Here is a 72,089-nt window from a genome sequence, read left to right as displayed (position 1 = left end):
CACTATTCTGAGGAAGTCCTGAAGAGATGTCCAAGAACCACAACCATCTCCCTTTGTGCTAGATATGACTCCAAGCAGCAGAGACTTCCCTCCTGATTTATTTATCAAGGATTCCTTGATGCCATACTGAGTCATATGCATCCTTTTTTTTAATAGATATTTTTATTAGAAATTTAACATTTTTACAAGTTTACAAAAATAAACAAAACTCTCAGATATAAACATTGATATACAATTAGCTCAAATATACAATAGCCAAAATTTGACAAAAAAAAACAAAACAACAAAAAAAACCGAAAAGAAAAAAAAACAAACAAAACTCAACTATCTACTAATCTAACCTACAACTAACCAGGGTGTATATTTAAGTCTCTTACATGCTCGGGATGTGTTAGCATCAGATATAATAAAACCCGTAGTCGTGCGGGATTCCTCCCCCGAGGGGCCGCGGACCAGCCAGGTTTGTAGTCTCAATTAAATAAAAGCCCTTGTTAGGATAGCCGAAATATCTGTATTTATGTAATTCAAAAAGGGCTGCCATATTTTATAAAATAATTCGGTCTTTCGGTGCACCATATTTGTAAGGAAGTCAAGGGGAATACATTCCATAATTAGTCTGTGCCAATTTGAAAGTCCAGGGGGGCCCTCCGCCGCCCAGTTCACCAAAATATTTTTCCTTGCACAGAAAGAAAGAATAGAAACTAGTCTCTTCCCGTACGTGTCCAGGGAGGGAAAGTTCGCAAAAGCCCAAGAGGAGAGATACGGGGTCCACTTTTATTTCCCTTCCTAAAATTTCTGTCAGGGTACTTGCTACTTTAGTCCAATATCTACGGATCTTATGACAGGTCCATAAGCAATGTACAAGAGTGCCCACCTCTATTTTGCATTTAGGACACATTGGAGATGCTCCTGCCTTAAATTTTGCCAATCGATCCGGTGCTATATGGGCCCTATGAAGTATCTTCAGCTGGATAGCCTGGGTTCTGTTACAAATAGTAATTCTTCTAGCATTTTCCCAGATATCATTCCACGTTTCTGTGGAGATTTCTAGTCCCAGATCCTGATCCCATGTTTTAAGCAGATTATCCATATCTCCCGATACTTCATCATGTAGTAAATGATAAATATTACTGACGGAAGATACCCCCACTGGTCGTAGAACACTACATTCTCTATCGGATTTATAAAGACTATCTAATAACGTAGTCTTCTTCTGTATATAATCTCGAATTTGGAAGTATCGAAAGAGGTCTCCATTGGGTAATCCGAATTTCTGACGCAGCTGTCCGAAAGACATCAGGACCCCATCTTTAAATAAATCCCCGAGACATGAGATATCCCTGGATCTCCAGAGTTTAAAAGTGGCATCTGTTAACCCCGGTTGGAATCCCCATGCTCCCACTATCGGTGCATAGGGGGATGTTTTATGTGAATTACCCTCATTTTGCCGCATTATATTCCAAGCCTTGATTGTATTTAGTATTATAGGGTTTTTACAGTGATCTGTAATGATTTTCCTCTTGTCTGAGAATAAAAGGTTAATAAGTGGGTATTTTACTTGAGAAGCCTCAATGTCCAACCAGATTGATTGTGGATCAGACAAGACCCAATCAGCTATGTAACTTAATAGGGAACTTAACTGATATTTCCTAAAATCTGGGAAGTCCAATCCACCCCTTGCCTGTGGAAGCTGTAGCTTCTTCAGCTTAATGAGGGGCCGCCTATGATTCTAGATAAAGGAACTCAGCCAGCCGTATAATTTACATAAAGCCGTCCTCGGCAGCATCACCGGAAGCATTCTCATAGGATATAGGAGACGGGGCAGGATATTCATTTTGATTAATGCTATTCTACCCAACCAGGAAATTGGCAGGTCTCCCCATCGCTGGAGGTCCTGCCTTATCCTTTCCAATAAATACACAAAATTAGCCTTATACAACTGACCAAATACTGGAGTAATAAAAATGCCTAAATATAAGAAACCCTCCAGGGACCAGCGAAAGGGAAAAAGGGAACCGTCCGCTAAGCGGGGTATCACAGCAAGGCCACCCATTGGCATAGCCTCCGATTTTGAAAAATTAATTTTATAGCCTGAGAATGCACTAAATGTATTGATAACTTGGATTAAGCGAGGTATGGACATCAAAGGGTTACTGAGGAATAGAAGAACATCATCTGCATAAAGGGTAATTTTATGTTTACCTGTACCAATCCTTGGGGCCACTATATTAGGATCAGCTCGTATAGCTTCTGCAAGTGGTTCAATTATTAGCGTGAATAACAATGGCGAGAGGGGACATCCCTGACGGCAGCCCCTGCCCACACTGAAGCTATCCGAGCCTAATCCATTGGTAACCACAACTGCTTTGGGATCACTATACAATGTTGAGACCCATTTGGTAAACACCTGTCCAACGCCAAACCTCTCCAATGTGTAAAACAAATATGACCATTCGACCCTATCAGATGCCTTTTCCGCGTCTAATGAAACCACTACTCCTGGTATCTTTCCCTGATGACAAGCTTGAATCATATTCAGAGCCCTTCTAACATTATTGGATGATCTACGGCCCTTAATAAACCCCGTCTGATCCTCCTTTATAATATGTGGCAGTATCCTTTCTAGTCTCAGTGCTAACGTTTTTTAGAGAGGATTTTAAAATCTACATTTAGCAAGGATATTGGTCTGTATGATGTACAATCTTCTGGGTCCTTTCCTTTTTTAAGGATAAGAGAGATATTTGCCTCTTTCAGCGAAGGCGGGAGACAGCCCTGACTATATGCATAGTTATACATGTCCATAAGTGGACCAGCCAGTATTTCTGTAAATTCTTTATAGAATTCAGCTTGAAAGCCATCTGGGCCCGGCGCCTTACCATTTTGAAGGTGCCTAATTGCATCAACTATTTCTTGGGGTGTAAGAGGAGCATTTAGGACCGATACTTGTTCCGGAGTTAGGTCTGGAAAAGTCAAATTTTTAAAAAATGACTGCATCCTCTTCGTCCTATCTTCACAATCCTGTGATTTATATAACTCAGAATAGAATTCTCTAAAGGTCGCATTAATCTTTTTATGATCATGAGTCAAAATACCCGTACTTTCCTTGATAGACGTAATAGTCTGAGGGGCCTTTTTTTTCTTTGCAAGAAATGCTAAGTATCTACCCGGTTTGTCGCCATATTCATATAACCTTTGCTTTGCAAATAATATTTCCCTCTTAGCTGTTTGAGTAAGTGTAGTGTTTAGAGCTGTCCTAAGAGCTGTAATCCTTTGCAATTTAATAATAGAAGGTCTATCAGTGTATGCTGTTTCAGCCGCTTTTAAGCGGGCTTCAAGCAGATGCTGTTGTTCTCCCTTTAATTTCTTCTGGGTCGCTGAGTAGGAGATGATCAAGCCTCGCGTGTAAGCTTTGATGGTCTCCCACATCATTGACGGGTTGCTAGCTGTACCTGAATTAATTTCTAAAAAAGTTTTAAATTCTTGAGAGAAGTACTTTACAAATTTACTATCTTTCATTAAGAAGGGGTCCATACGCCAATGCCGAGGGGATGTCCCACTGTTCCTCGCCTTAGTTTCCATATATACAGCAGCGTGGTCAGAAATTGCTATATTACCTATTTTACAGGGTGATATGGAATTTAAAAAAATCGAGGGGGCAAAAAACATATCAATTCTGGTATGACATTTATGTGGATTAGAGTAGAAAGAAAAATCTCTACCCTGTGGATGAAGACATCTCCATACATCTACTAATCCTAATTCTTTGTTCAGATCCATCAATTGTCTAGATCTGGGAGATACTCCTGCAGTACTCTTGGGAATCCTGTCTATTTCCAGATCCATAATACAATTAAAGTCTCCCCCTATAATTATATGACGGGCATCAAAAGCCATCAATTTTGAAAAGGCTTCCGTTATAAATTTAAAGGGGTGTGCCGGGGGGCAGTACAAATTTAAAATCCCATATTCCTCTCCATTTATGAGGGCTTTAATCAAGATATATCGTCCAGATTCGTCTTTTATCTGCTTTAGGATTTTGAAAGGGAAATTCTTCCGAACAAGAATAACAACTCCCCTGCTTTTTGAGCTAAAAGAAGAAAAAAAGGCCTGATCAAATCCGCCCTGTCGTAATTTCAAGTGTTCTTTATCTGACAGGTGTGTCTCCTGTAGGAGAGCTATATCAACTCTTTCCTTCTTAAGATTTGATAATATTTTCTTCCTTTTGAGTGGCGAATTACTTCCCTTGACATTCCAGGTGCACCACTTAACCGACTGATCAACCATAATCCTCTGGGCCAATCCGAGACCCCTCGGGAGGGGGAACCCTATCCAGAACATCCCGAGCGTGGAACATGTAAAATTTACAAAAATAAAGCCTCTTTAATACACCCACAACAATACAGTAAAAAACTATTTCTAAATAAAAAAAATATAAAACGTATCTAAGTGGAGACTTTCCCCCTTGTTCCCAGGGGGCGTCACTTCCTCTCCAAAAGTCCCTCATATCCTCTCCCAACCCTTGACCCAGGCACTCCTCAATAAAATGAGGAGAATTCAAATATAATACAAAGCTAGAGTTAACAGTGAGCACCCCACCCCCACCCATACCAACACCTGGGTATATTTGGTAATGTTAATACCATATATAAACATATAACTATAAAATTACCACTTCAACAAATAATAATTAAATATGATAATACAAAATAACGAAGGGAAAACAACCCCGCTCCTAAAGACAGAGGTAAAATCGAATAAGGTAACCACCTCCCCCCACCAACATTAACCAAATCCCCCAGCTTATATACATATATATATATATATATATATATATACACACACATATATATATACATATACACACATACACACACATATACATACATCCCTCATATATACATAAAATAATAACAGAAAACAACTCCGGGTGGGGGGGGGGGGGGGGGGGGGAGAAAATCAAATCCCTCTCCCCACCCCCCCATGATAATATTAAGCAGTAAGGTAAGAGAAAAAAAAAAAAGGGGAGGGGATATAAACCAAAGCGGGGGGGGGCGGAAAGGCAGACCAACATCCATTATGTCCTACAGTTTATCTAAGAGAGTCCAAGAATTCCTTAGCCTTTTCTGGTGATCCAAAGTTATATACGGATCCTTCATGGTTAAAGCGTAACATCGCTGGGTAGCGTAAGGAGTACTGAACATTTAAGTCCCTTAAACGCTTCTTCACCTCGTCGAATGCCTTCCTCTTTCGAACCAGAGCCGGGGAAAAGTCCTGAAATAGCATGATCTTGGATCCTTTGTAGATCATAGCTTGGGGGTCTTTTCCGAGATTTCTAGAGGCTTCTAGGAGTATCTGCCTCTCCCTGTAGCTCTGCAGCCGGAACAGGACCGGGCGTGGGCGCTGGTTCGAGCCGGGCCCACGTATTGCGACCCGGTAGGCCCATTCCACCCTTACCTGGCCTGATCCAGCTTGCAGATTTAAACGTTGTGGCAGCCACTGCTCCAGGAGTGCTGTAAGCTGGCCTTCCTCTTCCCGTTCGGGAAGGCCCAGCAAACGAATATTTTTTCGGCGACCTCGATTATCGAGGTCGTCAATATGATTTTCCAAGGTCCGGACTCGCTGCTCGAGAGTCCGGACCTGATCCACGGCCGATTGAGCGGTTGTCTCAGAGGTCGCGGCCTTTAGCTCCGCCCCTCCGACTCGGCGTTGAATTTCTTCAATCTCTCGGTCGTGCTTCTGCAGCGCGGCCGAGAGCGACTCCCAACGATTTCTGGATTCGACAATAAAAGCATCGATCTTCGAGTCAAGCTTGGAAAGCATTTCTGCAAGGCTTGTTACTGTTGGTAAGTCCCCCGGGGCGGCTGTGGACGCCTCTGCTGCAGGTGGAGAGGATGGGGGAGGGGTTCCTGCTTGCTGAGAGCTGCGGGCTCCCTTCCCTTTAGTCATTTTAACTTAGGATTAAATTGTTTAAATGTAATATTACACAACTAATTAAATTACAAAACTATTATAAATGATTTGGTGAGCTTGGTAGGGGGTAGGTGACCCACTGTGCCCAAGTCTTGGGAGGAGCACTATAGACTCAGTCTTACTGGGTCGCCGCCATCTTGGATCCTCCCATATGCATCCTTGATGTCAAGTGAAGTCAGTCTCACATAAGAGTTAAGTTATTTTATCCATGTTTGGAGTAAGGCCTTAATGAGGTCAGGATTTTAAAAGCTATGGTGGAACACAACTGAGCACCATTGATCAGATTATTACTGAGCAACTGTTGACTAATTGCACCATTGATGATCCCTTCCATCACTTTGCTGATGATCAAGTGTGTACTCAGTAAAGTAAGCATCATCGTTGCCCCAGAAGATGATATGCTGCTGTTTCCTTAGTGACATACACCTGGCGGTGAGCTTAACATGAGTGTCACCATCCTGAAGAGAAAGAAGAGTTTGAGACAGTGAGTCCTTAATGTTGACCTTAGCTGGCATGGAAATTGAATCTGTGCTGTTGGCATCACTGTGCATCACAAACCAACCATCCAGTCAACTACGCTAATAATTGGCTGGATGGAATTTGTCCACTTTTCATGCACAGGACATACATGGGTTTAAAAATACTGAGCAGATGCCAGTGATGTTATCCTAGAAAGGCTTCGAAATGTGACAGGTAAATCTAGAGTACAACTCTTCAGTACTATTGCTGAAATGTTGACTGGCTCCATAGGTTTTGTAGTATACAGTGTCTTCAGCTGTATCATGCTACCATGTAGAGTGAATAGAATTGGATGGAGACTGGCATATGTGATGCTAGGGACCACTGAATGAGACACAATAGATCATCCACCTCAACATTTCGATCTAAATATGGATTTAATTCTTTTCATCCTTGTCTTCTTCACTGGTGTACTGGGCTCCCCTCTCATTGAGGATGTGGATATTTGTGGAGCTTCCTCTTTCTGTCAGTAATTTAATTGTGCATGACCATTCAGAACTAAATGCAAGTCTGCTGAGCTTAGATCTGATCTGTTCATTATGGAGTAGTTTAACCCTGTTTATTGCATGCTGTTTCCATGATTTGGCTGGCAAGGAGTCCAGGATGATAGCATCCTTGACACCTTATTTTTAGGTATATATGGTGCTGCATCCAGTATCCCCTTCTGCACACTCCATTGGACAAAGGTTGATCTTATTTCATACAAATGATGGTAGAGTGAGGATATGCAAAGATAGGTTGCAGGTTATGGTTGAATATAATTTTGATAGATCACAGCAGCTCATGGATAACTAGTTTTGGGTTTTTTTTTAGATTAGATTACTTTACAGTGTGGAAACAGGCCCTTCGGCCCAACAAGTCCACACCGACCCGCCGAAGCGCAACCCACCCATACCCCTACATTTACATTTACCCCTTACCCAACACTACGGACAATTTAACATGGCCAATTCACCTGACCTGCACATCTTTGGACTGTGGGAGGAAACCGGAGCACCCGGAGGAAACCCACGCAGACACGGGGAGAATGTGCAAACTCCACACAGTCAGTCGCCTGAGGCGGGAATTGAACCCGGGTCTCTGGCGCTGCGAGGCAGCAGTGCTAACCACTGTGCCACCGTGCCGCCCACATGTTGTTAGACATGTTCAAAATCTGTCAGTTAACACAGTGGTAGTAACACACAAAGCAATGTAGAACTTTGACTCCAGAAGGACTCTGCAGTGGTCACTTTTATCAAGATTGTTATAGACAGATTCATCTGCACCAGGTAGTTTGGTGAGGATGAGATCAAGCATGTAGATCAAGTAGGGCAGCACAGTGGCTTAGTGGTTAGTGCTGCTGCCTCGCAGTTCTAGGGACCTGTGTTCAATTCCAGCTTTGGGCAACTGTCTGTGTGGAGTTTGCACATTCTCCCCATGTCTGTGCGGCTTTGTCCGATCCTTCAATTTCTTCCCACAGTTCAAAAATGTGCAGATTAAGTGGATTGGCCATGCTAAATTGCCAATGGTGACCAAGGGTGTGCAGGCTAAGTAGATTAGCCATGGGAAGTGTGGACTCGATGGGCCTGCTTCCAACACTGTAGGGATTCCATGATGTACATCTATCTTGTTGATTCCCTCACCACCTGCTGCAGACCCAATCTATCAGCAATGGTCTTTTGAACTTGACCAACTAGGTTGAGACATTCTAGGTGATGGTGAAGTCCCCAATCCAGAGTAGCTTCCACAATTCTTAGAACATTTCTGTAGTTTAGAGTATTCATTGCTTATTAGACAATGTTTAGTAAAGGTTGCTTTTAAATTGTTTATTATAGTAAAAATCATTCATAGGATCCCTACGCTGTGGGAACAGGCCATTCAGCTCACACCAATCCTCTGAAGTAAGCCCTCCCAGACCCACCCAATAACCCTTCATTTCCCATGGCTAACCCACACATTCCGGATTGTTGCAGGGGCAATTTAGCATGGCCAATCTACCTATGCTGCGCATTTTTGGACTGTAGGAGGAACCCACACAGGCACAGGGAGAACATGCAAACTCCAAACAGGCAATTGTCTGAGGGTGAAATTAAACCCAGCTCCCTAGTGCTGTGAGGCAGCTGTGCTAACCACTGGGCTGCCCAACTTAAAGCTCAAAGCCTTGCTATGTAATCGTTTTCACTTGGTCATTGAGCATTCAAATATCTTGTTTAAAGTTATCCGTCTTTACAGTGATCATAATTCAATCAATATTGCAGAAACACAGTATTTAGTCATTACAATAATGCTGTTTGGAAGATTTGAGTGAGAGGGAGAGTCATAGAGTCATAGAGATGTACAGCATGGAAACAGTACAACCCATCCATGCCGACCAGATATCCCAACCCCCCACATCCCTCCAAACCCTTCCTATTCATATACCCATCCAAATGCTTCTTAAATGTTGCAATTGTACCAGTCTCCACCACTTCCTCTGGCAGCTCATTCCATTCATGTACCACCCCCCGTGTGAAAACGTTGCCCCTTAGGTCTCTTTTATATCTTCCCCCTCTCACCCTAAACCCATGCCCTCTAGTTCTGGATTCCCCGACCCCAGGGAAAAGACTTTGTCTATTTACCCTATCCATGCCCCTCATAATTTTGGTAAACCTCTATAAGGTCACCCCTCAGCCTCCGACACTCCAGGGAAAACAGCCCCAGCCTGTTCAGCCTCTCCCTATAGCTCAAATCCTCCAGCAGGCTGGGTCTGTTTTCTCTAGAGCACCAGAGGCTGAGGGGTGACCTTATCGATGTTTATAAAATCATGAGGGGTGTGGATGGCATAATTAGACACAGTCTTTTCCCTGGACTGGTGGAGTCCGGAAGTAGAGGGCATGGGTTTAGGGTAAGAAGGGGGAGATTGAAAAGAGACCTAAAGGGGAATTTTTTCATGCAGAGTGGCGCATGTATGGAATGACCTGTCAGAGGAAGTGATGGAGGCTATATAATTACAACATTTAAAAGGCATCGGGATAGATATATGAGTAGTAAGGGTTGAGAGGGTTATGGGCTAAGTGCTAACAAATGTGACTAGATTAGGTTAGGATAGCTGGTCGGCATGGACAGTTGGACTGAAGGTCCGTTTCTGTGCTGCACATTTCTATGACTCTATGTTTGTTAGAGCTGGTTCTACACATATTTCCGAGCCTTATCCTGTCTCTCAGTATCCTTTTAGTTAGCCAGTTCTCTGTGTATATTAATGTACCACTATCTAGTTCTTATGTTCTATCTTGTTCAGTCACCTTCCCAGGAATAGTTAATGACCTCATAGTTAGGGATCCTTTTGGAAGGAGTAATCACAGTATGGTTGAATTTAGAATACAGATGGAACGTGTGAAGATAAAATCCAATACCAGGGTCCTGTGTTTAAACAAGGGAGACGACAATAGGGTGAGGGAGGACTTGGCTAAAGTAGACTGGAAACAAAGATTTTATGGTGTAACAGTTGACGAGCAGTGGAGAACTTTCAAAGCAATTTTTCAAAGTGCTCAGCAAAAGTATATTCCACTGAAAAGAAAGGACTGTAAGAAAAGAGGTAATATGCCATGGGTGTCTAGGGAAATATGGGAAGCTACCAAACTGAAACAGAAAGCATACAAAGTGACTAAGATCAGCAGGAAACTAGAAGATCAGGAAAACTTTAAAGGTCAACAGAAAGCCACAAAAAGAGCTATAAAGAGAAGTAAGATAGAACATGATAAAAACTAGCACAGAATATAAAGACAGATCGCGAAAGTTTCTATCAATATATTAAAAAAAAAGTAGTTAAAGTAAACGTTGGGTTCTGTAGAGAATGAGAAGGGGCATTTAGTCAAGGAATATGATGAAATGGCCAAGGTATTGAATAGGTCTTCACAGTGGAGGATATGAATAACATGCCAGTAATTGACAAAGAGATGTAGGTAGGGGAGGACCTGGAAACAATCATTATTACAGAAGAGGTGGTGTTGGGCAAACTAATGGAGTTAAGGATAGACAAGTCTCCTGGCCCTGATGCAATGCAACCAAGGGTAATAAAAAAGCTGGCAGGAGAAATATGAAGTGCACTTGTGGTAAATTTCCAAAATTCGTTGGACTTTGGGACAATTCTAGCAGATTGGCAAACAGCAAATGTGTCAACACTGTTTAAAAAGGGTGGTAGGAAAAAAAATGGAGAATTATAAACTGGTTAGCTTAACATCTGTAGTGGGGAAGATGCTTGAGACTATTATCAAGGAAGAAATAACAAGGCATCTGGACAGAAATTGTCCTGTTGGCAGAGGCAGCATGGGTTCATGAAGGACAGGCAGCATCCAAGGAGCTTTTCCAGCAACACATTTTCAGCTCTGATCTCCAGCATCTGCAGTCCTCACTTTCTCCTTCATGAAGGACAAGTCATGCTTAACTAAGCTTTTGGAATTCTATGCAGACATTATGAGCATGGTGGACAAGGGAGGCCCAGTAAATATGGTGTACCTAGATTTCCAAAAGGCTTTGTGACAAGATGCTGCTCAAGAGGTTGCTGCAGAAGATAAAGATGCATGGCATTATAGGTAAAGTATTAGCATGGATAGAGGATTAGTTGACTCACAGGAAGCAAAGAATGGGGATAGATGAGTGCTATTCTGGTTGGCAATCAGTAAATAGTGGTGTACGTTAGGGATCAGTGTTGGGACCGCAATTATTCACAATTTACATAGATGGTTTGGAGTTGGGGACCACATGTAGCATGTTAAAGTTTGCAGATGCCACTAAGATGACTGGCAGAGCAAACTGTGCAGAGGACTGTGAAACCTTACAGAGGAACATAGATACTTTAAGTTGTGAGCAAAGGTCTGGCAGATGGAATACAATGTTAATAAATGTGAAGTCATCCATTTTGGTAGGAGTAACAGTAAACTGGACCATCACTTGAATGGTAAAAAGTTGCAGCCTGCACCAATAGTGGTGTCCTTGTGCATGAATCACAGAAGGTTGGTCTGCAAGTACAACAGGTAATTAGGAAGGCAAATGGAATTTTGTCCGTCATTGCTAAAGGGATTAAGTTTAAAAGCAGGAAGTTTATGTTGCAGCTGTATAGGGTGCTGGTGAGGCCACACATGGAGTACTGCATGCAGTTTTGGTCTCCTTACTTGAGAAAGGATGGATTGGCACTAGGTAGGGAGAGGGGTTGTGGGTGGGAGATGGGGGGAGGTTGCAGAGGAGGTTCACTAGGTTGATTCCAGAGTTGAAGGAGTTGGCTTATGAGGAGAGACTGAGTAGGCTGGGATTATATTCATTGGAATTTAGCAGAATGAGGGGGAGCTTCAAGAAACATAAAAAATTATAAAGGGAATAGATAGGTTAGTTGTAGAGAGGATGTTTCCACTGGCAGATGAAACTGGGACAAGAGGGCATAGCCTCCAAATCAGGGGGAGCAGATTTTGAACTGAATTGATAAGGAACTTTTTTCACTCAGAGGGTTGTGAATCTATGAATTGCCTGCCGAGTGAAGTAGTTGATGCTCCTTCAGTAAATGTTTTTAAAGCTAAGTTAAATTTTTATTTGAACAATGAGGGAATTAAGGGTCACGGTGACAGGGTGGGAAAGTGAAGCTGAGGCCACAAAAAGATCAGCTATGAGCTTATTGAATGGCAGAGCAGGCTCGAAGGGACAGATGGCCTACTCCTGCTCCTAGTTCTTAGTTCTTATGTTTATTCAGTCCACTAAGTCTTTTCTGTCTTTCAGTAAGACTGGAGCTGATTTAAGGTTCCTCAATTCCACTTTCTTGCCTTTTCCCAATGTACTTTTTTTCCATTACTGATAAATAATCTGTCTATATTGCCCTTTAACGTATTTAATGAACCAGCCTAGAAATTTCTCTGTGCTAAAGAATTCCACAGAGAGAAGAAATTCCTCCTCATCTCTGTCCTAAATAAGCAACCCCTTATTGTGTGATTATGCCCTCTGCTCATAGCCTCTTTCACAAGAGAAAACAACCTCTCCACATAAAAATCTTACATATAATAAGTTTGTCTCTCATTTTTCTAAATTTCAATGAATACAGCCTCAACCTAGTCGGTCTCTCTCAGAAAACATTCTTCCATAGCTGGTGTCAGCCTAGTGAACCTTCTCTGGACTGTGTCTAATATCTTTCCCAAAACAAAGCCAGAACTCACACAACACCAGGTTATAGTCCAACAGATTTATCTGAAATCACACAAGCTTTTAGAGCACAGCCCCTTCGTCAGGTGCAGTGAGCTGTTGTCGATGTGTGCGATCTTCTTGGAGATCCTCTCCACTTTGAGCCAGCAGTTTGTGGTGTTGATGGTAGTCAGCTGGGGTGGGCCGCCCTCCAAAAGCTTGCGTGATTTCAAATTGGGTTATAACCTGGTGTTATGTGAAATCTGACTTTGTCCACCCCAGTCCAACACTAATACCTCCACATCTTCCCTCACCATGAGAACTAAAATTGTTCAGAGTATTCCAACTGTAGTCTGACTAGGGTTGTCTATAATTTTAGTGAAACCTCCCGACTTTTATATCCCATTCCCTTTGAATTAAAGAGCAACATTCCATTTGTCTTCTTTCTGAACCTGAGGCTAGATTTTTGTGATTGTGAGGAATCCCAAATCACTCTGTTCTGCAGCTTTCTGCAGTCTTTCTCCATTTAAATAATAAATTATTTTTATTATTTAAGGAGAATCAACTTTTTGGGCAAGAGTACTTCATCAGGAATGAGGCTTGTGAGCCGAGGGGTTGGAGAGATAAATGGGAGGGGGGGTGGAGCTGGAGGGAAGGTAGCTGAGAGTGTGATAGACCATAAGACCATAAGACCATAAGACATAGGAGTGGAAGTAAGGCCATTCGACCCATCGAGTCCACTCCGCCGTTCAATCATGGCTGATGCGCATTTCAGCTCCACTTACCAGCGTTCTCCCCGTAGCCCTTAATTCCTCTAGACAACAAGAATCTATCAATCTCGGCCTTGAAGACATTTAGCGGCTTCCACTGCACTCCGTGGCAATGAATTCCACAGGCCCACCACTCTCTGGCTGAAGAAATGTCTCCGCATTTCTGTTCTGAAATGACCCCCTCTAATTCTAAGGCTGTGTCCACGGGTCCAAGTCTCCTCGTTTAACTGAAACAATTTCCTAGCATCCACCTTTTCCAAGCCATGTATTATTTTGTATGTCTCTATTAAGTCTCCCCTTAATCTTCTAAACTCCAACGAATACAATCCCAGTATCCTCAGCCATTCCTCATATGTTAGACCTGTCATTCCAGGGATCATCCGTGTGAATCTCCGCTGGACACGTTCCAGTGCTAGTATGTCCTTCCTGAGGTGTGGGGACCAAAACTGGACACAGTACTCCAAATGGGGCCTAACCAGAGCTTTATAAAGTCTTAGTAGTACATCTCTGCTTTTATATTCCAACCCTCTTGAGATAAGAGACAACATTGCATTCGATTTCTTAATCACGGACTCAACCTGCATGTTTATCTTTAGAGAATCCTCGACTAGCACTGGGGTCTGTTTATGGTGGTGGAAATGGTGGAGATTGATGTGAAGTATCCGGAGGTTGGTGGGGTGGAAGGTGAGGACCAGGGGGGTTCCGTCCTTGTTGCAGTTGGAGGGGAGGGGTTCAACAGCGGAGGTGTGAGAAGTCGATGAGATATGTTGGAGGGCATCTTCAACCATTTGGGAGTGGAAATTGCAGTCTTTAGAGAAGGAGGCCATCTGCTGTGTTCTGTGGTGGAACGGGTCCTCCTAGGAGCAGATGCAGTGGAGGCAGAGGAATTGGGAATAAGCAATAGCATTTTTACAGGAGGCAGGGTGGGAGGACGTGTAATCCAGGTAGCTGTGGGAGGCAGTGGGTTTGTAGAAGATATCTGTGTTGAGTCGGTCACCATTGATGGAGATGGAGAGGTCCAGCAAGGGGAAGGAGGTGTCTGAGGTGGTCCAGGTGAACGTATGGTCAGGGTTGAATGTGTTGGTGAAGTTGATGAACTGTTCAAACTCCTATTGGGAGCATGAGGTGGTGCCGATATAGTCATCAATGTAGCGAAGGAAAAGGTTGGGAATGGTGCACGTGTAACTGCGGAAGATGGACTGTTCCACATAACTGACAAAGACACAGGCATAGCTGGGTCCCATGCGGATGCCCATGGCTACCCCTTTTGTCTGGATGAAATGGGAGGATTCAAAGGGGAAATTATTGAGGGTGAGGACAAGCCCAGACAAACGAATGAGAGTGTCAGTGGAGGGGTACTGTTGGGGATACTGGGAACGGAAGAAATGGAGGACTTGGGGGCCCTCATCATGGTGGATAGAGGTGTATAGGGACTGGATGTCCATGGTGAAGTTAAGACCATAAGACATAGAAGTGGAAGTAAGGCCATTTGGCCCATCAAGACCACTCCGCCATTTAATATAGGCTGATGGGCATTTCAACTCCTAGTTGAATACTTTAGTATTCTAAATGGGGCCTAACTAGAACTTTATAAAGTCTAAGAAGCACATCACTGCTTTTATACTCCAACCCTCGAAATAAATGACAACATTACGTTCGTTTTCTTAATCACGATTCAACCTGCAAGTTAACGTTGAGAGAATCCTGGACTAGCACTCCCAGCTTCCTGTGTACTTTGGCTTTATGAATGTTCTCACCATTTAGAAAATATGCCTGTATTCTTTTTTCCAAAGTGCAAGACCTCAGCATTTGCTCATTTTGAATTTCATCAGCCATTTCCTGGACCACTCTCCTAAACTGTCTAAATCTTTCTGCAGCCTCCCCATTTCCTTGGTACTGCCTGTCTGTCCACCTAACTTTGTATCATCGGCAAACTTCACCAGAATGTCCCCAGTCCCTTCATCCAGATCATTAATATACTAAAGTGAACAGCTGCGGCCCCAACTCTGAACCCTGTGGACACCACTTGTCACCGGCTGCCATTCTGAAAAAGAACCTTTTATCCCAACTCTCTGCCTTCTGTCAGAGAGCCAATCCTCAATCCATGCCAATAGCTCACCTCGAACACCATGAGCCCCTACTATACTCAGCAGCCTCCCATGAGGCACCTTATCAAAAGCCTTTTGGTAGTCCAGATAGATAATATCCACTAGGTTTTGCTGGTCTAACCTACTTGTTACCTCTTCAATAATTCTAACAGGTTTGTCAGGAACAACCTCCCCTTACTAAATCCATGCTGACTTGTTCTAATCCAACCCTGCACTTCCAAGAATTTAGAAATCTCATCATTAATGATGGATTCTAGAACTTTACCTACAACCGAGGTTAGGCTAATCAGCCAATAATTTTCCATCTTTTGTCTTGATCCTTTCTTGAACAAGGGGTTTACAACAGCGATTTTCCAATCATCTGGGACTTTCCCTGACTCCAGTGACTTTTGAAAGATCACAACCAATGCCTCTGCTAATTCCTCAGCCACCTCCCTCAAAACTCTAGGATGTAGCCCATCGGGGCCGGAGGTTTATCAATTTTTAGACCTTTTAGCTTTTCTAGCACTTTCTCTTTTGTAATGGCAACCATATTCAACTTTGCCCCCAACTCTCCTTAACTGTTGGGATATTACTCATGTCTTCTACTGAGAAGACTGATGCAAAGTGCTTATTAAGTTCTTCAGTTATTCCCTTATCTCCCAGCACTAGTCTTCCTGCATCAATTTGGAAAGGCCCAATGTCTACTTTTGCATCTTATTTGTTTCTTATGTATTGAAAGAAGCTTTTACTATCATTTCTAATATTACTGGCAAGCTTACCTTCATATTTGATCCTCTCTTTCCCTATTTTTCTCTTTGTTATCCTCTGATTGTTTTTGTAGTCTTTCCAATCTTTTGATTTCCCAGTGTTCTTGGCCACTTTATAGGCTCTCTCTTTTTCTTTGATACATTTCCTGACTTCCTTTGTCAGCCATGGCTATCTAATCCTCCGCTCCTCCTTCCTCCCCCACCACCACCACCTCCCCACACCTGATAATCTTTCTTTTCTTCAGGACGAACATCTGTACAGTGTCCTCAATTACACCCAGAAACTCCTGCCATTGTTGCTCTACTGTCTTCCCCACTAAGCTCTGCTTCTAGTCGATGTTCATCAGTTCCCCTTTCAAGCCCCTGTAATTACCTTTATTTAACTGTAACATCATTACATCCAATTTTGCCTTCTCTCTTCCAAACTGCAGACTGAACTCTACCATATTATGATAGCTATCTCCTAAGTGATCCTTTACTTTAAGAGCTTTTATAAAGTTTGGCTCATTACATAGCACTTACTCCAAAATAGCCTGCTCCCTGTTTTGGAACAAGCTGTTCCAAACAGCCTTCCTGTAAGTATTCCTTGAATTCCCTTTCTTTGGATCCACCGGCAACATTATTCACCCAGTCCACCTGCATATTGAAGTCCCCCATGATCACCATGACCTTTTCTTTCTGACATGCCCTATCTATTTCCTGGTACATCTTGCGCCCATGGTCCTGACTACTGTTAGGAGGTCTGTGCATAAATCCCATTATTTTTTTTTGCCTTTGTGGTTCCTCAACTCCACATCATCTCACCATATGTCATTCAGTGCCATAGATTTAATTTCATTCTTAATTAACAAGGCAACCTTGCCCCCTCCCCACCCGCCCACCTCCCTGTCTTTTCAATAAGTTGTAAATTCTTGGATGTTTAACTGCCAGTCCTGAACCCCCTGCAATCACATCTCTGTGATGTTTACCACATCATAATAATTCATAATGATTTGTGTCATTAGTTCATCAACTTTGTTACGAATACTATGAGCATTCAGGTAAAGCGCCTTAATGCTAATTTTCTTATCCTCATGATTTCCAACATCTCTAGTAATATGTCCTAAGTTATCCTTCCTTTTTGCATCATTTCCAATCTGCCTTGAACTTAAACCCTTCACATATGCTAACCTGCTGCTTATCTTTCTACTTGACTCCATAGGCCCTATCACTTTCCCTTTCCCTCCCCCCCCCGCCCCCGACTCACAAGTTTAAAGTCCTAGTGACCACCCTATTTATCCTTTTGGCTCGAATACTGGTTCCAGATTGGTTCAAGTGGAAACCCTCCCATCAGTACAGATCCCCCCAGTTCCAAAACTGATGCCAGTGTCCCATGAAATAGAATCCCTCTTTCCCGTATGAATCTCTGAGCCACATGCTTACTTCCCTAATTTTCTTATCCCTATGACAATTAGCACGTGGCTGAGGCAGTAATCCAGAGATATGACCCTCGAGGACCTCTTCTTCAATTTCCTTCCTAGTGCTTGATAATCCCTAAACAGGTTCTCCTTCCTAGCCTTGCCTATGTTGTTAATGCCAATGTGGACCACACAACTGGATCTTCTCTCTCCCACTCCAATATCCTTTCAAGCCAGTCAGAGATGTCCTGCACCCTGGCACCGAGCAGACAACACGCCATGCAGGACTGTAGATCCGGCTTGCAAAGGATCCTATCTGTCCCCCTAATTATAGAACGCCCGATAACAAATACTTGTCTTTTTACTCCCCCCTCTTGAATAGCCTTCTGCACCAAGTTGCTGTGGTCAGCTGGCTCATCCTGTCCACAGCGCTTTTCCTCATCCATGCAGGGAGCAAAAATCTCATACCAGTTGGACAGGTTCAAGGGCTGAAGCTCCTCCACTCCTGAACACAGAATCCCCCTACCTGCCTCACTTACTGTTACACCCTGTTGTCCCTGGTCACTAACTGAATTTGAATTACTTAATCTACCGGGACTGCCTCCTGAATCAAAACGTCCAGGTAAGTCTCCCTCTCTCGGATGTGCCGCAGTGTTTGAAGCTCAGATTCCAGATCATCAATTCTGATCCGGAGTTCTTCCAGCAACCAACACTTGCTGCAGATGTGGTCACTACCATTCACAATGGGATCAGCCAGCTCTCACATAATATAGCTACAGCACATCACCTAGGCAGAAGTGGGTACTGCAGATGCTGGAGATTAGAGTCAAGATTAGAGTGGTGCTGGAAAAGCACAGTAGGTCAGACAGCATCTGAGGAGCAGGAAAATCGACATTTCGGGCAAAAGTCCTTCATCAGTAATCAGCACATCACCTGTCCAGCCATCTCTACTTATTTAATTAATTTATACAAATTTATGAGTTAAATGATTTCTAGTAATTCGCTATGGTCTTATTCAACTAACCAACTAACAGTAAACTTTTAATCAATCACACGATGCACAAGAAATATTGATTTAAATGCCTTACCTTAGCAATGTACAAGAGTCCTTTTGTTTTGGTTAGAGGAGGAAGGTGGGTGGGAGATACTACAGGGGTAGTGTCTCGGGAGTCAGCTGCTGCCCAAATATATACCCAGCAGCCCTCTGCTCCTCGCTGTGGCCTCTCCCTCTGCTGCTCCTTTAAAAAGGTTCTCGTGTTCTCCCTTCCCAGCAGCCCTTGGTTCTCTCTGCCCTCGCTCCTCGTCACTCTGTAAAAATGTAAAAAAAAAATGAAGCGTTGGGGGCCAGGAAAACTAAGTTTTGGAAGAGGTGGAGGGCATGGGTGGTGACCTGAACATATGTGGGGAGTTCCTGGACCAGGAGGGATAGAACAGTATCAAGGTATGTAGTGAATGAGAACCAGAACCAACAATCAGAAGCAGCGGGGAACATAACCAAATAAATGCCAACTGACACAGTACATCAGCGATTCACAGGAGGCTCCACAGCACTGAGGATGTCACCTAAAAAGGGGACAAAACATCTGCAAACCAACTCCCCAACTTCGCAAACATACCCACAACAACTGCAAAGTAGTCAACTCCATTGAAAATGATGGAATTAATATCCAGTTCAGAATAGATTAGATTAGTTTTATTTAGATTAGGTTAGTTTCCCTACAGTATGGAAACAGGCCTTTTGACTCAACAAGTCCACACTGACCCTCTGAAGAGTAACCCACCCAGACCCATTCCCCTACCCTATATTTACCCCTGACTAACTGCAGCTATCACTATGGCAGTTTAGCATGGCCAATTCACCTGACCTGCACATCTTTGGATTGTGAGAGGAAACCGATGCAATCACAAGGAGAATGTGCAAACTCCACACAGATAGAAACCTGAATCAAACTGAGGTCCCTAGCAATGTGAGGCATTCAGGGTTTTAAACATGAATGTATCACACAAAGGCACACATTTTGCCATGAAAATATATAGATTTACATTAAAGTTACAATGTGGAATCAGATCATTCAAGTCTCAGATTCAGCCATTCACCTTGAAAATAAATTCCATCGTATGAAGCTTTGCTAAATTTACTTAACCGTAGCTCTATATCAATTGGCCTTAGTTTTGCACAGTTGCATTTGATCTTGCATTTAAGCATCATTTTCTTTAATCTTTCAATTATTGAGGTCAATCTTCATCAGGTTTGGTAAATACTGTTAAGTTTCATTTGATTCATTTTTAAAGGAATAAGGAGAAACTTGGCAGAGGCTTTCTCCAGAGATGAAATTGGTTGAATATGGGCAATTTTATAACAAATGGTACCAAGGCTGTAGAAGAAACTGCCAGTTCTTATCTGATGTTTTTTAATATTCTAATGGAATGATAATGCAGACTTGAGTGGGTTTTTTTTTATGTTCTTTTTGGAACTCTCAGCTACCTTACAAATTACTGCATTGTGCATATTTATTTGCAACAACCTATTCCTATTATTACATTTTCTTGTTAACATTTATTGAGTGAATTACAGTATGAAAATATACATAAATAATGAATGCCGCTGTGGAAGGGAAGAACTTTTATGATTGTATATCATCTTTCATTATCTCTGTAATTATGGCAAGCCTATTCCCATCATAATTGCAGTGACGTTTCTTTTATTGCAGAGTATGTGTTTTTACAACATAGATAATTTCACCTTTAATAACCAGCTCATAAATGCCACTGTGTCCTGATAGAAGTACAGTGATTTCTGAAAGTTCGTTAAACTTGCTTGCTACCTTTGCCCAACCAAGCCTTGGCTGACACATGAATGGGAAATTTATTTCAGTCAAAAGATATAGGTTTAAATAAAATGTGGTGGGTGAGGGACGAGTGGAGAAGTCATAGTCCCATACCTGTGTACTACCAATCATTTTATTTATTTCTAAGCTTTAGGCAATGTGCACAAGTAAGTTCATTTATACTCTGGAAGATTTGTCTTTAGTATTGTTCACTGGCAAGATATTTGAAGTCATAGAGAAAATTGGCAACAGTCTCAGCATTTTTGTACAGAAATGAATTGGTTGTCTTAGCATTATGTTGTGCTGATTAAAATGGGTTAACTCATGCTACTTTGTACTGTTTTACCTGATTCATGTCATAAACTTCAGCAAATGACACTAACTTATTACAAAGCATATGTATAGTGCTGTTTCTTCTTTTATATTTGCATCTCCAGATCCATCTTTTGTTTCTTTACTCATTCTATTTAGGTGTCATTTTGTCTTGAACTATCATCCTTGTTGTTAGTTAATCTCTCATGCCTTCCTCTCTATTACAGGCCACCCTTTTGTAATTTCTTTCCTTACCACGTACCCACCTTGTGTTCTTGGGTTGTGAGAATTCCCAGTTCTAATGAAAGATCTATAATCTGGGATGTTGACAAGGTTCTTTCTCCACAGATGCTGCCAGACCTGATAAGTATTTCCAGCATTTACTGCTTCTAATTATATGGTCCTTATGAGACAAGATGAATCAATCAATGCAAACTGGTATTCAAGTGTTATTTTCTCTCAGTATGAAAGTAGAATAGAGCATAAATGCAATAATCTGATCTCCTTTTCAAAATGAATGAGTTAGTTAAGATCATAACAAACAGAAAGAGAATCACGCCATTCAGCCACTCAAACCTGCATTGTCATTTAGTAGGATCATAACGGAGCATAGCAATTGTATCCAAACAATTTGAACACAGTCTTTAGATTAGACTGTGCTCTAAAATGCAGTCTTGTTGAATGCAGTCTTTGGGGAGCTTTATTTTTGTTTGGATTTAAAAGTATCTTCAAATCAGCATATATAGAAATGTATTTAAGTAATGTATTTTAACGGGATTTGTAACGTTATGTTGTTTCTATCTTGCAATTCTCCAACATAATGAACATTTTTTTTGCAACAAAAGCAAAATACTGTGGACACTAAGAATCTAAAAGAACAGAAATGCTGTAAATACAGTTCTGGAAACATTAGTGGAGAGTGAAACAGAGTTAAAAGTTTTGTGTTGAGAATGACTCAATTAATGAAAAGATTCCTGATGAAGGGCTTTTGCCCGAAACGTCGATTTTCTTGCTCCTCGGATACTGCCTGACCTGCTGTGCTTTTTCAGCACCACTCTAATCTAAACTCAGGTTTCCAGCATCTGCAGTCCTCACTTTTGCCTTGCTTCTTTTGCACATCACATTAAATAGATTCCCTCTCTGTTCTTTCTTTTACGAGTGGGAACAACTTCTCCCCAACTACTCCATCCACCCTGCTCATGGTTTTTATAGCTTCTGATATATCTCTTCTCAGCCTTTTTGTCTCAGTGCAGAACAACCCATACCCAACCAATCTGATAGGTATATGTTTATTTTTCAGCTATTTATTTGTAAGTTGAACATATACTGTCCAGCTTTCAACAGAAGTTAGTAAATATTGTTGAATATTACAATAAACTTTTTTCTCAAAAGTACTTTATTAGCTGTAAAACGCTTTAGGATCTCCTGTTGTTATGAATGGCGCTATAGAAATGCAACTTCTTTAACAGTTTACTTTGTTGTCTTGCTGTCCTGCGATATTGGTTCAAGTCTATCTGTCTGATTTCTTGATGTTCCCCTTATCTCTCCGTCACTGACATGTTGGCCTTGTTCTCTCCTCATTCTGAATGCCATTTGCCTCGTCTGTTACAGACTCACACGATATCCTCTGGTCCTTTACTGCTTCGTTCCTTCCGGAACATTAGGTAGCAATTGCACAGTCTCCGTATAATTTGCGTCTTTGGACTATTTGCGGTTATCCCATTATCTTCCAGGCTGTCAGCTGTATTCTAAACTCTAAACGCCCCCTCCGTTTTGCGTGTGGGGTGTTTTTCGATGTTAATATTATTAATTGTCTCATCTTAGTCTCTCCATGTATTTGATTATTTACCCTTATCTCCCTAGGGTGTGGCGGGGTGTGGAGGTGAGTGTGAGTTTGCATTTTGATTGGTTATTATGTGTTGGCATGGCCTTGTTGTGGAACAGTTTCCATTGAGACGGAATGCAAACTTCGGAGTTTATTTGTGAAAAACAAAATATACAAGGCATTCTTTCCAATTAGCTGTAATGTACATTGATGGTACAATGCTTTCAGCATGTTCAGCTCTGGACCTTTGACCTTAAACTCTCTGATGTTGTATAATGATATGGCCCAAAGCAATGTTCATCTTCAACAAAGACAGAATGGAAAATGTAGATCGTTTTACACCTCCTCCATTGCAGATAATATTTGCTCCAAAGTCTGGAAACATCCTGAAATCTGAGTCACTTGGACGAAATCAACCCATTTCCAGTCAAAAATGTACACTTACAACCAACGAAAAGAATGCTTGGACACAAGAAATTATTGAATCATTTTGTTTTCTGTAAATGGTCATAGTAAGGAGAACTGTTTCTAACTGGAAGTCACCGAGACACAGTAAAACAGATTTCAAATTCTCCAGAAAAGCAATTCTTAATATTTTCTAAACACACTGTCGACTTAATGTTTACAAAAAGCTTCGAGTGTCTACGCCTTCTTTTTTTTTGTTTGGTTTAAATGGAAAAGAAATATAAAACACTCAAGGAGTCTTAAATTCTAAGGTTGGCCTACTGGTGTTTGCATGTATCAGGGAAGTGGACCTGTCCCTGCTGTTTAAAATAAAAAGGCTTAATGCTAGTGATAACAGTGGAGCTGGAAGTGGTGTTTTACGGGACAAATTGTTTTGCAGAGTGTCGGCGCACAGAGGAATCATCGAATTGACAAATATTTGACACTATATTTCGCCATAACAGACGATGCGTTGAGAATTGCACATGAGGGACTGTCGGAACTTCCGTAAGCAATTCGAAAGTTGAACTATTAGATTTATGTAATCGTTAGCCTTAAGTTTCAATCAAGTAGGCAGTGATTGAAGGAAATGCTGTCAGGTATAAAGATTGATTCAAACGGCTTCGTTTCTTTTCAAATATTCTAAAATTCCTTGTGCTCTGAAAGGCAAACTTGGAAAAGTCAGTTTGGTCGTTTTGGTTTAATATTGATGTGGATGGAAATTCTCGCTATACATGTAACGCGGTCGTCACTAAAACACGCATAGGTCTATCCCGTTCTTTAGACAAACTTACAATTTAAGCAACAAAAACCACTAAATCGCAACTGCTTGAAATCACACGGGGCCGGGAGATGGAAATGATAAGAAAAATATACTGGATGTATCAACTGGCATCTGTGTGTGTGTGTGTGCGTGTGTATGTGGAAGGGTGAGGAGGATACAAGCTAAGGTTTCCACGATAACTTGTGTTACACTAATTACCACCTTTAGGCAGCGCAACATCCCAAACCGATTTGCAGCAAAATACTGCGGATGCTGAAAATGTGAAATAAACACGATGCTGAAGCAGAGTCACTCTAACGTTAACCCTGTCTCTTTCACTCCACAGATGCTTTCAGATCTGCTGAGTTTCTCCAGCAGTTTCTACATTTATCCCAAAGCGATAGACGGGACCGATTATCAAAATTGTAGCCGTAATCCTTCAACAGAACTGATTTGTAAGGAAACTAATATTACCTTTATCTCCGCTGGTGCTGATACACCCTTTAAGAGTTTAATCACTTTCTTAATGCTCTCTTTACGTTCCAGTAATAAACATCGGATATTTTGTATATGTCAAACATTGCAAAAGCAACATATCAAGCAATTTTGTTTTAATTTCCCTGCCATCAGTTTCTAACTGTTTTACAAACCAAAACGTGCAATTCAGACTTCTGGGGAGAAAGAAATATTCACGTTGTTGTTTAAACTTAACATCTGGGCGGCCTCTGATCAGCACAAAGAAAGGATGCTATCTTGTTTAAAAATGAGGCTGCGCCGGAATGAAGTCGAAACGTTTGCCTGCAGAGGGAGAACCTCACATACAAATCACAGGTTGCTTTTCTGCCTGTTTTCACCCTCCCCATTAACCAGTTTCTCTCTCGGTTACACCGGACTCAGTTTCTCGCTGGGATCCCAATGCAACCAGTATTGAGCGGCAGCGGAGAGAGGTTTAAAACAAAGCAACAGCAAGTTGTTTAACATAGCGCCGTAGTAAAAGACGTCCCAAAGGCATTTCACGGGAACAAAAATTGCCATCGAGCCGCAAAAGGGATATCAGGGTAGTAGGTTAAAAATATTGGAAATATATTATGGCCCGCCTTTTTTGTTATTTCAAATATATATTCATTAAAATATCTTTATATACATATAGTTACTAAGGCAGTTCGGTTCTGTACAGTGGCATATGAAGAAACCAACAAATATTGGGGTTTGACTCTATCCAACAAACCCAAGACTATATTAACAAACATTCGAGGGTCCGATAATGAACGGACCCCCATTTAACTTCGGCGGAAAAATCTTAGACTGTCCGAATGTTTAGTCAATTTACAGAAGTTGGTTCTGCAGAAATGGCTCTGGGATGTACATTTCATTCTCAAACGAAAACCGCTCAGAAACAGAACCACAGCTGGGTTTAGGTTGCTGATGTGTCGTTTTCCTTTTGACGCGGGAGGAATCTCACAAATTGTTTCTTGTGACAATAGAATTTAGGCTTTAGAGGTTAGTTCCGTCACGGCGGAAGGTTCCCCCTATCGCCCCTAATGCAGACAGTGATTTGGTGATGATGTCCCTCTCCTCGACACAAGAGAGGGGGAGGACAACATTCAGAAACGAAATAACGTGTGAAAAGGGACTGTTGCATCTTTAAATTCCCACACTGATTTAATAAATGAGAATAGTTCAGGCAGCATCTCTCAATCGAATTATTCCTCAGTCTTCGATCAACTCCGGTTTAACACTTCGTTAACACCAAGTGTCCGAGGAAACTCACATTCTTTACAATTGGGTTAAGCTCTGCTTCGCACACACAAAAAGTGATTTAATAATGGAAGTTAAGAAACGAACACTGTGGGTTCTGAAGAAGTCATACTGAACCCGAAACTCACTCTCTCTCTAAGACGCTGGCAGACCTGCTGAGTTTCTCCAGCATTCTCTGCGTTTCAGATTTCCAGCATCCGCAGTATTTTGCTTTTATAACACTGCGGTCACTTAAACTATATTGCAATTTAATGTTTTGCTTTTTAAACATTCATTCATCATTAGAAAATATATTCAGAACGAGAATCTAAAGCAATATGATCTGTCTTTTTCATCATTTCTACTAGATAACTGCGATCTCTTTGAAGTCTCTTTGTAGTTTAAAATTTAAAACGAAAAGTCAGAAAGTGACCTTATTACCAGTGCGCCGCAAGATGTTATTCCACCCAACAGAAGTTATAGGTAAAATATGAAGATGTATGAAGGCTTAATTGGAAAGTCACATGTTACATTTGGCTCTGGTTTAAATTTGTGGCGCATATTTTTCCTTCTAGATCATTGATATTCATAATCTGGCATGCATTAGTTGGTGGAAAATATTAAAGCTAACAATGTTTTTTGGGGCGAAGGGGCTTAATCGTTCCCTTCGCTCCAGCCCTTATTGTCGTCAGTGCCCAATACTGGCCGCTGGGCGGCGCTCCAGTCCGGTAACCGGTAGTGGCCGTGTCAACCTGTTCACGGCAGGACGCTGTATTCTTGTATCAGTGAGTCCTAGCGTCAACTTATCCGATCAACCTCATCCTGAAACACTACCGTGTTTTGCAATAGCACTGATCATTGTTTTTAGGTCACTTCCTGGGCAATTAACATGTCTCAGCATCGAATCTGCTCGCACATCATTTCATCGATAATCGATATCAGCACATTCATGTTCTATTGGTTCCGCTTCTGTGTTTGCAAATTGCTAATAATTGAATAATCGCTCACCCCATTAGAGGATGGGCAACCAGTTAAAAACAGGTTGAAGATAAGAAAAGGCAAGCTGGATGTGATCTCTGAGGCACAAATCAATACTTTAAACACGCCGTCCGTGATAAACTGCATTGATCTCAGGAGTTATACATGAACCGAGTGATTGACAGAGGTACCAATCTCATTTAACTCTATCATCCTCCCTCTCAGAAACACAGCTTGTACATTTGAACACATGCAGAAATAGTATCGACTTGCCTGGTTTGCGGATTATTTTGGCCGGGAATTATTTCACAGGGCGCCTTAAAACTAGCAATGCGTTCGTCAATTTAGGAATTTGTTGGAAATCCAAACTATTAGAGATTATTTTAACACACTCTTCCACAATCTGCTCTAGCTCCTACTGTGCGCAAACGACAGGTTATTTAAGGTATGAGTTTGGCTGTTAAACGAAATGTTTTTCAGACTGAATTCCGCCCCTAGTTCTTTCAGATTGGATGTGAGAAGACGGAGAGTTGCCTATTATGATATTTAGGCTTTAGAGAGAAAGCCTGACCATCCTCAGTCTGTTGAGATTTGCATTGGGATAGATGCGGTATACCAAAGGTTCACGAACAACGCCCAATGTTTTTGCTTGAATGGAAATCAATTGTTCGAATTAACAAAACTTGCGGTCTGCATTTCAGGGAAACAGAGGCGTCTTTCCTCGCGCCTTGTAAACCACTCTGCGGTACCCTTCATGTGCTGACTGATTGGGATCTGTTTGACTTAATTCTTAATCTGTGCACCATTCCACACAGCAGATAGCAACTGAAAATATTTAAGTGAATTCTAAATGACTTCACATTAACATCAGCCCCAAATCTTTACTAATTAATTGTTTTTAATTTTTTTATAATTTTATGAAACTTTTACGAAAATCAATTGAAGACATTTTAATCACTTATTAAATTTGCTTCTTATCCCCTTAGTACTAAGTTAACAAGCACATAAAATTATGTTACCACCTACAGAAGCTTAAGCAAAAAAATCGAGACAATCTAACGAATGCATTGTTTTTAACTAACCTCCGTCAATGCTTGTATTAAAGCCTGTAGTTAAAATTTAATTAAAATTAAACCCAATGAAGTTGGCTATATTTAACGGTCTTGATGGCAGGTTCGGGGACTCAATACGAAATGCGAGGGGATCACTGGTAAAAGAACTCCAATAAATATTCACATTTCTGAAAATATTTATGTTGGTTTAACTGACGAGCGTTTATATTTCGGAGCAAAACGCTACGCTGTAAAAGTAACGCGTGTGTGCTGTCATCTGATATAAGGTGTATACAGAACTAAAAAGACGGTTTGATTGAGCTCAATCAGAACTTATTTGATAAGCCTGTAACTCAGGTAAATATTGCCAACAAAATCGTTCGCATATTGTTGATAAATCAGTGGGAACTGCACCCTGATCACTGGGAAATATCACAAAGGAAATCGACCTGAAAATCGCAGATATCTGGACATCACTTCGAGGGAGGCAGGGTGAAGGTGCTGGGGACTATGACAACTCCCTCTTTCTGAGGTTACAAGGACACATCAAGGACATGTGAGTCTACGTAATAGCAGCCGCGTCCAAATACAAACACACACACACCCCACAGTAACATCTTGCAAGCCGGATTGACAGCGCCTTGTTTCTTGTTGTCAGTTTTTACCAGTCTCCCGGTCATCCCTAACTCCTGGTGTCAAAAAAATCACAATGTAGTAGTAGATCCGTAATACACTATGTGACAGATTAATCTCAAAGGCTTCGCCCACGTTTTACCAGATGTTTAGCTTGGTAAGGTTTCATTGCCTCGCGTTTTCTCAAGCCCGGCAAGTTCGCCTGCTTAAACATCACGTCGTTCCGCCTTTGCTCTAAAGTGGTGTGAAATTCCTGGGGGGAAAAAAAAACATATTGAGTGAGTCTTAGTGGCAGACTTGTGTTTTAAAAGTAAGATGGTATAGCTTGCGCGCTATGCGAACGCAAAACAAGTTCTCTCCAGTTGGTGAGTGAAACCGCCGCTGCCAAGTGTGTAAAATTCACCGGGAGTGCGACGTTAAATAAAGGGTCGGATCGATTTTAAAAAATGGTTATTCGATTGTTCACTGTGTAACTTTCATTGAACTAACCGGCCCTTTGGAAAGTAAATGTTTCGTGGATCATCTGCCAAGGGGGAATAGAACGCTTTGGAATGATTTGAGATTTTGTTCTGAAAGAGTAGACTACACCGGCAATGCATTCCCTCCAGCTCTATATGAAATAGATGGTTTTAAAACCACTAGTTAATACTTTCCTTGAAACTGACGTTCAGGCGCTTCACAATATTTAAATGCACGTTTAAAATTAAGCAATTCTGCGATAGTTCCAAATTTTCACAACAACTAAAAATAAAATGTAGGATTTTCCCTGCAAGGGCAATGTGTCAGTTCTGTGGATATGGGGAAAATGCAGACGGTGCGTTCAGGTAAGTGCGTGGGATACAAAATGCCATTCTGTAACCAGAGACAGAGAGAGAGAGGCAGTGGGAAGAGATCCGCTTCTCTCGAGATTCATTTGGAGAGTGCTTGGAGATCTGCTCAGATACATCCAATACCTTGCAACATTTTATAATACAATAAATATCCAACCAAACTTTCGGAGTACTTGAAACTAACCTAATTGTAAGAGAAATCGTTTGAAATTTCGAGCAAGTGTAGGAGTTCTTGTCTTAATACTATATAAAACGCTCCATCTGAAGTTTCAAGTGAAATTTAGAATGCTTAACAAAATCACCAAGCAATAAAAAGCCATCTATGCACACAAACACCGGGCTGTGTGAAAGACATCAAAATGAATGTTATTGTTGGTAAACAGATAAAGAAAGCGAAAATGTATAAAGAGCTAAAGAGTAATTAACCAAACCTTTACTTTGGGAAGTTGAGGTAGGGTTAGCAGAGGGTAGTGAAGGAAGCAGGGAGCGGAGGGAAAGGGGAGGGGTGAAGATTTTTTTTGCACAGTCGGTTTTGGCAGGTAGTCTCTCCTCCTTGTACTGCCCCCTCTCTGTTGGTAACTTGTGCGTTCATGGGTCCCACGGGACGGGGGTACAAGGATACGATCATGTCCCTGTCTTCGGCGTGAGGTGTGGGTTCTTCAGACGGTGAGGTGATTAGGATTTTATTTTATCCATTAGTTCCAAATCCTGACTTTATCCATACAGAAATTGCGATGCCCAATCCAGATTTAATCCCGTCAGAGTCACCAATCCCCTCTTTCACACTCTGCCTCCTCCCCCTTTCCTTTTATTAATAAGAGGTTACTTTTAATTTGGGCACGGAGTGTCCACATTTACCCATCGCCCCCAACACTCTCCCTCCCCCTCTCCCCAGTATTGACCCCTGGACAAATCATGTTTTTTTTTAAAGAAAGCCGCGCCTTTAAGGACGTGTTGTCATCCAAACAGAAAGTAAACACATTACTGAGACTGAGGCAATGGCAGGAACCACTGCTGGAGTTAATCAGCCTCCCTGGCTGTGCGCAGGCGCTGCGCTGCAGTGAAATTTGATGGAAGTTGGAGAGTGAGTTCAGAGGGAATTCGGAGCACAGAGCAGCAGCAGTCAGTCCCGAACAGATTTCCCGCAAAGACCGGGATTTTTTTTTTACACACGCACACACCCTCCCGCAGCTGCTGCTGGACAAGGCGGGAGCATGCAGTCGCCTCGCAGGGACAAACTGCAGAACTTCTAACCAGCCCGGCTTTGGATGTCGCGCCCTTGACTCTGTGGATTAACTACCATACAGGTTAAAAAAGAAACTCCTGCACATACATAAACACGACCTCTCCTGGTATTCACCCGGCGCCGAGACCGTTGGAAACTTTGGGGATCAGCTGTGAAACACCGGGTAAGGATTTGTGTGTGTGTGTGGGTGTGTGTGTGGGTGTGTGTGTGTGTGGGTGGGTGGGTGAGTGTGGGTGGGTGGGTGAGTGTGCCTGAAATATCGCATCAGTGCAAATAAGCAGGAATTTGCAATTCTGATGGGGATTAGGAATCTCAAGGCAAACTCCTTTTGCGACAAATCAGATTCTCTAGTGTTTGCAATGGCGTTTTCAGGGAGTATTTTTAACCGAAATTGAACATCTATATTTATTTGCACAATTCCAGCAGCTAATAATTTGTGTTCGATCTCTATTCTCTTTGTGTGTGTGTGTGTGCGTGTTTGGTTATGTGTGTGTTTGGTTGTTTGTGTGTCACTGTGTATGTCTATGTGTGCGTCACTGTATGTGTGTGTGTCTGTCTGTGTGTCTATGTGTGTGTGTGTGTGTGTATATGTGTGTATGTGTGCGTGTCCGTGTGTGTGTGTGTCTGTGTGTAAGCACCGTGCATATTGAAATCCGAGATTGGTGTTGACGCTTCGGCCTTTGCCTCTTTTCATTGAAGCCAAGGAGTGTGGTTAAGGACCGGAACCCAAACATGAAGTTAACGCCGAGATCATCCCAGAGCGGCTCAAGCTGTGGATAGCGTAGTGTGCCTGTGTGTGTGTGTTTTGGGGGGTGGGGGGAGGTGAAGACAGAGAGAGACAGTCGGTGTCTCAAAGGGAGAAAAATGTTGCTACGAACAACAGGGACCGCGAAAGTAGTATTTTGTTGCATAGTCCTTAATACAGAGACATTGAATTGCGGTTCCCAGTTCGAAGTTAATGGGATCTTTACAAATGTGTGTTGCGGTATGAGAACGAACCCAATTTCAAACACACTTCAGAGTGGGGCAGACACCTTGTGCTGACCAATCTAGGCCACGATTATCATTAATGGCATGCCCCCCCCCCCCCCCCCCCACACACACACACATCTCCCTCAAGTTTGGAGAGCTCTTCTACCTCTTGAAATATTCTTGAAATATTCCCAAAGCAATTCATTTGACAACTCAACAATAGCTGGACTCTCAGAAATCACCACTGACCATGAGCTGAAAGTGTTCAGTGCTCTGTACAATTTACAGTACTGGTTGCCCCTTACACTATGTGAACGGTACCAACTCCAAGAACCTTAATTAGAACACGGGAACTAGCGAAAAAAAAGCCTCGTCACAATTATTGACTTTCACTGTCTAGTTCCAATTTTTTTTTGTTTTAAAAAAGGACATGGTTAACTCTTCCAACACTTCCACCTTCCCCCCCACCCCCCACCCCCACACACACACACACATAAACACGCACACACACTCCGTACCCCACAGCCCCTGTCCCCTGTCAATAGGATGGAGTTAAATTCCCCAGTGACTTTGCCCGGGGGCTGCTGAGTCTCTCCCTTCGGGTGCTGGGATTGCAGGGATAGGGAGGGCTATTTGGTGAAGTTACACAGTTGTGACCTCACACGTTGACACTGCAAAAGGCCAGGAACTGGGCAAATCACCATCCCCTTGCCCCATCCGTCCTCAACCTCAACCTCTTTCCTTCTCTTGTAGCTCCCCACCCCCTCCCCGCCTCAACTTGATTCACTCAGGCAATCTGGCAAGAGTAGCACAATTAGAAGAATAATTAAGTGAGCAGTTTGTGCTCATTTTCCAATAGAGTTGAGAAAAGCCGCTCTCTAAGAAAAAATCATCCCTTTTCCGCCAGAATGATTTTCGAACCGATGCGAGCCATCGTAATTCGAAATACCAAATATTTTGCATCTTTAATAATTTATTTAGGGATTCCTTCTTATCCCAGTGAACGCTCCTCAATGTGGAGACCATTGTATGTTCAAATGTCCAAGGGGACGCGCATATACGTTAGCTTCTTTAATCTTGCAGTTCTAAAATTGTGACATTAATTGTAGCTTGTTTAAAGATAATTAACTAATTATGACCGTAAGCTGACTGGAGAAAGTATTCTTCAAATTCTTAACCCATTAGCTTTTTTTTAAAACTGTCCTTCTGGTCTACTGTGCAATTGAACTCCCGGTTCCCTTGTAAATACAGATACAAAGTGACTGTGTGACATTAAAAGAGGCACCTGGTCTATATGAGTGTGTATTGCCTGGATGGCTACTGACAGAGTAAATTGTACGTCAGTCGCGCCTAGTTAGGTTTAAGATTTGAAATGATTTTACAGATTTAAAAATAAAATTAATAGATTTGATGGAGTGTCTCCAAGGGCTGCATTGACGTATCCGGGTTATTCACTGTAGGATATGCAGGAAGAAGCTAAATCACATTTTGGGACTGCTCTCGAGTATAAAAGGGGACTCAGAAGTCCCACACTAACCTCCGAGGAGTGGAGAGTAGCAACCGGGACTTCCCTGGAACTCTTCAATGCATCTGCCTCGCTGTTTCCCAGCTGGTTTCAGGATTGCATTACATTGCAATATTTCCCACAGAAAAGGGAGAGCGAAAAAAAAAAGTTGACTGAAGTTGTCTTGCAATGTATTCTCGTCTGAACTCTCTTTCAGAAACTGAAAACATTTAATCTTGTAACCGGGAAGTACGGCTCGGTGTCATTTCCCGATTTAGTTGGTGCAAGCGCACAGTTCGGGGAATCGGTGATGATGGGCGATTTGTCAAAATTATGGGGATTAAACTGCGAAGCAATTTGCCTAGCCCGTATAATTACGAGGCTAACGTTAGAGGTTGTGTTGAACAGCCCGACCTGGATTTACTACAGACAACAAACTAAGGCAGCGCCGAGCGTGGTTTCTGGTTAGTGACCAGACTGCTGAGACTGGCGATAGGAGCCCGACACAAGTGGGTTTCTGGGCCACCACTTCACCAACCCAAGGGAAAGTAACAAACACCCACACACCCACACACACCAGAAAGTGAGAAAACAATTCGCATCACCTTGCTGGTAACATGGGGAACTTATTCAGTGTGTCACACCTAACTCGGTCACAGGCTGCGTAACTTTAGATAACTTTGGAGCACGTTTGTTCAGGCCTATGAATAAAGTGACTCTGTAGTTGCACCAAACTTCTCACCCACTTAGTCTCCTCCACCACCGAACCCCCACCCCACCCCACCCCCACCATGGGGTTGCCATGTGCAATGTGTAAAATCATGCCTGACCCAAATTGCCATTTTTTTGTTATTGGGAGTGGCGGGGATGGGGTTTGCTGGCGTTCAGACAGTGTCTTATGAAATTTGAAACGCTCTTGATAGTCAGTTCAAACTGCAGAGGGTGAGGAGCTTCGCGTTGTGGAGGTTTAAGGGAATGAGCGATACTGTTAGCTCCAGGCAATTCGGATTAAGAATTCTGGGGTGTGGGTTGGAGAGATTCCTCCTCTAGGAATAGGCTGAAGCAGTTGTTTTTTTTAATGTTTATTTTGAAAAAAGAACAAACTGTAGTTTCGCTCCACTGCTCAGAACCAAACCCGTTGACCGTCACACACACCTCAGTAAGTCACAGGGCAACGAGCGATTTCTCTGATTTCGCCGAGAGAGCTAAACTAAAACAGGGCTCTGTCCCCACTTGGTGCTGCGTACACAGAAGAAGCAAGGACTGATTTCTGATAGGAACACATGAGGGTCTTTCCTGAGAACTCATATTGCACTAGCAACTGTTTGTTGTGTAACGTGTTATGGAAAAGTAGGGCACACGGTATGATTTGTCAGGACCAGCTAGTTGTTAAAGAGGTGCAAAGGCGGTGTTTTATTTTTAATTCATCAAGCCCAGTATTTTGGAGTCTATTTTCGAATTTAACATTTAACCAAAGTCTCCTCCTTCATTTAACCTACTTCAGTTAAACTGCCTGATTTGTAAATGAAGAATCTTTGTGACGAATTACCCCGAATACACAAAGGAAAAACATGATTTCACTTGACGTGCCCGGTGAGTCTCTGAGTCGGTAGATGATCGCAATTTAGAGAGGCCTCTGTAAATACAATGGGATTAGCATTCCCCAAACCGATTGTATCAGCTTGAAGGAATCAATTGGCAATAGGATGTTTTAAAACGGTCGATAAAATTGCTAGAAGTTTGCAATCGATAAGCGTGACCATTGGTGAAGAGACGGCTCTGGACTGATAGCAGATTCCAAACTCCCCACTACAGCTCCTCCCCCCCAAAAAAGTCGGAATAAATTTGCGAATGGCAATTTGACAGGGCCCGAGTTAATCGGCTGGTTTCTTCCAGGTCAGTGCAAAGGAATTCAGTCTAAACTGAAATGAAGAGTTTGTGTTTGAGAAGGTGAGGGGGGAGGGAGGTGTGTAGATCTAAATCTGGACCATCAGACAAAATCTGATTTGAAAAAAAGTTAACTAACCCCCCGAAGGCATTGATACTCGTGACGATGTGCTACATTCGTCCTGATAATGTTCGCCAAAATCTTGCCAGCATTTTCCGTGCTCTGAAGAAACTTGCTCGGCCTTTCTATTGAGCACAGACCCCTGTTTTAATCCAGCGCTTTGCCGGGAGGTTGAAATCTCTGTGACCAACACTCCCGACTTCTAATTACTATAAAACAAAGAGAGACATTCACTATTTTAATAAATCAGTGTGTCGTGTTTAGAAACTCGCGTCCAATTCAGACGCTGATTCCTCTTCAGCTTTGAGTTAATCCTCTAAACAATGCTCCAGCCTTCACCTGAATTATTTGTCGCAAGAGCTAATGTTGTCAGGTAAAATACCGTGACGGTCAGCACTTTGACGGGATATGAAGATTTTAAATTCTCCTGCAAATGCAGAGATTACAGACTATTCTATTCAATTAAAATCTTTAAATGCTGAGATATGAACACGTCTTTTAACAATGTATAAAATATTTGTGATCTTTTTTTTCCAAAGTCACACTGGAGCTAAAATTCCCTCGCTCCCTCTACAGTAAAACAAACATGTTTCACTCGGCTTTCAGCCGACAAGTGAAGTTGTTAAGAGTGTGAGGTGCCAGTGAAGTGCTGCCCTTTTACCTTTCAATTATCTTGATGAATGAGTTACTCCTTGAATAAAGAAAAATAACCAACTCAGCGCAGAGCCCGTGATCCCGAATCCAGCTGAGTCTCCCTCCCCGGGGGTGGGGTACCGCGACACTGCCCTCGCAGATTCTCACAGACCCCATCAACAAAAATAAACCAGGAGACGACTGCATGCTGGGGAAAGTGGAAAGCCTGTGTGTGTGTGTGTGTGTGTGTGTGAAAGATAACTTTTGCGGTGAATATTTTCTCTATGTAACGGTGGAAGGTGTCAGTAAAGGAAACACCTCCCGCCCCCACCATTCGCCTAAGGCGGTGGTCGGAAAGAAACTTACATTTGCCTCCCTGCTTTTGGAGGTGTCCCGACTTTATTTGTGTTGGGAGCGTGTTTATGAACTGCTCAGAGCAGCTCGTAAAGTTAAAGTGATCAGGGCTCAGATTTCTCCCCCACGGCAGGCAGTTTTTTTTACACGGGCTCTGGTCCCTCGCAGAATCCTGTGCAAATACTTTGCTCTCTTTCCTCGCTCTGCTGTCGTTTCCATTCCTTCTTGGCTTAAAAATAAAGCAACCGAATCATTTCACTGCGGATGCTGGGAAGCCGAACTCGAGATGGAAATGGCTGAGAAGACTCAGCGGATCTGGCAGCCTCTGTGGAGGGAGAAATAGAACAGGGGGGTCTTGTTAATCGGAGCGCTGTTTCACTTTGAAACGTTTTCTGCGTCCCTTTAGAGAGAAGAAAATAATCTCGAAGTCGTTGACTGTGTAGTAGGTGTTAGATTTTCAAAAAAATTGGTTTTAGGGATGCAACTTTTTTCCATCCCAAGGTAGAGCCGTTCTGATGTTTTGTTTCTGAGAAGGGTTGTCAGCTGAATCGAACATAACCAAAACAAAATATTGGCGACTCCCCGGACTTAAACCATTTCCAACATCAATTTGAATTTTACTCCCACGGACTCCCAAATCGACTTTCTCCAGGGCTTTTAGAGATTGACTTGCTGTACAGCTACGCCCAGATTTCATGAAAATGTTGTGCAAAAGTAACAGCAATGATTAAAAACTGAAAGATCTGCGGGTGCTGTAAATCAGGGACCCGAAACGTTCACTCTGATTTCTCTCCACGTATGTTGCCGGGCCTGCTGAGCTTTTCCAGCAACCTTTGTTTTTACCTAACATTAATGATGGTCGAGAAAAGCACCCCAAAAGTTTCATGAATGTGCAATAATTAAATGGTGTGTCTGTCTCTCTCTCTCCCTCTCTCTCTCATGGTTCTTTCTAGTTTTGGCCCAGGAATTGTACAGAAGAAGTGTTGCCTATTCGACTGAAATGGGAAGTAAGACTTTGCCCGCTCCAATCCCCCTACACCCACCGCTGCAGTTGACGAACTATTCGTTCCTGAGGGCGGTAAACACTTTCCCATCGGCAGTGGACCAGCTGCAGGGTTTGTATGGCCTCAGCACCGTCCAGACCATGCACATGAACCAGTGGACTACCCTGGGCTATCCTCACCTCCACGGGATCGCCAGGTCGACTTTTACTGAGATGGCTGCCGCTCAAGGCTTCATGGACAGCAGGTTCCCGTTCCCAGCGCTGCCCTTCAGCGCACACGTCTTCCACCCCAAGCAAGGCAGCCTCACCCACGTCCTGCCCTCGCTGCAGAAGGAGCGCCCCCGCTTTGACTTTGCCAACCTGGCGCTGGCAGCCACCCAGGAGGACCCGCCAAAGCCTGGAGACTTTCCCAAGCTCAGCGCCGGGGTCGGAGGCTCTCACGGGGAGGTTGGTAAACTCACCCTGGACAGGAAACCTTCCAGGGGCAGACTACCCTCCAAGACCAAAAAAGAATTCATCTGCAAGTTCTGCGGCAGGCATTTCACAAAATCCTACAACCTCCTCATACACGAGAGGACCCACACGGACGAGAGGCCGTACACGTGTGACATCTGCCACAAGGCGTTCAGACGGCAGGATCATTTGAGAGATCACAGGTTAGTGCAGACACTCAAAATCCACACACACACAGCCACACTCTCACTCGCACAGACACACAGCCACACTCTCACTCACACAGACACACACAGCCATACACACAGGCACACATAGACACACACAAACACATACACACACTCACACTGCCCTAATAAACGTGAACTCCAGTGAGTCCTGAAACAATCCTTTCTCGGTATGTTTCTGGTATTGCTTTTCTCACGGAGTGGGGGAATAAATGATGGTATACGATTTAGTGTGTGATTATTATGTCCCCAAGTTGATATCAGGGTTTCTACATAGGACTTTCTAGGGAAGAATACACCCCAGTATGCCGCGAGGAGGGATTTTTCCCCACAAATGCGAATCTCCAATCACAATGTAATTGTACAGATCTGATTGATCACTGCACCGCCCTCCCAGGTGTTTAGATATTAAACTAATGTGAAATATAATTCAATGAAGAACTCAGGTACTGGGACATGGTTAGAAATACCAGAAATGTCTGAATTCACTAATGGTGTCACAAATTCACTTTCAGGCATCTGTTCAGAGGGGTGAGATTATTGTATCTCCTCCCACTCCCCCTGCCGTACAACAGTAGTTACTGCCCATTGCAGTGAAGCTGTGATTTGGGAGGAAAGGTATGAACCTTCTTGTGGTCCCTGGCGACCTTGGGGTGAGGTTGGGTATTTGGTGACTGCAGTGCTGTCGGCATGGAGCCTCTCCGCCTCTGGAGGGCGCTGTGTCCGCGCCTTGCGGCAGCGTCTCTCCCCGGCCAGAGGGGGGCGGTGAGGAGCATCGGCAGCCGCTCGCTCCCGGTTATCAGCAAATACAACAACAACCGCTGCATTCAGTGGCTGCAGCAGCAACAGCAAAGATACATGAACCCAGGGCGTTTTACTGAGAGTTTGCCACTGCGTTCATTTCCAGGTATATCCATTCCAAAGAGAAACCTTTCAAGTGTCAGGAGTGTGGGAAAGGATTCTGCCAATCCAGGACTTTAGCCGTTCACAAAACACTACACATGCAGGTAAGGTCCACAGCACGTTTCCGGAGAGTTCAAATTCGGCGTGAATTGAGTTTGACAAGTCCTGCGGGAGGTGTCTTGCATAGTTTTATGGCGAGGGGAGAGAAAAGCTAGCAGTTTTATTCCCTCAGCAACACATTTATAAAGATAAGGAAACCTAGGGCTTGCAATATGCATTAAGTCTGTCACTCATGTCCTGCGGACCGGGACTTCACTCTCCGTCTTTCTATGAGGAACCTTCTAATGAACAGTCAGCTATATAACTATCAGTGACTTTTAAGATGACAAATTAAACCATGTATACAAAACATACGATCGTTCCACGGTTTTTGGACGATCGTTGTAAATACTGAAAGGAGATCACAGTATTTTATTTTCGTTTCAAAACGAAAGAAAGGAATTAATCCTTTGCTTGCTTCAAATCTGAACAGGAATCTCCTCACAAATGTCCCACATGCGGAAGAACGTTTAATCAAAGAAGTAATCTGAAAACTCACCTTCTTACCCATACAGACATCAAGCCCTACAATTGCGAACAGTGTGGCAAAGTATTCCGACGTAACTGCGATCTGCGACGGCACAGCCTAACTCACACTCCCCGGGCGGATTATTGAGCGAACCTACAGCCAAGCCACTCCGCGTTACTTGAATTTGCTGTGAATACTTGTATAAAATAAATAAATATCCTCCCCCCAAAAATGGGTTAAAAAAACGGACGATAGCCAAATCCATGTAATTCAATTGTTTTATACATATCCCAATTCAATCAGAATCTTCGTGTATATAAAATGTTTTTATACTGCTCTACGTCCAATCCTCAAATGGGATAAATTGAAAGCATGTGAATAATGATAATAAAAATGCTTTTTATCATGTCATCATTTGTACTTTGTGTTCCAATTAGGCTTAATGGACACTGACAAATGTTTTTAAAATTAAATAGCGCCCACCGGGAAAGATAAATACATAATCAAATCAATAAAATTCACTAACAATAATTCTTTCAACAATCTCAAGGAAAACGTTTAACGAGACCGAGAAACTTATCCCGCTTTCTTTCTTCGCCACCGAGTTTCTCAAGGCCATTCATGAATTTCATCCTATTTTGCACAGAGAATTAATGTTACCGAAACGGGCTGCATTCGCTTATTGGTAAAGAACTTGTATCTGAAGTCGCGACGTCTTTTGAGGGAAAACTGCAAAGCGTTCTTATTAAACGCCCCCTCGATCAGCTCTCGGACTAATTCTGCGGAGCTCCGGAACATTAACTGGGGGGGTGAAAATGTACTGAAACTTCACGATGGGCATCTCCTAACATTGTGAAAGGATTAACACAACTAAAAAAAAATGTGGGCGACTGTAATTTTCTGTTCCACTGGTACGGGTTAATGTAGAGGAGGTTTTGCTACTGATAGAAGATGGTTGGAAAACCGTAGGATGAACACCTGAACAAACAGTTCCCAATTTCAATTGGACTATTCCAATGTAAACAGCACTCACCGTATCCTCCACCTACAACCAACTTCATGTTGTTCATCGCTCAGCTGCTGATGCCATCGCCGCCCCACCACCCCCACCCGCTTGTGATTTAATCTTCCCTGGGACTGATGTCTAGTTGTACCGTTAACTTTACAAAACATCTTCCATAGCCGACCCTGACACAACCTAAAATGGGAATAGCTCTGACAGTGTGACATAATTTCACTGACAACAAGAGATCTATTAGTCGAGAGTAAACACATTTTGAAATAAAAGTGAAGATAGGATTAAAAAATTAACGGAAAAGACCAACGTGCACTAGCTCTGCATTCGCTTTTAGCTGCCATATATCACAGAAGCGCCTGTTCGCGTCCTTCCCGCTTTACACAAGTCCACTCATCCCACTGCTATTTCCTGTCCCCTACCTCCAGATATTTACTTCTCATCTGGGTTTGTGCTTTTACACTTCGTCAGCCCGGTAACATTCAACAACTTTTCCACAATTAATAAATAGTAGGGTCCCGAGTGTTGCCAGTAATTACAGTGAGAAGACTGAACTTGAAAGGATTGAATGGGGGGGGGGCGGGTGCGGAATAATCGACTTTTTTCCTTCAAGGAGCAACCTCTTGCTAAGGCTGTAACGTAAATCCATTCGCCTTTGGTGAATTGATACCATAATTGGTTTGAAGATTAAAAACTACAGCAAAGTGTAGCAAAGAGGTTCTTCATCTACCAGAGTGTCCGAGCTCTCTATAAATCACCTGATATATAGAGCCAAAACAATGGTGCAAGTTGTTTAATTTACACAGCCTACAATGTTCTACAAGGGCCGCAATTTCGTTAACCATTTGTTGACTGATGCTACCCAATTCAAACATGCAACATAATTACACAAAAACAGAAGTTGCTGGAAAAGCTCAGCAAGTCTGGCAGCATCTGTGGAGAGAAATCACAGTTAGCGTTTCAGGTCCAGTGACCCTTCCTCAGAAAGGATCTAACTCTGCTTTCTCTCCACAGATGCTGCCAGACCCACAGAGCTTTTCCCGAAATTTCTGGTTTTGTTTCTGATTTACAGCATCCGCAGTTCTTTCGGTTTTATTCCTTATTTTTGTTTTTATTTAACCTGTCAGGGAGTGACATATAGAGTGGATGTCCCGCTCTGATCCACATCTCGAACCTGCTTTTCAGTTTTAGTTCCAGCTTTTCTGAAATTTACAGATAGCTATAAATACAGGGGTTGTCTTGAAGAATCAGTCTTGCGCAGAGCGAGGCGGGAGGTGGGAGGAGATGTTGTGGGGCGGGGTGGGGTGGGGTGGGGTGAAGCTGGGAGGAGGTGGAGGGAATGAGGCTTCCGACGGGAAAAAGACGCACTGTTCAAAATGTGTTGACCTCTGAGTTACTTTTGTAGAGCCAATGAAAAGCGGCCTGCCTTGCATTGAACTGCGGTCCGGACTCGTTCGTGGGTGGGCGTATTGTTTGAAAAGCACGTTCTTCGTTTCCACTGAATATCCTCAACGCCTTGCTCTGACTCGTATTAACATTCTACACCCATCCCCTCCCTCCCCTCGGCCCCGCCCGAAGCTCGTCAAACTTTCCTTCCATGACCATCCACCCTTGAACATAGGACATTACTTTAGGCTGAATAAGGGAGGTTTCATTCATGTCAAGAGCCTTGAGACAGCATGAAAACTCAGTTGACTGGGTTAACTTGATCGTTTCACGCCGATTTTTGAATTATGATCGCTTTTGATTAATTTTTACTCCGGTGTTTTTACACCAACAGACAAACATCATTGACTCAATTGGTGCGCAATTATTCGTAAATACTTAATCTAAAACGCCTTGATTAAATCGCATTTACTTACAGAAGAACTGCTTAGTCGTACAGTGCCTGTCTTTCCATCCTCACTATTGGTTATACACGAACGTGTGTACTTTCAAGATGCAGATAATAAAACCCACGTATCTATTTATATTTGCTTGACTTAAATGTATGATCTGTTAGTAAGAGTGATGTGAAACATTTAGACAAGCGCTTTGTAAATAAATTCTCCATAATGGAATATCATGGATGTTGTTCGGACCACAACATTAGTATTTCTAAAAATAATCATACTGTTTGTCGTCAGTGAATTTTATTAACATTTTGAATAGTGGTCATTTTTAAGCATTTTCTAGGGCTTTGTTAACAACGCTTTGTTCCCCCATCACCCGACCCACCCCTCTCTTATTCGTGGGTAGCACTGGCCCAGCATTTCGTGCCCATCCGGAATTGCCCTGGAGAAGGTGCTGGTAAACTGTTTCTAGAACCGTTCAGGGATACCCTCATTTAATGGAACTCCACGGAGTGAAATCAATATTAGAACCTGTCGCAGGCAGCGTACGTATTTTGGGCATATCTAAATTTTTCAACAAAAGAATGACCAGTTTCACAGGAACTCTCGTGCGTGTGCAAGTTAACAAATACACCGTTATCGAGTACACAAATAATATATACAGATGATATGTGTAGGTAATATACACAACGCACACTCTAATGTGCAAGTGTAGGTGCATATATACATATAAAAGTATATCCACATCTGTGCACAAATAATGTACACCAACAAGTACGTCTAAATTATATGCGTATGCACATACATTCATATCGACACATTCATATGTACTTTTATAAGTGTATAGAGACATAAAGGATAGTGACACAAAGAATTTAACAGAAACATACAATTTAAGCGGCCAAGGAAAAAAACATGTTTAAAGTAGTTATGGTGTTCTGAATTACATCCAGCTGTTGATTTAGAATACTGTTTGCTGAGGTTAAAGAATTAAATACAGGATATTACACAGGTTTGAAACAACAGATGAAATGCATGTATCTGCCCGCGGCTGAATGACCACTTATGCGCCACAGATTTGTAACAGTTAGGTTTTGACTTTCTCTCCAGCGGGAGAAACCCCAGTAATGCCACGATGACCGATCTCTGGAGAGAGAAAGGGGTGGGGGGGGGGGGGTGGAATCCACATCTCCCGGCTTCCTCTCGTTTTCCTGTATTATATGCATCCTAATTCGTTTTCCGGCTAGAGGTCAAAAGGAAAAGGAATAACTGAGCCGAAAATGTTACATTTTCAATGAATTGGATAAAAAATGCCTGTAGTAAATGGGATGTGCAGTTAAAATCTCGATTAGTCAAATTAAAATGCAACTTAAATGAAAAAAAGTGACGACACCGCTTAAATAGGCGAACATTTCTGGTTGAGCTACCACTCTTAATTACAAACAAATAATTCAATTCTCAACAGATCGGCGTTTTCAATGCAATGGCCGTGAAAATATAACTTCCAACATTTCGTTGGTAATTGGTTCATTCAATAGGTTGATTCTTGAAACGGCTTGAGCGAATTCGTGGAAGGAGTGAGGAACAGAGTTGGTATTTCTGAACTGAGGTGGTCTTACGTTGATGAGATTTTGATGGCTGCATTGTCTTAATGCAAACGCGACCTCTTTAATTGAATAGAGATCAGATCAACGTTGTCATGAGGTTGTCGTACAGACAAGCAGAGGCTGCTGTGCACAGAGGCACTGAAGCTAGTAATCGCGTTACATATATACTGATAGTACCAGAAATGTATCAGATATATCTCAGACACAGAGAAACTGTAAAGCGTTTCCGTGTCTACTCTCCCAGGGAGTGTTTGTCACGAAGACCCCCAAATTGTTACATCCCAAACCTGCAAAAATCTTCAATAGAATTTACGTCCCGTATACCATGCGAATTTCACACAGCAGAAACTCCTACCTGCATGAGCTTTGAGATTAGTTTAAAGAACAGGGAATGTGATAGAGCGAGGCGTAACAACTCAGTCTGCGTGAACGGGGACTTGGTTTTGCAAAGGAACCCCCACCGGAATGTTAGAATGTACGGGACCGGATAACGTCACCTCAGCGGTCCGAATGTTAATCTGAGATTTGGAGATTGCGCTGCTAAACTGCCACAGTCCATTTCAAACAATAACATGACCTTTCCGGATCAACAGCATGTTCGCTATCAAAGTTTTCTCAACGCTTAGAACGCTGAAGTAACATTATGGGTAATCAGTAAGGGATGTCAACTTAATGTTAAGGAAAACTGACTTTGCTGTTGGGAACAGGAACATGATAGGGAAATACATATGGATTACATTCCTCACTCTCCACTTTCTACCTTCTTCTTGGGTTAGAGTTTATCTGTCCGCCAACTGAATCGACACTGTAAATCTGGTCGGAAAGAATATCCTTCCGATTTCCCCACTTATACTAAGCAGAGAAAATGTTTCCTCAAGACTGCTTTGCCTTCTCCCTTGATAATATTGACCGTCCCATAAGCATTAACTAGAGACGCTGCACTTTCTACACTATGCAATTTCCCTTAAGGAGGACCCCCAAGGGAATACATGGCCGTGGAGTCTAACAACATTCAGTATGTCAGCCGACACTTTAAAGGGACACGTTCGTGAGCAATTAAACACATTATAGCCGAAACAAGAAAAATATGGGCATTATCACGTGTCCAACATCTAGTGCCCTGTGTGATTTTAATTCAACCCCATCTCCCGGAATCTTCAGGGGGAAAATAGCCTCCCTGACCTGTGTGTGCTAACATCAGATACGCATGCTGTATAACGAGGGTCAGTGCCTCATTAGAAATAACAGACAGATCCTTCTCCCGTGAAATGGGGCGAACTGTGGTCTTTATTCAGTATTGTTCTGGCTACCTTTGATAGGAAGTTACCAGGTTGGAGTTGTAACTATAATCTCCACACTATGAACCCAGGCTAAAATCTAATCGGAATGAACTAATGACTCCCCGGCTACGCTGTGACGATATTGATTATTTTGTTACACCGGAGTTCCGATTGCCTTGGAAATATCGACAAGAGGAAATTTTCAAGTTGACATTTAAATAAAGCGACCAAATTGGAGATAGGGTAGGTAAGCAGGAGGGAAATGTCTTATTTTTACTTTATTCAAATCAACTGGCGAGGTAGAGGCGTTTGCGAAATTCAGGTGAGTTCGTTGAAAAAATGTTTGAACAATCTGTTGGCTAATTGCACACCTTAAACTGCAGTGGATTTATTACCCTTTCCCCGAAAGTGTCCAGATATGCTTTCTGAGGTATTATCGCTGTTTTGAGACGGAATCATAGAGTGTACAGCATGGAAAGAGACCCTTGCGTCCAATCGTCCACGCCGACCAAATTCCTAAATTAATCTAGTCCCATTTGCCAGCATTTGGCCCATATCCCTCTAAATCCTTCCTATTCATATACACATGCAGATGCCTTTTAAATGTTGTAATTGTACCAGCCTCCACCACTTCCTCTGGCATATCTTATCCACAATGCTAATGCTTACACAGTAATTTTTATATACATCAGAAATCAATTCAATGTAACCTCCTACATTCTCCTTCTATTTTCCATTCCAATAATTGTTTCCCTTCAACTCCCATTTATGCTTCTTTGCAGTTAAGAGAAAGGAAAATCTTTCATTCAATCAGAAACCCGATGAAAACAAATCAGTTTACTCCGTTTGCTGCCTAACTTCGAAACTAACTATGAGATGTACTGGCAAAGAAACTTTGGCTTTATCATAAACGAACGATCAGTGCTATTGCTTAGTTAGCATTACTCTACAGACACAGGAGAAACACAGCAAAGTGACATCAACTAGCACAGTCCCATCATTCTGAATGGGAACTCAATGTGATCGGCAGGTAGTGTTACCGACTAGACAGGTTCAAAGAAAGAAATTCGGGAATAATTTTAGAGCTACTTCCGGTCCTGTTTTAAAATAAATCACCAAAACTCTTGTACTTTTATGCATGATGGCAGAAGAGGGATGGAAATCCGCTGCTAACACCATTCGGTTATTGCTTCTCTCCCTGAGTGTTTTGAAATGAATTCGCACTGGTCAGAATACTGGATTGGACCAAAGAATGTAGCGGGTCTAAAATGCAACATTCCAAGAAAATAGAAGCAGAATCGATCAGATTCCTGCTCACTTTTACCCGTCTCTCTGCAAAGTTATGACTGGGCACAATGTAAGTAATGCGCTTCCGCCGCTGCCCCTCTTACTGAGTAAATTTGCTGTGTTAACCCCGAAATTGGTCAATGGTCACGTGAAACTTTATTGCTGGAACAGCACAGCAGGTCAGGCAGCATCCAGGGAACAGGAGATTCGACGTTTCGGGCACAGGCCCTTCTTCAGGAATAACGTCGAATCTCCTGTTCCCTGGATGCTGCCTGACCTGCTGTGCTGTTCCAGCAATAAAGTTTCAACTTTGATCTCCAGCATCTGCAGACCTCACTTTCTCCCCAATGGTCACGTGAACCAGGCTCTGTATTGTTTAATTGTTCAGATCTGGAACATTCTGCCAGTGTGGGGTGGGGACAGGCTGAAGTATGTTGAAGCAGTTTGTTCAGACTCACCTCCCGGGGCAGGTACAACCCCTTCCCCTAGAACCCCTAACATTGAGTCCAATATCGACTCAAAACCGTGAAGACCATGAGATACAGGAGCAGTATCAGCCCATGTGACCCAATCCAGTCTGCCAACCCAATAAGGAAGTCTAAAATTCCATTAGACTTCCTTATTACCTACATATTAGTTTTCTGCAATTCATGCACAAGGACATCCAGATCCCTCTGCATCCAAGCACCCTGAAGTTTCATTCTAGCCTAAACAGGAAAGTTAGTCTAAACATAAAGGTAAAGGATACATTTGACCAATGTCTTACCCAAACCCTCCCTCCACTCCCAACTTTAGTCCATTTTATATCTAAAGAAGGGCCTTTCAGATTCATTGTAGGTCAGTGTTAAATTTGCTGTCCTCTTAATCCTTGCAAGCTTTAGGACCCAGGCAACATCCAATCACTCTTTTCAGGAATTTTAAGAATCAAATTCACTGGGGAGACCTGAATAACTCCCACCCCAATCACTTGCTGGATGCTGAAATCCTTCATGAAAATCCACACCCAGGTGATTCCCTGTCTTTATCACCCAGACCAGGTTCACCAGATCAGAGTTCAAAAAATTAGATTCATCTTTGTCTCGAAATCCTCTTCACATGAGGCTGAGGCCATGTGCTGAAAATTATGTGCACAAAGGTTCTCTGTCCCAGTGTAACACCAAGATTCAATTTCTTGCAAGAGACCCACCCGTGACTTCAGAGGGTCAATGTATAGCACTTTCACCTCTTAATGTCCAAAACCTCCCTCTTCCAGTGATTGAGTGATATGCCAGTGCAGAGCCATGCGAGTGCTGCACTGTCTCAGGTAATCTCTTCTGCAGAAATATGAAAAAAAGGAACTGAAATAGGCCATTCAGCTCTTGGAGCCTGCTCCACCATTCTATATGATCATGGCTGATTATCTAACTCAGTATCCTGTTCCTGCTTTCATCTCATTCCCTTAGATTCTTTGAATCCTAAGGTTTGTATCTATCTCCTTATTGGAAATACCCACTATTTTGGCCTCACCTTCTCTTTCCAGCAGGAAATTCCACAAGCTCACCATTCTCTGGGTGAAGAAATTTCTCACAGATCATACAGCATGGAAACAGACCCTTCAGTCCAATCAGTCCATGCTAACCACAATCCCAAACTAAACTGGTCCCACCTGCCTGTTCGTGGCCTATATCCCTCCAAACCTTTCCTATTCATGTATCCATCGAAATGTCTTTTAAATGTTGCAATTGTACCCACATCCATCACTTCCTCAGGAAGTTCATTCCACACACAAACTGCCCTCATTTTCAAAAAAACCTCTCATGTCTTTTTAAAATCTCTCTCCTCTCACTTTAAAAAATACCCCCTAGTCTTGAAATCCTCCATCCTAGGGAACAGATAACCACCATTAACTCTATCTATACACCCTTATTATTTTGTAACCTTCTATCACCTCAGTCCTAAATGGCCTACCCTAGATCCTTAGACTGTGAACCCTGGGTTCTGGACTCCCTGGTCATTGGGAATATCTTCCCTGTGTTTAATCTGTCTAGCCCAGTTAGAACTTTATTGGTTTCTGTGAGATCCTTACACCTTCTCTCCCCTCCCCTCCCTCGCCAGTCCCCCAATTCTTCTAAATTCCTCTGAATATAATCTAACCCATCCAGTCTCTCTTTGTATCTCCGTCCTGCCATCCCAGGGATCAGTCTGATTTGTACCTTCCTCGCATTCCCTCCATATAGAGCCAGAAAAACTGCAAACACCACTCCAGGCGGAGTACTGCGGGTATTCTGAGGCTGAGACATTGTTATCCTATTTGGAGGGATGGGGCAGATGTGCTAACCAATGTTGACCATGAACTAAAGAACAGATTACATGGTCGAATCAAAGCAAAACACTGCGGATGCTGAAAATCTGTTGCAAAGTCAAGAGTTGGAGAAACTCAGCTGGCCAGGCGGCTTCAGAAGGAACAGGTTCGGTCTTACCGGACACGAAATATTCAGTCCTTTGCTAAGTTTCTCCAGCAATTACTTATGTTTGCGGCCTTTTGCCCACCTGCTGCTTTGTGGGATCTTGCTGTGCGCTGGTTTCCGCATCACCAGATCGACTGCCCTTGTTGGAAAATATTTTGGCAAAGTCTGCCGGGTCGTTGTTCGGGGTCACTGCAAGTTCTGGCCTTGCTCCCAACGATGGTTTCCAGCAGTAACTCCTACCGCCCCCGCCCCCTTCGCCTGGCACCCTCCCCCATGCCCCCCACGCCCTCCGTTCGCCACTCCCCCGCCAGTTCTTCGCCGGATTTACACGTGGAAAAGAATTTTAAGAGAGTTGAAACGACATGCTTAGCTGCCACTGCTATGCCTTTGACTGGCGCTCCCGCAGTTTTTCTGATGCTGTAACCATCGGTGATTGAAACGTTTGCAAATTTCACCTCAGTTTGCCCACCGCAATCAAACGTCGCTCCTGTTACTCATTACAACTGGGGGCTAAATTCCAGCGGAATTTCATTCCTTTGGGACTGACTGTGTGCAGTGACGATTTAAATGGAATTTAACCGCGTAGGAACCTTGAAAGGCGGACCATAATTCTCGCAAACAGCCACATTAAAACTGCCCACTCGAGGGGAGCACAGCATCGAAGGTCATCAGAAAAGGCTGCTTTATAAAAACGGACGCGTGTAACAGTTTAAGCGGCTGCAAAATGACACGGAAGATGAGAACGCTGAGCTCGGGGCAATCCCGGAGTGTATTCACACACGGGTGAGAAGCAGACTCGTTTCCAACATCATTCTACACTTTTCACAAATTTTGCTACCTAACCCCCCAACTCCAGCAACACAAGTAGCCAGAATATCTCATTTTAAAAAAAAGTTGTATCATGTGACATCTGTGAGTGGTCCCTGACACTGGGACCCGGGATGTTAAAGCTAATGCAGCGGTTGAACATTGCTGGGTGGGTGGGACGTGTCTGACTGACAGTGGCACATTTAGGATGTGGTCACCCGAGGCTCCAGCTGGTTTTATGTTTAATAACAAGGTTCGCTGCTATACCAGGGGACTGTGACCAGCGGTGTTCCACAGGGATCAGCGCTGGGTCCACTTTTGTTGGCTATTTCGATAAATGATTTGGATGAGAATCTAGGAGGCACGTTAATAAGTTTGCAGATGACACCTAAATTGGTGGGATAGTGGACAATGAAGAAGGTTATCTAAGATTACAAAGGGCTCCTGGTCAGTTGGGTCAATGGGCTGAGCAGTGGCAGATGAAGTTTAATTTGGATAAATGCGAGGGGCTGCATTTTGGTAAAACAAACAAGGGCAGGGCTTAGCCAATCAATGGAAGGGTCTTGCACAGTGTAACACACAGAAATCTAGGGGTTCAGGTAGACCATTCTTTGAAAGGTGCCTCACAGGTAGACAGGGGTGTTTAGCGCTTGCCTTCATTACTCAGACCTTTGACATCACTTTGAGGTTGTGCATGATGTTGGGGAGGCCTCTCCTGAAATACTGTGTGGTCGCCCTGCTATAGGAAGGATATGATTAAACTGGACAGCAATCAGTAAAGATTTACCAGAATGTTGACCCAATGGAGGGACGTGTGAAAATTAAAATTGATTAGAAAGCTTAGGACCTTTTTCACTGTAGCAAAGGAGGTTGAGGGGTGATCATGAGTGACATAAATAAGGAGAATGACAAAGGTCTTTTCCCTGGGGCTGGAGAGTTCAAAATAGGGGGCATATTTTTAAGGTGAAAGGCAAAAGATTTTAAAAAGAACGGGAGGGGTAATTGTTTTTACACAGAGAGTGAGTGTTAGCGTGTGGAATGAATTGCCAGAGGAAGTGGTGGATGCAGGTACATTCGCAACATTTAATAGCTATTTGGATAAGTACATAAATAGGAAAGGTTGGGAGGGATATGTGTTGAGTGCGTAATTGGAAGAGCACAGATCAGGCAGCATCCGAGGAGCAGGAATTTCCTGCTCCTCGGATGTTGCCTGACCTGCTGTGCTTTTCCAGCAACACACTCTCAACTCTAATCTCCAACATCTGCAGACCTCACTGTCTCCTTGAAGGGATATGGGCCGAGCGCAGGCGGGTGAGACTCGTCGACCTAAGGGTCTATTTCCATGCAGTATGATTCTGTGATTCTGCTGGAGTATGGCCAAACTACATTCCATGCATCGCATGGTTACCATGAGAGTTTTTGGCGGTGTTGTCTCCCAGTCTCCCTGACCACTCTACAACCCACACCATCCGGTGCGACCAATCCCCAGGGATTCTGGTCTCTGTTATATGTTGGCATGTTTGCTAAGTGGCCAGTTTTTAAAAAAAGTCTGCAACAGAGCCGAATCGTCTTCTTTCAGGTGAAAATTTAAAAAAAGTTAAGGTGATCCATCCAATCTGTACACAAATCATTCAAGTATTCGGTGATATCATCAGCAAAATGATGATCTAATTTAACCATTTTTTCCTTGGAATTCGTTTTGTACATTCATTAATTAGATTAGATTAGATTAGATTCCCTAAAGTGTAGAAACAGGCCCTTCGGCCCAACTAGTCCACACCCACCCAGACCCATTTCCCTCTGACTAACGCACCTAACACTATGGGCAATTTAGCATGGCCATTGCTCTCACCTGCTCTCACCTGACCTGCACATCTTTGGAATTCTGCCCTGAAGCTGTGCGGATGAACACCGCAGTGAGAAGGGAACGCAGTCTCCAAAGAACGGCAGATGATTATCTACAGTAAATCTGTCAAAACAAAAAACACACCCATCTTCCCCTCAAAGCCACTGTAGAAATTGATTCCGATCAAACTTGGTCAGCGTTGCGATCGCATCATCCAGCCGGCTGTCCATTTAGTGCAACACCTCAAGTAAAAACACCGAGCACCAAGAATAGAGTCTGATCCGCCAGCCTCAAACATAGAAAAGGCTGGAGAAACTCAGCAGGTCTGGCAGTGTCTGTGGAGACAGAAGCAGAGTTAATTTTCGGGGTCCAGTGACCTTTAGTTGTTTCCCTCAATTATGAGCTGCTTCTCGCCGCCTCCCACTCCCCATCTCATATATCCCCAGACTCTTCCTAAACCCACAGCTTGTAATTAGCAATTTGCACTTGCGTAGCGCCTCTGGCCGAATAAAGTCTCCCCAAAGCGTTTCGCAGGAGAGCTCTGCAGCGAAATCTGACATCGAGCCCAGGTCGGACAAGCTCAAAACTTGCTGAAAGGTCTGCTGTCTAGACTCTTAAAGAGACGTAGGCAGCAATACCTGCTCTCATTTGACCGGTTGCCCAGCAATGCAGAGGTCCCCACGTCGCTATATACCGCAAAAATTGTTCCTTTAAGTTATCAGATGTGCAAAATAAAACTAAAACAATAAATGCCTCGAGCACATGCACAAATTATCTGTGACCATTGAAAACTTATAGGGACATTAGTAGCAAGCCCTCCAAGTTAAGGGAGTGAAATCAGCCTTTAGGATGGAAATCTGCCATCTTTACCTGGTCTGACCTACTTGTGAGTCCAACAACACAGATGGTGGTTGGCACACAACTCTTCCTGAGCAAATCATTCAGTTCAAGGGCCAATTAGGGATAGTAAACAAAAGGCCAATTTTGATGGTATTAGTCAAGAACTTTCAAAAGCTGACTGAGAGCAGGTGAACGCAAGTAAAGGGACGGCTGGAAAATGGGAAGCGTTCAGAAATGAGATAATGAGAGTCTAGAGACAGTATATTCCTGTTAGGGTGAAAGGAAAGGCTGATAGGCATAGGGAATGCTGGATGACTAAAGATATTGAGGTTTTGGTTAAGAAACAGAAGGAAGCACTTGTCAGGCATCGACAGGATAGATCGAATGAATCCTTAGAAGAGTATAAAGGCTGTAGGAGTATACTGAAGAGGGAAATCGAGGGCAAAAAGGGGACATGAAATAACTTTGGCAAATAGAGTTAAGGAGAATCCAAAAGGTTTTTACAAATACATTAAGGACAAAAGGGTAACTAGGGAGAGAATAGGGCCCCTCAAAGATCAGCAAGGCGGCCTTTGTGTGGAGCTGCAGGAGATGGGGGAGTTACTAAATGAGTATTTTGCATCAGTATTTACTGTGGAAAAGGAATTGGAAGATTTAGAATGTAGGGAAATAGATAGTGACATCTTGAAAAATGTCCATATTACAGAGGAGAAAGTGCTGGATGTCTTGAAACACATAAAAGTAGATAAATCCCCAAGACCTAATCAACTGTACCCTAGAACTCTGTGGGAAGCGAGGGAAGTGATTGCTGGGCCCCTTATTGAGATACTTGTATCATCAATAATCACAGGTGAGATGCCAGAAGGCTGGAGGTTGGCTAATATGGTGTCACTGTTTAAGAAGGGTGGTAAGGTCAAGCCAGGGAACTACAGACCAGTGAGCCTGATGTCGGTGGTGGGCAAGTTGTTGGAGGGATTCCTGAGGGACAGGAAGTACATGTATTTGGAAAGGCAAGGACTGATTAGGGATAATCAACATGGTTGTGTGCATAGGAAATCATGTCTCACAAACTTGATTGAGTTTTTTGCAGAGTTTTTTGTAGAGGATTGATGAGGGCAAAGTGGTAGAGGTGATCTATATGGACTTCAGTAAGGCATTTGACAAAGTTCCCCATGGGAGACTGGTTAGCGAGAATACAGGGAGAACTAACCATTTGGATATAGAACTGGTTCAAAGGTAGAAGACAGGGTGGTGGTGGAGGGTTGTTTTTCAGACTGTGAGGCTTGTGACCAATGGAATGCCACAAGGATCAGTGATGGGTCCATTACTTTTCATCCTTTATATAAATGATCTGGATGCGAGCATAAGCGGTATAGTTAGTAAGTTTGCAGATGACACCAAAAGTGGAAGTATAATGGACAGTGAAAAAGGTTACCTCGGATTACAATGGGATCTTGATCAGATGGGCCAATGGGCTGAGGAATGGACTGATCTCTGATGTTGCCAGGGTTGGAGGATTTGTGCTATAGGGAAAGGTTGACTAAGCTAGGGCTGTTTTCCATGGAGTGTTGGAGGCTGAGGGGTGACTTTATAGAGGTTTATAAAATCATGAGGACAAGGTCTTTTCCCAGGGGTGGGGAGTTCAGAACTAGAGGGCATTGGTTTAGGGTGAAAAGGAGAAAGATAAAAAAGAGAGCTAAGGGGCAACTTTTTCACACAGAGGGTGGTGCGTGTATGGAATGAGCTACCAGAGGAAGTGGTGGAGGCTGGTACAATTGCAACATTTAAAAGGCATTTGGATGGATATATGAATAGGAAGGGTTTGGAGGGATATGGGTCAAGTGCTCGTAAATGCGACTAGATTGGGTTGGGATATTTGGTTGGCATGGATGAGTTGGACAGAAGGGTCTGTTTCCATGCTGTACATCTCTATGACTCTATGACTCTAATTGCCACCAACAGGCACAAACCATGAAAGACTAGAGAACAACATTCTCAGATATAGACAGCAAAACATCACAGCCACAACCTTTGGTAGAGTCTTTGAAATGTATGGGATAGTGTTCAGGAACCAGAATTAAAGGAGCATTGTCGGGGGCTAGAGGAGATGACAGACATAGTGAAGGGCTGAGGGTACAGAGATAGGGAGGGGTCTGACCATGCTGAGATTACAGAGATAGGTACAGTGTTCAGGCAATAGTAAAAACAAAAATGTTGCGAACAAGAACTGAGAATTTGAAAACCTGAATGTTGTTTCAGTGGGTGCCACATTTGGTGAGCAATTGAAGAGGTGGTTGGAGAATGGGATTTGGCATATACTGAGGCCATGGCTTTTGTACATCCTCTGCTCAGAGAGCAGACATGTTGCTAATATGGTGAACTGTTCAGTTCAGCCTCCATGGTTTCAGGGGAAGGTGGAAGAATAATTAACTTTTTCAACAGATGGTTGTCCAGTAGTATTGACACCATAAAGTGAAATACTGAACTGTTTCACACCCATTGTTATCAGTTATGAACATTTGATTTGACAGGAATGGTGTTGAAAACTGTGATGCTGGAAAAACACAGCAGGCCAGGCAGCATCCGAGGAGCAGGAGAATCGACATTTCGGGCATAAGCCCTTCTTCAGGAATGAGGAATTGACAGGAATGGTACCAAATGGGGTTTCAATTAGAAGGAGATGGAAGACCTGAGAAGTTTTGTTCCTCTGAGGAAAGGTTAAATTTAATGGTTTAATCGTTTAAGACGGTGAGAATTTAGATGGAGGATACAGGGAGAAATGTTTTTTTTCTTTGATAGCAGGCATTAGGAAAGGACACATAAAAGAAAGTACGAGTAAGCCAGATAGTACCCAAAGATTGCTTCAGCATTCAATAGGGCAATGACTGATCTCTTACCTCAAACCGACTTTCAAACTGATTGCCATATCCTCTGGTTTGAGTATTATCAAAAATCCCTTAATTTCAGTTTTGAATCAATGTCAGCACCGAGCACCCTGGCGTTAGGGATTTCAAAGATTCACAACCTTCCAGGTGAAAAAAAAATCTGCTCTCATCCCAATCAAGTTCGCGTGAACTTCCTGAGCAAGTGGTGGACGTTGGAACAATTACAATATTTAGAAAACATTTGGATAAGTGCATGAGTTTGGAAAGGTTTGGAAGGATATAGGCCAGGAGCAGGCAGGTGGGACTAGTTTAGTTTGGGATTATGTTCGGCCTGGACTGGTCTGACCGAAAGGTCTGTTTCCATGTTGTATGACTCCAGGACTCCAAACCGCCCGGTCCTTATCCACAATTGGTTTAATTCGAGGGAAGCAGATTCTCAGTATCTACCTTATCAATCTCCCTGAAGAATTTCACTCAATTCAAAGAGATAACTTCTCACTCTGGGGGATATGCAGTTTTAAAATCATTCGCGAAAAAAATGAGGTAACTCTTTAAAAAAAACCAGCGTATTATGTAGAAAGCACTGCCCGAAAAACAGAGGCGGGTGCAAATATATTTTTTCAAAAGAGAATTGCATCTCTACTTAAATAAAATTTTTGCTATAAATTCTGTGTTACGATCGAGCCCTCCACAATCACCTGATGAAGGAGCGTCGCTCCGAAAGCTAGTGCTTCCAATTAAACCTGTTGGACTATAACCTGGTGTTGTGTAGTTTTTAACTAAATAAAACCAAGTACTGCGGATGCTGGAGATCTGAAATAAACGGAAACAGAATTTGCAGGAGAGTCTCGGCGGCCCCGGCAGAATCCATGGAGTGAGAGAAACAGAGCTAACATTGGGAGTTCAGTCACCCTTTTTCAGAAGGTTCTGCAGGACGGAGGCGGAATGCGGGGCTCGAGGTAAAAGCTGTGCGGAGTGGGACAAATTGGCACATCCTTCAGAGAACGTACGGCGACACAAAAGGGGACTCGTTGTGTGCTGCGGCAGGTGAAGAGTCGAGCAGCGACTTCGACCCTCCAATGTGGGACTTGTCCTTCAAACCCGAAGCGACAAAACTGAGAAAAAGACAGGGGCCCTCTTGTTTGTATCTCAGTTTGTGGCTTCAAGTCTTCCTCTGTGTGGTGGCAGAATTCTGAACAGAATTCATACAAATTCGAAGTAAGTGTCCTCCAGAGCCTAACCTGCTCCAAACATCACCAGGGAGATTTAGTTTTACACCAGGTCCATCAAATATTAGGAAAGGGCATATTTAGACAACTGGAAGAAGTATTTGATCCGATAAGCAGTTAGCACTGACGTTGAAGAGCGATACTTTCCAAGTAACATTCAAGGTGTATTATTGAGCCCAGGCCTTAGGGAAATTCCTTGTGCAACAATGAACAATGCCCATGAAAATTATTGCGAGATTAAAGATTAGTAAAGGTCAAATAGAAATTGAAGGCCATGTCCATCAAACAGTTCCTGTCACAAGAGAGACACAAATCTCAGCGACTATCATCAAAAGAATCAAATATATACGTTTGGACGGGTTCTAGACCGCTTCACTTTACCAATTAGCTACTGCGGAAACATTGCTTATTTATTCCTGAAAAATAATATTCGCCTTTGACTGGAGGTTTATGACAAACAACATATATTAAGTTTTGGTAACAAATGTATTTATTTTATTGTGGGCGTCACTGGCTGGGCCAACATTCACTATTCCGAATAAACTACAACATTCTAAGACAATGAGTTATTAAATGTCCAGTGGGGTGTCCGGATGTCACAGGCTGCTGGAAGTCGGGTGAAAAAGTATGTTGACTTGGAAACGTTCTCTCTCACACGTTCAGCAGCTCAGTATAACCACATCAAAACTGCCCTATTTCATCAAGAAATCGTGAACTGAAAGCGAATTGCTGTCAGGTTTTTAACTGTAAATTGATAGCCAATTGAAGTTGGCACTCAATCTGTGATTCTGAAACTGTTTCATAGCTCCTTCTGCCCATCTTCTTGACAACGCTGAGTAATCAAGCAATTCCAGACTGGACACCAGGACTCGACGGGGTTGTCTTTGTGTGAAATTATTCACTTTGTTTTAATCTACAGCATGTGGTGTTAGCATATGAATATTGGATTTAAGAATATTTCAACACAAAACAAGTCCACTTCCCACTGTGCTAGAACATGACTTGCGATGTTAAATTTACTTTGGTGCGTGTTGGCAGTTATGTTTCACGGCAAATCGACTTGGAACTCTGAACGTAGTGAGAATGTGACATTCAGGTATTTGGGAGAATTAGAGACTGGTCAGCTGTGTATGGGGCCTGAACATCAGATGGTTTGAAAATGTGGTGAAAATAAGGAAAATTGAAACAGGTTTCCAAACCTCAGTGTAAACCTATTCTCTAAATCCACCAGGCAGCCTAACAACAATCTTACAGGAATATCATAACCTCCAGGCTCCTCTCCAGGTCATAGGTGGTCGCAGTTTAGACTCCTTTAGTTGGAATGCATCAAAGTCCTGAATTCCCTACAGAACACTGTTGAACAAGAATACATAAGGGTTTAGATGGAGAGGAATTTGTTAAGTGTGTATAAGACAATTTTCTGATTCAGTATGTTAATGTACCTACTCGAGAAGGTGCAAAACTTGACCTAGTCTTGGGAAATAAGGCAGGACAGGTGACTGAGGTGTCATTGGGGGAACACTTTGGGGCCAGTAACCATAATTCTATTAGATTTAAAATAGTGATGGAAAAGGATAGACCAGATCTAAAAGTTGAAGCTCTAAATTGGAGAAAGGCTAATTTTGACAGTATTAGGCAAGAACGTTCAAAAGCTGATTGGGGGCAGATGTTCACAGGTAAACGGACGGCTGAAAAATGGGAAGCCTTCAGGAATGAGATAACGAGAATTCAGAGAAAGTATATTCCTGTTGAGGTGAAAGGAAAGGCTGGTAGGTATAGGGAAAACTGGATGACAAGAGAAATTGAGGGTTTGGTTAAGAAAAAGAAGGAAGGTATAGACAGGGTAGATTGAGTGAATCCTGAGAAGACTATAATGGCAGTCGGAGTATACTTAAGAGGGAAATCAGGAGGGCAAAAAGGGGACAGGAGATAGCTTTGGCAAATAAAATTAAGGAGAATCCAAAGGGTTTTTGCAAATACGTTAAGGACAAAAGGGTAACTAGGGAGAGAATAGGGCCCCTCAAAGATCAGCAAGGAGGCCTTTGTGTGGAGCCGCAGAAATTGGGGGAGTTACTAAACGAGTATTTTGCATCAGTATTTACTGTGGAAAAGGAAATGGAAGATATAGACTGTAGGGAAATAGATGGTGACACCTTGCAAAATGGCCCTATTACAGAGGAGGAAGTGCTGGATGTCTTGAAACACATAAAGGTGGATAAATCCCCAGGACCTAATCAGGTGTACCCTAGAACTCTGTGGGAATCTAGGGAAGTGATTGCTGAGCCCCTTGCTGAGATACTTGTATCATCGATAGTCACAGGTGAGGTTCTGGAAGACTGGAGGTTGGCAAACGTGGTGCCACTACTTAAGAAGGGTGGTAAGGACAAGCCAGGGAACTATAGACCAGTGAGCCTGACCTCAGTGGTGGTCAAGTTGTTGGAGGGAATCCTGAGGGACAGGATGTACATGTATTGGGAAAGGCAAGGACTGATTAGGGATAGTCAACATGGCTTTGTGGGTGGGAAAGCATGTCTGACAAACTTGATTGAGGTTTTTTGAAGAAGTAACAAAGAGGATTGATGAGGGCAGAGCAGTAAATGTGATCTATATGGTCTTCAGTAAGGTGCTCGACAAGGTACCCCATGGGATACTGATTAGTAAGTTTAGATCTCACGGAATACAGGGAGAATTAGCCATTTGGATACAGAACTGGCTCAAAGGTAGAAGACAGAGGGTGGTTGTGGAAGGTTGTTGTTCAGACTGGAGGCCTGTGACCAGTGGAGTGCCACAAGAATCAGTGCTGGGTCCAATACTTTTTGTCATTTACATAAATGATTTGGATGTGAGCATAAGAGGTACAGTTTTCAGATGTCACCAAAATTGAAGATGTATGGACAGTGAGGAAGGTTACCTCAGATTACAACAGGATCTTGACCAGATGGGGCAATGGACTGAGAAGTGGCAGATGGAATTTAATTCAGATAAATGCGAGGTGGGAAAGCAAATCTTAGCAGGACTTATACACTTAATGGTAAGATCCTTGGGAGTATAGCTGAACAAAGAGACCTTGGAGTGCAGGTTCATAACTCCTTGAAAGTGGAGTCACAGGTAGATAGGATAATGAAGAAGGCGTTTGGTATGCTTTCTTTTATTGGTCAGAATATTGAGTACAGGAGTTGGAAGGTCATGTTGCAGCTGTACAGGACATTGGTTAGGCCACTGTTGGAATATTGCATGCAATTCTGGTCTCCTTCCTACCGGAAAGATGTTGTGAAACTTGAAAAGGTTCAGAAAAGATTTACAAGGATGTTGCCAGGATTGGAGGATTTGAGCTATAGGGAGAGGCTGAACAGGCTGGGGCTGTTTTCCCTGAAGCATTGCAGGTTGAGGGGTGACCTTATAGAGGTTTACAAACTTATGAGGGGCATGGATAGAATAAATAGACAAAGTCTTTTCCCTGGGGTGGGGGAGTCCAGAACTAGAGGGCATAGGTTTAGGGTGAGAGGGAAAAGATAAAAAAGAGACCTCGGGGCAACGTTTTCATATAGAGGGTGTTTTGTGTATGGAATGAGCTGCCAGAGGAAGTGGTGGAGGCTGGTACAATTGCAACATTTAAAAGGCATTTGGATGGGCATATGAATTGGAAGGGTTTGGAGGGATATGGGTCGGATGCTGGCAGGTGGGATTAGATTGGGTTGGGATATCTGGTTGGCATGGACAGGTTGGATTGAAGGGTCTGTTTCCATACTGTACATCTCTATGACTCTATGGCTCTATGACATAACATTATTGGGTCCTTCTGAAAGTAGCATGTAGCTGAACCTGTTGGAAGAATCCTTTCGCAGGTGGCCATAGTCATTTGACTGCACACGTCACCCCAAAGTGTCAAACAAGCTCAGAAATGTTGCTGGTCTGGCAGGAGATGGGCTCACAACCTTGAAAACAAATCTCTGCAAAGGAACAGGGAGCCCAGTTCCCACTGAATGATGCATGAATAAATAAATCCTGTAGAGAAATGCAATGTTTTTCTCCCCCACCCTCAATCAAGATTTCTTCATGATCTCTTCAAAGTACAGACTCTTTGTTTTATGAAGTTTCTCTGGGAATATGCAGAGGTTTTTATATTGATTTTCAATCAAATTGTACAGAGATATTGCTAGACACTTAGAGCAGGTGGCACTTGAACCCTGGCTCAGAGTTAGGGATGCTACCACTAATGGCACAAGAGTTCTCTATTTATATGCTTGCTTGAAGAGATTATTGTTGCTGGCAACTTTGCCTTGATTGCCCACTCTTAGTTGCCACTGGAAGTTGGTGAAAAGCTTTATTTTTGAACTTTTGCATGCCTTAAGATGATGATTGTCTTGTGAGAATAAATAAATAATGGCAAGAGTCTACTGGAAAGGTGATGGTACTCCACTAAAATATTTGCACTTGTTCTTTCACTTGCAGTGGTTGTGGTCTGGGTGTTGCTGTCAAATCTATGGTGGCATGCTGCAGAGCATCCTGTAAGTTAAGTACCCTACAACCACAGAATTCCAGCTGTGGGCGAGCTGGATATAGTCTAGTGGAAGGGATGCCAATGGAATGAGTTTCATTCTTGGCTGACTTCAAGCTTCTTGAATGGCTGTAGCTGTATCAACCCCAGATGACTGGTAAGTATTCCTATCACACTCAGACCTTTGATTGGTAAAAAGGAGTCAGGATTAGTGTGGTGCTGGAAAAGCACAGCAAGTCAGGCAGCATCCGAGGAGCAGGAAAATCGACGTTTAGGGCAAACATTGATTTTTCTGCACCTCGGATGCTTCCTGACCTGCTGTGCTTTCCAGCACCACTGTAATCTTGACTTTGATCTCCAGCCTCTGTAGTCCTCACTTTCGTCTAATGGTAAAAAGGAGTCATTCATGGAATACAGTGCCTTTGCCCTACCCTTACAGTTTACAAAATGATTGGTACAGCTCAGCTTCTGGCAAATAATGGCTCACAGGTTGATGGCAGGAGACTTTGAAGTGGCTTTACCAATGAAGGTCAGAGGGAGAGGATTCTGTTTATCCTTGTGGATATGGTTTTCACTTGTTATTTATGACACACAAACTAAATCTGTCACCTACGCCTGAACACCATCTAGGTCATGCTGTGAACGGGTAAGGATTGCTATCCTATCAGAGAATTTAATAATTTTAAGATATTGTGGTCTGGAAGCCTATAAATCTTATAGAACCTACTGAATTAGTAAAGAACCATAACACTTCTCCACAAAACCACTACTCTTATCAACTTTTATAGCTGTATCATAGAAAGCACTCTGTTGTAATATAACCTGGTGTTGTGATTTTTAACTTAAGCAATTAAGTAACAGTTCTTTATTGATACATTGCATAATAGTCAGCAGCACTTGACTAATAATATACTAAACATTCTTGCAGGTACGGAAGTAGTTGAAACCTACTAATAAGTTTAAGAATTAGGTTGCAAAGCTAATTCAGTATCAGCTGAACAATACTTAGAACAAGATAACATGATTCCATACTTAACATTGGCACTGAGTTGACACAATTGCCTTACTGTTAAATTCCTCAGTCGAATTGGCAAGTTAACAGCTCTGAACCTGCAAGTTGAGCAGTGGTGCTAAAGTCTCATTCAGCATATGCTGACAAATATCGAATAATCAAAAGTCTTACATGACCCTATTCTTCTGAATTGGTGTAAAATACTTATTGCAACTCCCATTGGACACTTATATTGGCCTCTTGCAGGTCAGAATGGTGAACAATTGTCTGTAAGGGCTATGAAATATTTTATAACTGAATTGGATAGATGCTTGACTGGCAATTAGAGAGCCAAATGATACATGGGGTAGAGAAGAAAGTAGAGATCACAATCAGTTCAGTCATAATTTATCAAATGATGAATAAGCTTGAGGTACTCCATGACCCACTCATGTTTCTAACTCAAATAGTAATATGTTTGTTTGTAGACCTGGTATCTAATTCTTGAATTGATTTAACTTGCACATTGATAGTTTATATTTGGACTGGATCCTATTGAAGACTCCCTTCCATTATACTGAGCAATTCCCCCCCCCCCACCACCGAGTACAATTATCAGGTGTAAACATTTTGTTCTAATCTGACTGGACATACGAACCTTCTTCAGCTAAATTCCAAAGTGTCAGTGTCCTGTTCCCCAGGCACTTGCAGTTGATCTTAGATTGTCTGAAATAACCTTCTTATATTTCATTCTCTCTTTCATGTGTTAAGCAAACCAATCTAAATACTTTTAACGTTCCCAAAAAACCCTTTCACAGTGGCTGATCTGAATGATACATGTGTGGCAAGCATTCACCGTTTAGCTAACAATTAACCTAAGCTGACACCTGCCCAATATTTGTCATTGTTCAATTCTAACTGTAAAACAAAATTCACACATACTATTTGACTAGTAATGATTAATGACAAATAAATTAAATGCCACCAAATGATGTGGTGCTTTCTGAGTCAATCTTGGCACATGTCACCAGGCCTGGCTGGACCACATAAAATACTACCAGTCATGATATTGTCTTCTACAACTATTCCAGGATCATTTTGGAATGCAAAAATGACACATAGCTTCTTTTCTACTCCTCCTAATTCCCTCTTCCTGTCTATCAATCTTTACCTCCAGCAAAGACTTCTTTGTAATTACGATGAAAACTATTTGATCAGCTATTTCTGCCACGTCTCAACTTTCCACTAGCTTACCTGGTCAAACATCTTTTCAAGCGTACACATCCACAAGTTTTGAATGCGTATCTTTGTGCAGCTTCTCCCCTTCCATCTTCTATGAATTAATCTTGTCCAGATGACCCATCCCCTGTTTCCTCAGTCTCTATCCCTCTAAACTGATGGCCACCAATCTTTTCCTTCCGGTCCCTATGTTTAGTTGATGTTGGTAATGGCTTCCACTCTATAAATCTTCTGTTATCGTACAACTGTTAATGCTGAGACTGGGTAATGTTCTGGGGACCAGGGTTCAAATCCCACCGTGGCAAATGGTACAATTTGAACTCAGTAATATCTGGAAGTAAGAGTCTAATAATGATCATGAATCTATTGTCAATTGTTGGAAAAACCCGTCTGGTTCACCAATGTTCTTTAGTGAAGGAAACTGCTATCCTTACCTGGTCTGGCCTGGACATGACTCCAGACACAGCAATGTGGCTGACTCTTAAATATCACTTTACAGAGCCAAATCCAAACAGATTATCCCTCTTTTAGTTCACTTGAACTGATTCTTCCCAGATTTTTTATGTAAACTGTGAAGTATTTTTGCATGAATACCTACAAAACAGAATTTTATTTGAATATTTTAATAATTTGCAGGTTTCTAGCTAACGACTTATGGTCTGGAAGTTACTCAAGATAACTTTCTATTAAGGTAACATTCACTGAACTATTCTACATATTCTTCTAGAAGAGAAATTAGACTGTGCTTGTGACTCCAATCACAAACTTCTAATCTCTGGGTTTCTTAAACTAAAATCAATTCTTGATTATCCTGAACAACAAGAAAGTAAGTAGTCCTCAGCAAAAGATGCAGCTCAGTAGTGAAGACGTTTGAGCTACAGGGAGAAGCTGAATAGGCTGCGGCTGTTTGACCTGGAGTATCGGAGGCTGAGGGGTGATCCTATTGAGGTTTACAAAAGCATGAGGGGCATGGATAGGATAAATAGACAAGGTCTTTTCCCCAGGGTGGGGGACTCCAAAGCTAGGGGGCATAGGCTTAAGGTGAGAGGGGAAAGATTTAAAAGAACCTAACAGGCAGCTTTTTTATGCAGAGGGTGGTGTGTGAATGGAATGAGCTGCCAAAGGAAGTGGTAGAGACTGATACAATTACCAGGTATCTGGATGGGTATACGAATAGGAAGGGTTTAGGGGATATGCACCAAATGCTGGCAATGGGATTAGATTTATTTAGGATATCTGGTTGGAATGGATGAGTTGGACTGAAGAGTCTATTTCTGTGCTGTACATCTCTATGACTCAATGACTCAAAGTCATATCAAATTCAAAGCATTAACACAATTACTTTCCCCACAGATGCTGCCAGACCTGCTAAGCTTCCCCAGTATTCTTTGTGTTCGTTACAGTATTAAGTACATTCCATGAGCCCTCCAGGATTTCCTGGCTCTCAGACACAATCTAGATTAGGACATGGTTCTGGAAGGCCTGACTGACCTAGTTATATTTTGAAACCCTTCACTAAAGTAACCAAGCTTTTAGAGTTATTGGAAATATACCCAGTGGGGAGAATTCCATCACATCTGCGATTTGTGTAGGTAGTGAGTAGGTTTGAGATAAACAGCGATTGCTTCCAATTAAATATCGACATGACTGAAGCCATTACATTCAATCCCTATTCAAAATTCCATTCCATAGCTATGGGCTCCACCCTCCCCTTGGCAACAGTCTGAGATTAAATCAGTCTGTTCACAATCTGGTGTCACATTTGACCCAAAGTTGATCTTCTGATTAGTTAATTTGTTTCTGCCAATATTTCCTTCTGCACAGGTCTCCAAAGTCTGTGCATGGCAGCAACTTCCAGAACCAGCAGTCAATGCTGCAAATGGCTTGAATTGCTGATGGCTGTGAACTGACCCTTGGTGAATATTATTTTAAACCTCATGTTTGCACCATCACTAAGATAACCTTTTTCAACTGCTATAATATCATCAGGTTTTGCCCCATTTCAGCTCACCTGTTGTGAAACTCTATTTATGCATTATCTCTCACCTTCACTATTCGAATAGTGGCTGGTCTTCCACAGTGCAATCTTTGTGAACAAGACTAATCCAAAACTCTGCTGCCTGAGTCTTAACTTGCATCAAGTTCCATTCACCTATTGTCCTCTGCTTGTTAAGCTTCTGGTCAAGCAACACCTTGATTTTAAAATTCTTACCTTTTAAATCCTAGCATGTCCTCATTTCCTCCCTGTGATCTCCTCCAGCCTAGTAATCCAATGAGATAGCTGCAATGTTTTGATTCTGACATATTGTGTAGCCCTGATTTTAATCAGGTCATCCTTCTTGACTGTCCTTCAGCCTAGACACAAAGTTCTGTAATACTCACCCTGAAACAACTTCACCTCTTTAGCTTATTTTCTTCAAAAAACTCCTTCAAGCTTATCTGTTCAACCAAATGTTTGGTCACATGACATGTTGCCTTCTTATGTGGCTCAGTGTAATGTTTTGATATACTGTATAATATTCTGTGGAATGCCTTACATTTAAGATGTAATATTATTATGACTTCCATAGATGCTGTCGACATTTAGTTTTTGAAGTTAAGTTCCAGGTCATGGCTGAAAGGATGACACATAAGCTTTCCTATTTTAAGACTTCTACAATATCAAATAGACTAAAAGCATTATTGACTAAACTGTTTTTGTAGGCCACCAATAGCTTAAAATGACAGAATATACATTTTTCCTTCTTTGAAATGACTGAAAAGTCCATATCACAACTATACTTTCATCTTTCCTTTTGTTGCAATTTGATTTTCTCATTCTCTGTTGAAAGAGTCCCTTCAGTTCTTCTTCACCCTCCCGTCCTTTTGCTGCCATTCAAGGCTTGATGCCATACAGCTTTAATCTCTGCCTTTCGTGGCAACCTCCAAGAGGCTAATTGAGGCAGCTTCTGCTATTATATTTCAGCAGGAATCCCAATTGTCCAATCCAACATTATTGCTGATCTTTCCACTTAGTATACCCATTGGATCCAATTCAAACTTCCCATTATTGTTCTGAAAACTGCCAGTTCTCAGCTCTCAAAACCCCTCTATTCATCTCTCGCCTGAATTTTTTTCACTTGCAAACAAAGACCTGCCATCTTTGAAGCTATTGTGAACATCTTAATAGAAACACGGCTGAGGGACTTACCCGTTTAATTAATCATATGGGTATGCTCATCACTCACTGTGAAAAATTTGAAGGCTGTGTGACATTTCTCACATGATCACACCTTGACCTAACCTCCTACTCCCTTGGTACATCCACCCCTTTAGAGCATCTCACTTTACGATATATCATTTTCAAAAAGCTTATTCTGTACCTTCCTGAGAGTCATAGAGGTGTACAGCATGGAAACAGACTGTTGGGTCTAATTTGTCCATGCCAATCATAGAGTCATTGAATCATAGAGATGTACAGCACGGAAACAGACCCTTCAGTCCAACTTGTCCATGCCAACAAGTTATTCAAGCCTACCCAGTCTCATTTGCCAGCGCTTGACCTTTATCCCTCTAAAACCTTCCTATTCATATACCCATCCAGATGCCTTTTAAATGTTGCAATTGTACCAGCTTTCACCATTTCATCTGACAGCTCATTCCATACACGCATCACCCTCTGCATGAAAAAATTGACCCTCAGGTCCCTTTTATACCTTTCCCCTCTCACTCTAAACCTATGCCCTCTAATTCTGGACTCCCCCACCCCAGGGGAAGAAAACTTGGTCTATTTACCTTATCCATGCCCCTCATGATTTTATAAACCTCTATAAGGTCACCCCTCAGCCTCTGATGCGCCAGGGAAAACAGCCCCAGCCTATCTGGCCTCTTCTTAAAACTCAAATCCTCCAACCCTGGCAATGTCCCTGTAAATCTTTTCTGAACACCCTTTCAAGTTTCACAACATCCTTCCAATAGGAGGGAGACCAGAATTGCACACAATATTCCAAAAGTGGCCTAACCAATGTCCTGTACAGCTGTAACATGACTTCTCAACTCCAATACTCAATACTCTGACCAATAAAGGAAAGCATACAAAATGCCTTCTTCACTATCCTATCTACTTGTGACTCTGCTTTCAAGGAGCTATGAACTTGCACTCCAAGGTCTCTTTGTTCAGCAGCACTCCCTAGGACCTTACCATTAAGGGAATAGGTCCTGCTCTGATTTGCTTTTCCAAAATGTAGCACCTTGCATTTATCTAAATTAAACTCCATCTGCCACTCCTCAGCCCATGGGCCCAACTGATCAAGATCCCGCTGTAATCTGAGGCAACCTTCTTCATTGTCCACTACACCTCCAATTTTGGTGTCATCTGCAAACTTATTAACTATACCTCCTTAGTTCACATCCAAATAATTTATATAAATGGCAAAAATTAGTAGACCCAGCACTGATCCTTGTGGCACTCCACTGGTCACAGGCCTCCAGTCTGAAAAGCAACTCTTCACCACCACCCTCTGTCTTCTACCTTCAAGCCCTTTCTGTATCCAAATGGCTAGTTCTCCCTGTATTCCATGAGATCTAACATTGTTAACCAGTCTCCCATGGGGAACCTTGTCGAATGCCTTACTGAAGTCCATATAGATCATGTCTACCATTCTGCCCTCATCAATCCTCTTTGTTACTTCTTCAAAAATCTCAATTAAGTTCATGAGACATAATTTCCCATGCTCAAAGCCATGCAGATATCTGAAATTAATCTTGTCCCATTTGCCAGCATTTGGCCCATAATCTCCTAAACCCTTCCTAATCATATACACATTCAGATACCTTTTAAATGTTGATATTGTACCAGCCTCCACCATTTCCTCTGGCACCTCATTCCATACATGCACCACCCTCGCGTGAAAAAGTTGCCTTTTAGGTCCCTTTTAAATCTTTCCCCTTTCACCCTGTACCTATGCCCTCTAGTTTTGGATTCCCCCACCCCAGAGAAAAGATCTTGTCTATTTACCATATCCATGCCCCTCATGATTTTATAAACCTCAATAAGTTCACTTCTCAGCCTCCAATGCTCCAGTGAAAATATAACATGACTTCCCAATCCTGTACTCAATACACTGACCAATAAAGGCAAGCATACCAAATGCCCTCTTCACCATCGTGTCTACCTGGGATTCCACTTTCACAAATCTGCACTCCAAGGTCTTTTTGTTCCAAAAGATATATGGAATTTATTTGTTGTTTATCTCCCTCAGGTTATGTACTAAATAGATTCTCATCCTCTGTGATTTCAACTTCCATCTCAGCTCACTATATTTTATTTTTCTGAGTTCACTGGCCTCTTATCCTCCCAAAATGTCTCCCTCTATGTAAACTGCTCAACCTACATTCAAAGGCATCCTCTTGACTTTGCCATCTCACATGCTCAGGCGTTTCTAATAACTTCAATAAGCAGATGATAATTTCTGATCATTTCCTTCTATTGCTCAACATCTATATTCTTTTCCCATGTCCCACCCTTACCTTCTTCTGTTATCCCTCAATTCATTTATAACTCCACTTTCAAATTACCAACTCTATCTAGCTTGTAGTCCTCCATTCATCACATTTTGAAAGCAACTAATTTATTCAGCCAAATAATAATCCCCAACTTTGATGTCTTAACACACAGTAAATCCATTATTCTTTCCCCCCCACCCCGTTGTTTCCCCAGTATGGCCCTCATCTTTTCTTCCTTAGGCTTAAGGATATAGATATGCAAGAATATGGCAAACAACTAGTTTAGCCATCCATCTGGCTACACGATTTAAAACACTATTAACCCCTCCAAGATCTGTGCACTCCATTCATTCTGGCCTTGGGTACATCCCCAATTGTATTTGCTCCATCATTGGTTGCTGCATTTTCAGTTGATCAGGCTCCAGAATTCTCTCCTGACCTTGCCTTCTTTCAAGACACTTGTTAAAACCTGTCTCTTTCATGAAGCTTTTGGTCATGTCCCTGAATCTTCCTTTATGGCTCAGTGCATATTTTGTTTTTGAATGATTCGATTATGTTAAATTTGCTATATAAGCATGTTATTGTTATACTGAGTGCAGCATTGGGCTTTGTATGATAGGAAGCACATTCTGTTCAGGACTATGCGTTGAGAGATGCGCTGAAGCTTGGGGCAGCTGCCACCTAGGCACATTGGGGAAAGACCACTGACTGAGGTTTTCCTGCTGATGTTAAATGGCTTCGTTCAGATATTGAAGCCTTCTGGTGCCTGAAATACATGTTATTATAGTCTGGTTCAAGTAAGAGGCCCCTTTGGTTTGTTTGGATAGAGTTATTTGCCAATGTTTGTTTCCTTTATATGGTACTGCACAGAGATGAACTGCATTTGTGACTATATATTTAAGATTTTTAATGAATAATTTCAAAATTAAAACAAAATAGGAAGCACATTGAGGATTTAGAAAGGGAACAAAATGGATAAAGAGAATGATACCAGTGGTCAGAAATGGCCCAATGGAAAGTATTGCTGTTGTCACACTTTCTGATGCTGTGCAAAGGCTTTTTCAGAGTTTTTGTTCCTTAATTGTCAAACTCCACTTTAAATTTCCTTGTCTTGTGAATTCATTGTTTGCATTACCTGTCTGTCCTTTATAGTCATTCAAATTTATATCTGAAGCTCTACAATACTGCCCATTTTCAATATCCCTGTCTAAACATCATTCTCACAGTAATCATGGGAAAAAGGGGCAAGTCTAAGTCCTGGCCAGTTTCATGGATGCACAGCAAAACTGTGGCACGGACGGAGGACAGTCAGTTCATTGCATCTTTGCTGACAAAAAAAAGGAATTATTCAGTCTTATCGCTCTTCCCAGCTCTTGGTTTGTCTTGTATTCTTGTGTATTACAGCACGTTAAATGTGTTTCCAAGCATGTTTTAAATGCACTGAGGACTTCTGCCTCTTCCACCTGTCAGACAGAGTTCCAGACTCCCAGCACCCTCAGGACAGAAATAAGTCCTTAACTCTCCTCTAATCCTCCACCAATTACTTTAAATCTATGCCCCTTGGATATTGACCTTTCTGCTAAGGGGAATCACTTCTTCTTAATCTCACTATCTTGATCCTTAATAATTTCTCACACCTCAAACCTTGTCTTCTCCTGACACATGGTCAGGAAGCTAATAGCACCAGTGATTTGGACTCAATTCCAACAACTTCGGTCAGAGGAGAGCAGGAAAGTGGAAATAATGTATTTTAAAGTTAGAAAATTGCAGGATAGTTTTCTGGATCACATCACCTTTCTGCAAACATTCTCAGATTCAGTACACTCAAAAAGTAGTCGTGTGAAACCAAAAAAAAGTGATTGCAATATTTAACTAAATATTAATATCAACAATGGAGTTAATAAAAGCTGCATTATAATGCAATATTTGGCTTTCTTTTGAGTGATTCAAAAAGCTTATGCTACTTGAGAGACAACTTTATTATGGAATATATATATAGACAAGGAAATCTGGAACAATTAATTGGTCAGGCAGTACTTGTAGAGATACAAGTAGGGTTAACATTTCAATACTTGTTTTTAAAATTTAAGAACGATATGGTAAGAAGGTGGCCATTCAAGCCATTGTTTCTGTGTGGGTTCTTTGAAAGTACCAATTTCCATTGTGAAGGATGAGATTTATAAATACTTGGAAGTATATGGTAAAATAGGGTAAAGCCAGCATGGTTTCATCAAGAGGAGATTGATGAATTCTTTGAGGAAGTAACGAGAATGTTAGACCAAGGAGAGCCAATGGATGTTATTTACTTGGACTTCAAGAAGGCCTTTGACAAGGTGCAACACAGGAGGCTACTGAGTACGATAAGGGCCCGTGGTGTTAGAGGTAAGGTGCTACCATGGATATAAGTTTGGCTGTCTGGCAGAAAGCAGAGTGTGGATAAAAAGGTCCTTCTCAGGATGGCAGCCAGTGACAAGTGATGTTCCACAAGGCTCAGTGTTGGGACCACAACTTTTCACTTTATACATTAACAATCCAGATGAAGGAACTCAGAGCATTCTGGCGAAGTTTGCAGACAATACAAAGATAGATACAGGGACAGGTAGCGTTGAGGATATGGGGAGGCTGCAGAAGGATTTGGATAGGTTAGGAGGGAGGGCAGAAAGTGGCAGATGGTGTACAACGTGGGAAAGTAAGAGGTCATGTGCTTTGGTAGGAAGAATAGAGGAATGGACTATTTTCTAAATAGGGAGAAAATTCAGAAGTCTGAAGTGCAAAGAGACTTGGGAGTTCTAGTCCAGGATTCTCTCAAAGTAAACTTGCAGGTTGAGTTTGTTGTTAGGAAGGCAAATGCAATGATAGCATTTACTTTGAGAGGACTTGAATATAAAGGCAGGGATGTACTTCTGAGGCTCTATAAGGCTTTTGTCAGACCACATTTGGAGTATTGTGTGCAGTTTTGGCCCCCATATCTCAGGAAGGATGAGGGGTGAACGAATTGAAACATAGAGTACTGAAAGGCCTGGACAATGTGGATGTTGGGAAGATGTTTCCATTGGTAGGAGAGACTAGGACCCGAGGGCACAACCTTGGAGTAAAGGGAACACCTTTTAGAACGGAGATAAGGAGAAACTTCTTCAGCCAGAGAGTGGTGAATCTATTGAATTCATTACCACAGAAGGCTATGGGACCAGGACATTGAGTATATTTAAGACTGAGATAGATAGGTTCTTGAGGATCAAGGGTTATGGGGAGAAAGTGGGAGAATGGGGTTGAGAAACTTATCAAAACAACCCTCCAGTCAGTGGAAACAATTTCTCCATTTTTACTCAGACAAAATCCCACATGATTTTGAAGACCTCTGTTAATTTTCCCTTTAACCACTCCCCTCTACTGTAAGGAGAGTTCTGTGGTGGAGTTGGATTGGACACCTGTTCCTCAACCTCTGCCAATGTTTATTGAATAGGAGCTGCAAAACAGCAGCTGGGATTACTTCCATTACCCCATTTCTCTATAATTGGAAAGTCTCCTAACTTCCTTTCATTGCCATCTACAATATCACAGCTAAAAACTCACCCTGTGGGAAACTGAGTGAACCTGCATCCATTGACTTCTTGATGTAATCTGATGGAATTCCATACAAAATATCAAGCGAACACAATCATTTACGTTATAATGAAACTATCCTGGCATCACTGTTTAGAACAACAAATAAAGCCTAGATTTGTTTTGAAATTTGACTTGTTTGGCATTATAAGCTGTCAAATATTTAATTTCTAATTGTCATTGAAATAAACCAGATCCAGTTTAGGAGTATGCCTCATGTTCGTGCCAATTCCAATGTATTTATACAGCAAACTTACAGCCATTGTATATAATTGTTTTACCCTTTCATGTAT

At 42.3% G+C, this 72,089-nt stretch overlaps 1 protein-coding gene across 2 annotated transcripts; it reads left to right on the top strand.

Annotated features, from left to right (window-relative positions):
* Positions 1-30,173: 30,173 nt before the first annotated feature.
* Positions 30,174-39,317, top strand: osr2 (odd-skipped related transciption factor 2). Of its 2 annotated transcripts, none has more exons than XM_087986722.1 (4): positions 30,174-30,444; positions 36,706-37,411; positions 38,343-38,442; positions 38,953-39,317. In XM_087986722.1, exons 2-4 carry the CDS (start codon positions 36,753-36,755, stop codon positions 39,025-39,027), a joined length of 834 nt encoding a protein of 277 aa, XP_087842848.1. In that variant the 5' UTR covers positions 30,174-30,444; positions 36,706-36,752; the 3' UTR covers positions 39,028-39,317. The 2 variants fall into 2 exon arrangements, with proteins under 2 accessions (XP_087842848.1, XP_043543600.1); XM_043687665.2 differs by having other exon boundaries at positions 30,177-30,444; positions 38,871-39,317.
* Positions 39,318-72,089: the final 32,772 nt, after the last annotated feature.

The sequence above is a fragment of the Chiloscyllium plagiosum genome, unplaced genomic scaffold (genome assembly GCF_037043375.1).
Source record: "Chiloscyllium plagiosum isolate Xiang-an unplaced genomic scaffold, Cpla_swu_hap1 HiC_scaffold_4, whole genome shotgun sequence".
Classification (NCBI taxonomy): domain Eukaryota; kingdom Metazoa; phylum Chordata; class Chondrichthyes; order Orectolobiformes; family Hemiscylliidae; genus Chiloscyllium; species Chiloscyllium plagiosum.
The sequence above is the reverse complement of the archived record's forward strand: the minus strand, read 5'-3'. Positions and strand labels throughout refer to the sequence as shown.

Bases quoted from the DNA above. Each gene is read 5' to 3' on its own strand.
- osr2 (XM_043687665.2), top strand. From the start codon at position 36,753: ATGGGAAGTAAGACTTTGCCCGCTCCAATCCCCCTACACCCACCGCTG. The intron at 37,412-38,342 runs GTTAGTGCAGAC...GTTCATTTCCAG, and splicing joins GATCATTTGAGAGATCACAG to GTATATCCATTCCAAAGAGA. The intron at 38,443-38,870 runs GTAAGGTCCACA...AAATCTGAACAG, and splicing joins ACAAAACACTACACATGCAG to GAATCTCCTCACAAATGTCC.